The 72089-nt window shown below is 46.1% G+C and overlaps 3 protein-coding genes across 3 annotated transcripts; all 3 read right to left on the bottom strand.

Moving 5' to 3' along the window:
• Positions 1 to 16269: 16269 nt before the first annotated feature.
• On the bottom strand, positions 16270 to 18564 carry LOC138789210 (protein kinase C delta type-like). Its single transcript, XM_069967819.1, has 3 exons — positions 18546 to 18564; positions 16814 to 17532; positions 16270 to 16566 (listed from the first exon to the last, which is right to left on the bottom strand). The coding sequence occupies exons 1-3, from the start codon at positions 18562 to 18564 to the stop codon at positions 16270 to 16272; spliced, it is 1035 nt and encodes a 344-aa protein (XP_069823920.1).
• A 10204-nt stretch (positions 18565 to 28768) lies between these two features.
• LOC138789209 (protein FAM133A-like) lies at positions 28769 to 30892 on the bottom strand. The gene is made up of 2 exons (XM_069967818.1): positions 30379 to 30892; positions 28769 to 28854 (listed from the first exon to the last, which is right to left on the bottom strand). The coding sequence occupies exons 1-2, from the start codon at positions 30890 to 30892 to the stop codon at positions 28769 to 28771; spliced, it is 600 nt and encodes a 199-aa protein (XP_069823919.1).
• Positions 30893 to 59797: 28905 nt separating this feature from the next.
• On the bottom strand, positions 59798 to 64010 carry LOC138789208 (protein kinase C delta type-like). The gene is made up of 3 exons (XM_069967816.1): positions 63863 to 64010; positions 60417 to 61135; positions 59798 to 60094 (listed from the first exon to the last, which is right to left on the bottom strand). The coding sequence occupies exons 1-3, from the start codon at positions 64008 to 64010 to the stop codon at positions 59798 to 59800; spliced, it is 1164 nt and encodes a 387-aa protein (XP_069823917.1).
• Between the last annotated feature and the right edge of the window lie 8079 nt (positions 64011 to 72089).

Below are 72089 nucleotides of genomic sequence, written 5' to 3'. Positions count from 1 at the left end.
CCATATTCGGCTGATAATCGTCCTGTGGAATAGTAGGCAACGATCAGCCGACATCGTTCATGTCGGCTGATCGTTGCGTCGTTTGTCTTTCAAGCATGGTGAAAAACAAACGACTGATTCTATCATTTTACTGCAACACATACTGTACATGCCTTCACCACTGCAGTGGGATCCGGTGCCTTGCTAAAAAACATTTTTATCACAGGTTGAGAGTGTCAGGGAGGTGGGTCTGTGACAATGTCTGTGCACGCCCTGCTCTATGGCTGCTGCATCTTCAGGTCGTCTCCACTCCTCCAGCTGTCACTTATTCTGGAGGACGTGGCAGCTTGAAGATACAGCAGTGGCCAGAGAGCAGGGCGTGCACAGACATCGTCACAGACCCACCTCCCTGGGATAAAAATGTTTTTTAGCAAGACACGGGATCACACAGCAGCGGGGAAGGTTTGAGACAGCAACTGTATTGCTTCCCACTGTGCCAGTGCTCCCCCTGTGCCCCCATGTAGTAGACAAGCCCCCAAAGCACCCCATATAAATTGGTTTGCCAAATATGTGCCCCCATACAGTTTAGGAGATCTTCTTTGTGCCTCCATTTAGGTAGGGTTTAGTAGTGGAGGTATTGTGGATAAGGGGTGTAGTAGTACAGGTATAGATGAGAGGTGTAGTAGTGGAGGTATAGTGGATAAGGGGTGTAGTAGTTCAGGTATAGATAAGGGGTGTAGTAGTTCAGGTATAGATAAGGGGTGTAGTAGTGGAGGTAGAGTGGATAAGGGGTGTAGTAGTTCAGGTATAGATAAGGGGTGTAGTAGTTCAGGTATAGATAAGGGGTGTAGTAGTACCGGTATGGATGAGTGTTGTGTCAGTACATGCAGGGAGTTGCAGTGTTGTCACAGGCTGACAGCTAACCTGTGACAACACTACAACTCCTTGCATGCACTGACAGCCTATGACATCACTACAACTCCCAGCATGTACTGGCAACCTGTGGCAACACTACAAACCTGTGGCAACACTACAAATCCCAGCATGCACTGGGATCCTGGGAGTCAGTACATGCTGGGAGTTGTAGTGTTGTCACAGGCAAGCTGTCAGTACATGCTGGGAGTTGTAGTGTTGTCACAGGCAAGCTGTCAGTACATGCTGGGAGTTGTAGTGTTGTCACAGGCAAGCTGTCAGTACATGCTGGGAGTTGTAGTGTTGTCACAGGCTGACAGCTAACCTGTGACAACACTACAACTGCCAGCAAGTACTGGGAGGGATACACACACATACACTCACTCACTCACTCACTCTCACACATACATGCATACATCCACTCTCACACACACATTCCCATGCAGGCACTTACATTTCATGAGGCATCTCCTTCTATCTTCCCAGCACCTGCAGCTCCTCTGTCGTCCTCCTCACCGGCACTATGCTCTCCCGCCCCTCCCCCTCCTGTCCTGCACAGACAGGAGACTGAAGCCATGAGGTGAGAACCGGAGAGACCTACAGACTGCTGACAGGGGAGGGAGCACGACCCCAGACTGCATCCTAGTGAGAAGGACAGCTCTGTAAAAGTCTGTTCTTCTCACTAAGCAATGCAGTATACAGCCAGCAGCACCGTCCCCTCTCTGTGAGTCACCTGGCCCCTACAGCACTCCCGTCAATGCGGCCCTGGTTACAGTGCAGGGTGGGCTGGCGGGCGAGCGGGGGACAGGATGGATGGGTAAGAAAATGAATTACCCATCCAGACTGCGCCCCCTGTAGTTTTGCGCCCTAGGCCATCGCCTACCCCTGCCTACTCTTTGTCCCGGCCCTGATATAAGTGACAGGAAGAAGAAGCAGAATGGCTGCAGCATTACTAAAATAAGTAATGGGGAGAATACATTTATTGATGGAGATAAGGCGGTCACTGACTATTTGAATAGTTACTTTTGCTCAGTGTTTTCAGAAGGCGGCCTTCACAATCACAGGATGGTTGGACACAGCATTGCCTCCAGCTATATGGGTTCAGCTCCAGTATTTTCAGAGGCTGAAGTTGCAGAGGAACTTGTGCGTTTAAAGCTGAATAAGGCGATAGGTCCAGATGGCGTCCATCCCAGGGTTCTTAAAGAACTCAGATCAGTGATTGCTTCGCCCCTGACAGATCTGTATAACCAATCCCTGCTAACAGGAGATGTCCCCGATGATTGGCGAACGGCCAATGTTATACCAATCCACAAGAAGGGGAGTAGAGAAGAGCCCAGTAACTACAGGCCAGTGAGCCTGACATCTGTAGTAGTGAAAATGATGGAAACTCTTCTAAAAAAGAAGATAATGGATCACCTAAGAATCAACAATTTGATGGATCCAAACCAGCATGGCTTTACTGAGGGCCGATCATGCCAGACTAATCTCATTGATTTCTTTGATTATGCCACAAAAGTGCTGGATGAAGGTGGCGCTGTGGATATCGCCTATCTGGACTTCAGCAAAGCTTTTGATACAGTTCCCCATAAAGAGCTGATAGAGAAGTTGGAGAAAATTGGACTAAATCCCTGGATAGTTCAGTGGATTTGTGGTTGGCTGAAGGAGAGATATCAGAGGGTTGTTGTTAATGGTGTATATTCTGAGCAGAGACTGGTTACATGTGGTGTACCTCAAGGGTCTGTTCTGGGTCCTATTCTTTTTAATATGTTTGTAAGTGACATAGGAGAAGGGTTGGTAGGTAAAGTTTGTCTGTTTGCTGACGACACAAAAGTTTGCAACAGGGTTGATATTCCTGGAGGTGTCAGTAATATGGAAAACGATTTAGCTTTGCTAGATAAGTGGTCCAAACAGTGGAAATTGAAGTTCAACGTTTCCAAATGTAAAATAATGCACTTGGGGAGAAGGAATCCTCTATCCGAGTATCACATTGGTAGTTTTGTGTTGGAAAAGACTTTAGAAGAGAAGGATTTAGGCGTAGTGATTTCTGACAGCCTTAAAATGAGTCACCAGTGCAACCAGGCGGTGGGGAAAGCAAATCGCATGCTGGGCTATATAGCCAGAGGTATAACCAGTAGGAAGAGGGAGATTGTGATCCCGCTGTATAGCGCTCTGGTGAGGCCACATCTGGAATACTGTGTCCAGTTCTGGAGACCTCACCTGAAAAAGGACATTGATAAAATAGAACGGGTCCAAAGACGGGCTACAAAAATGGTGGAGGGTGTGAGGCATAAACCATATCAGGAAAGACTTAAGGATTTGAATCTGTATAGTTTGGAGTAAAGAAGAGAAAGGGGGGACATGACTGAAACCTTTAAGTATGTTAAAGGACTAAATAAGGTTCAAGAGGGAAGTGTTTTAGTAAAAAAAACTGAGCTCAAGAACAGGAGGACACAGTGAGAGGTTAGTTGGGGTAAAGATCAGAAGCAACGTGAGAAAATATTATTTTACTGAAAGAGTAGTAGATACCTGGAACAAACTTCCAGCAGAGGTGGTTGGTAAATCTACAATAACAGAATTTAAACACGTCTGGGATAAACATATATCCATCCTAAGATAATAAGAAAGAAAATACTAAAAGGGCAGACTAGATGGACCCAGTTGTCTTTTTCTGCCGACAATCTTCTATGTTTCTATGTTTCTAATTCCTGGGGCTGGATGTGTGTATGATGAGATATGGACAAATAGCTACATTGTTACGGCGGCGGCGGCTGTGTCACCGTTCATCTTTACAGTGTCCATATAGGACATAGTCAAAAGTAAAAGTCAAGAATCACTTTTACATAAGTCTGACACCTGACCCCTGATTAATACAAAGTCAAAGTCAAGAATCATTTTTACACAAGTGCGACAAGTAACTTCTGATACCTGACTTCTGACTACTGACCATTGACAACTGACTTTTGACTACCTCTAGCTGACGTCTGACTCCTGAACATTGACAACTGACTTCTGACTACTGACCATTGACAACTGACTTTTGACTACCTCTAGCTGACGTCTGACTACTGAACATTGACAACTGACTTCTGACTATTGACCATTGACAACTGACTTTTGACTACCTATACCTGACTACTGACCATTGACAACTGACTTTTGACTATGTATACCTGACTTCTGATGAAATAATGTGTGCTATCTTATCTATGACTGTCTTTTTTTTTTTTTTTTTGCAGAAATTAGTAGTATAAGCGATTTTAGGAAACTGTATAATAGGTTTTACAAGGCAAAAAAGTCTCTTTCTGTAATCAAAAAGCAATTTCCAAGCCTCCCCCCCTCACTTCTTATCTGTTAATTATCAGGCAAATCCATCTTCATTACAGAGAAGCCAGTGAAGATGGGTTCTGCTTTGTCCATTATATCCTATAGAGGGAGGATAGGCCGAGGGAGATGAGTGAGCAGGAAGAAGAGACTAGAAGGTCAGCTGTTTGTAGACTGTCCGGGCACCTAAACCGATGGATTCATGGGTCAGAAAAGTCAGTGCTTATCTAGGAACTTGCTAAGAGAAGATTGCAGGGTGTTGTGCTGTGCAGGACTGCTCTGTGCTCACTCACTCCTCTCAGCCCCTCCCCTCTCCATAGAGAATAATGGACACACAAATCCTGCTTCTTCTGAAGTGAGGGGGGAGCTAGGAAAACAGCTTTTTCAGTACAGAAGGAAACTTTTAGTAAATAAAACCTATTACAGAGTTTCTTAAAATCGCTTGTACTACAGATATTTATTGTCCCTATTCATATAAAAAAAATTTAAATAAATAAAGCAGGGGTGCTCGCATGTGCTGTTAGATCCTTTAAAAACTTAAGAATCAAAACAGCTCCGTATTGGTCACCTGGATCAGTCATGTTGTTTGACACAACTCAAAATACAGCGTGAAAGTAGATGGGGAGCTGCCGCCACCATTCGGAACGCCCTCCTGGGTCCGGTAAGTAGATCAAGAGGATGGAAGTAGACAAATGGATGGCTTCCAAAGGTGCTCATACCCTTCAGGATCCAAGAAAAGCTAAGTCCAATAGAAAGTTGGCAGCAACTCTTTTATTGGTAATGAAGAGGGCACCAATAACCTAGAAACATGTTCTCCATTTAACCAATAAAAGAGTTGCTGTGCACTTTCTGTTGGACGCAGCTTCTCTCGGATCCTGAAGGGTACAGGCGCCTTTGGAAGCCATCCATTTGTATACTTCTCTCCTGTTGAAGTCCCTATCACATGATGTGTAATATCTCTAAAATGTCAGCAGTTATGTATTACAAGTCCCTATTCAGTTTGAGTTTCACTTTCACTTTCAGTATTCAGGTAACAAAATGAAGTGATATCTGATCTCTGACTTGTCAGAAGTTTTGAAACATTGTATTTGTCTCAGTTTTGCAAATAGCCGACCTATTGCTGACCTGGAACAGAAGCACTAAAATTGCTGACTGAATGTGTGGAGCCCTGAAGCTTCTCTGCATGAAGAATAAGTGTCTGGGCAGGGACGTTATTTATGTCGTGAGAGACGGGAGCGCATGGGGCGCTGGTTGATTGCATACTAGAGCTCAGTGCATACTGATACCACTGCTCTGTCTGCAGCTGCCGGGATCACGCTGCCAGGGATGGGATGTGTGGGGCTGGAGGTGGAAAATGTCACAACCGGCACCCTGTGCTGCTGCCTAGCAATTAAAGTGAAACTCCAACAAAATAGGGACTTGTAATACTTTACTGCTGACATTTCAGAGAAAAGATGTCTCAAGTCAGTAGTCAAAAGTCAGTTGTTGGGAGTCAAAAGTCAGTTGTCAGTAGTCAATAGTCAGTTGTCAGAAGTTAGTTGTCAATGCTGAGGTATAAGAGTCAGGTGTCACACTTGTGTAGAAATGATTCTTGACTCGTACTTCTGACTATGTCCTAATATGGACACTACTGGAGGATAGGACATAATGGAACAGCAGAATATTGAGTGCAGCTCAGGAGGATAAGACATAATGTAATGGTGGAGTAGTGGATCCGCTGAATAACCGCTAGCGATGTCAAAGCTGCACCAGGGAGCAAAGTCTAAGGCGCCGCTGGTTTTCACCAGAGCCCGCCGCAAAGTGGATTGGACTTGCTGCAGCAGACGACCCCAATCACTACACATAGGCAGGATCACAGCAGGACTCACGGCTGGAACCAGGGCAGTAGTTTCAGACAGCAGGAACCACTGGCAGCAGGGACGTGCAGGAACCACGGGCAGGAATCACGGCAGAGCTGGGGCCATACTCTAAGGATAGCTAAGCAGAGGCACCAACAGGGAGGTCAGGGCAGGGTCAGATATTTATAGGGGCTGTGCTAGGAGCAAAGACAAGTTAAGAGTGTACTGCCCCTTTAAATGTCTGTGGACATGCGCCCCAGGGGGTGGAATACCATGAGTAAGGACCTGCGAGCCTGAAACATGTTGGTCTGATGATTTTGGAGTCTGTTTTTATACAAAGAGGTGAGGATTGGACTACACCGAGTTGCTTAATATCTTTTCCATGCGTGTTCCAGTTGGGCTGCTCCGAGCACAGGTGCATGGTTCCCGGCAGTAGTGATCAGCCATTGACTTTCCTCACCACTTGGTGACTAAGACCAGTTACATTTGGGAGCATTTCATTTCTCAGCTCTTAGGTGGAATACCCCTTTAACTTCGCTTTATAGGACACATGAACTTTTTCCTCCCACTTCGACAGTCCAAAGAAAAGTGTATAAGGTGGAAAATACGGTGTGTGTGTGTGTATATATATATATCTAATGGTAGACCCTCAATAAGCTTTTCTTTAATGATTTATTTAATAACTTTTAGGCCATGTTCCCGCTACGTGAGAGACTGGACGTTCCGTGACCCGGCCGATCTCTGCATAGATCATTCTGGTCAGTACTTAAGCACCGGCCGGATGATCTTTCCGGCCGCAGTGTTCTGATTCGGGCGTATCAGCGCGTGCTCGCATCAGAACTCTCCTAGCACACAATGAAGCAAGCGGCCGGAGCTTACTATACTGTACTGTAGTATTCTCAAATAAAAAAACTATACTTTTTTAAAATGATATTACAAAGAAATATGTAATGAATATAAATTTGTAATCTGTGGAGAACCCCTTTCGAGATAATCAAAATGCAAACTATACGCAGAGGAAAATCCTTCCCTTAGCTGCTTCTATTAATCTCTTAAAGGGAACCACGATTGTGCTGATATGTTTCCCAGCTGCAGAGTATAGACTACTGTGCTGCTCCCCGAGGCCACCAGCCATGTCTGCAGCTGTAGCTTTACAAAGGGGAAAAAGTTGTTTTATTCCCGTGCGCGAGGCCAAGAAAGGGGGGGGGGAGGGGTCATCTGAGAGCTGCCTGTAACTAATCGCTGCTCTCTGCCTGTCAATCATCCCTGCAGAGCATGCTGACTAGCAGAGAGCTGTGACTAGTTACGGACAGCCATCCGGCCAGATAACTAGTTGACTAGATGACTAGACATGGTGGGTAGCCTCATTTAGAATGATTGACAGTCGAAGAAGGTGGAGCCTGCTGAATTGGAGAGGCAGAGAGCTGTGACTAGTTACGGACAGCCACCCTACCAGACGACTAGATGACTAGACATGGCGGGTAGCCTCCTCTAGAATGATTAACAGCCAAAGGAGGTGGAGCCTGAAGGCAACAGTAGCTGAATGGGAGAGTCGGAGAGTGGGATGCTGGATCACAGCGGCAGCGCACTAGGTAAGTATGCACTGCTGTGATCTGCAAACTGACACAACAGATATATACATATCCTATATACATATCTGTGGCTCTGTGCTATCAGTTTCCATTGCTGCACAAATGATACAAGGATCTGACGTACAGCTCGGCCGCTTGATTCTTTTGTGCTGTGTAAAGGCCCCACAAACGAATGCTGATCTTGCTGATCAATAGTCGTCCTTTTAGATGGCCCAACAGTTCATGGTTATTGGCCGCACATTTAGGGCCCTATTCCATCGGACGATTATCGTTCAGATTATCGTTAAATCGTTCGGATCTAAACGATAATCGTTCGGTTGAAATGCAGTTAACGATTAACGACCGAACGAGAAATCGTTGATCGCTTTATAAGACCTGGACCTATTTTTATCGTTGCTCGTTCGCAAATCGTTCGCATTGAATAAGACATCGTTTGGTCGTTCGCAATAGATACGAACGCAATAGCGAATAAATACGGAAGAAGAAACGATCGCAATTACGATCATAAGTAACGATTATCGTTCCATGGAAATGAGTGAACGTTTTCAGGTCTTTCGCAATAGCGGTCGTTTGAGATTGTTAATCGTTAACAATTATGCTAACGATAATCGTCCGGTGGAATAGGGCCCTTACTGTCGGTGATTGATCAGCTGATCACTGGTCCTTTTGCCGATTATCAGGAATGAGCGTTCCTAGGAGTGAGGTTCTTAGCGCACAATTGATCACATTGTACGAGCCCATCTGCCACGTCACGGCGACCTCATTCAGATGGGTCCCTACACTAACACTATTATTCTTCTTATCCTCCAATTCCTCTAACCTGTCTGCTAGGGGCTTCCCTACAGGGACTGACTATACATTGCAGGTGATAAAGCTTTTACACCACATGGATCCTGGGCTACATATACAGTGTTAGTGTAGGGACCACCTGAGGGCAGAAGTGCTGCCGGTGGGATCATAAAATAGATGGAAATGGAATATAATAATCTGCGCCCATATAATTTACTAACAATATTGGGGGAAATTGTTAAGAATCAATTGTTTGTATTCACTATAGGGAAATATATTTTAGTTATGGGGTTTTGGGGGTGCAGGCCGAGCTTTATTATCTCTATATAAAACCATTTAATAAGTAATAAGTGATACTAATAAGTTACTGTGTGACATTGCACGGTCATGGATACTATATGGGGACTGCACAGAGGGGCCTGATACTATATGGGGCCTGTATAGAGGGTGGACTGCACAGAGGGGCCTAATACTATATGGGGACTGTATAGAGGGTCTTATACATGCACTGCACAGAGGGTCCTATCCTATATATGGACCTTACAACTATATAGGGGCACAGAGGGGCCTACCTACGATATAGAGGCCCTGGGTAACCAGGGCACCAAAAGCAAATTACATACAGGGGGCCATCTGGCCTAAGGTCAGCCGTGCTTTCATGGATGTGAAGAAATCTGGTTCCTAGTGTAAAAAATCTCACACATGCCTATAGAGATGCCTCCTTGTTGTTCTCCTTGACATGGTCTCCCCTTCCTTCTTGATTCCTGCAAGTGACTGTGGTGGATGCTGGAGACATTCTGAAACTTGATGACACTTGGAATCCTGGTATAACTGGAGCCCCGTCTGTACTGTGCAGCTCTTGGCTGCTATCAGATTATTTCGTTATGACTAATTAATCATTTAACCCCTTAACTCAGGATGTACCCGCAGGGCGGGTAGGAAAGTTCAGAGGGGGGTCATGTTGGGGACTGAGGCTTCTAGCGGGCACGGTCTGATTGCCGTGGCCCGCTAATTAGCCATTTAAATGCAGCTTTCGGCTGCATTTAAATGGCCTGCATCCTCCATCCATGGTGGTCTAATGGCGGGATTGTCACTACGCGATGAGATCGCGAAGGGGCAATCCCTGCTTGCTGCTGGGCCAGGGCGTTGTGCTGTAATGGCACTGATCCCGTCTTAGCATTCCATTGCTATGGGCTCTGGCAGCTCAGAGCAATAGATCACTCATGGATCTATAAGTATTGCATATATGTCTATGAGAAATCAGCGTAGTTATAATAGGAGAAAATCTTCTCCCCTAATAAAAGTTTAAATCACCCCTTTTCCTATTTTATAAATAAAAGTAAATAAATTAAAAACATATTTGGTATCACCGCGTGCAGAATTGCCTGAACTATTAAATTATCACATTCTTGATCTTATACAGTAAAGAGTGTAAGTGGAAAAAATGCAAAAATGCAAATTTTAAGTAAAATCAAATCCAGAAAAATTGTAATAAAAAGCCTTCAAAAAATCGCATATACGCAAGCAAGGTACCAATAGAAAGTACAGATCATAGTGCATAAAATGACACCTCACACAGCCAATAGACCAAAGGATAAAAGCATTATAAGGATGGGAATAGAGCAATTATAAGAAAATGTAGTTTTTAAAAAAGGTTTTAATTTTTTGAAAGTTATAATAAGTTGAATATCCTTCAGACGTGAGGAACATAGATAACATGTCAGTTTTACCATAGGGTGAACAGCGCAAACATAAACCCCCTGAAATGAAATTAAAAAATTGCTTCTTTTTTTCAATTTCATTACACAAATAATTTTTTTACGGTTTCGCTGCATGTTTTATGGAGAAATTAAGTCAGTCAATGCAAAGTATAATGAGTGTCGCAGAAAATAAGGGCCCGTGTGGGTCTGTAGGTAAAAGAATGCAATCGCTATGGCCTTTTAAACATGAGGAGGAAAAAACGTAAACGCAAAAACAAAAATTGGCCTGGTGATCAAAGGGTTAAATGCTGCTGTCAAAACTGACAACTTGTACAAGCTATCCCTGGTGGGATGGTGGTGTGATCGGCTTGCTGTGATGCGATTGAAGCAATCTGATCCATCATACTTACAGCACGGATCCTCTTCTGGTTCCCAGCGATGTACCTGGCTTGGTGACCATTTCAGGCTGTCTGTAGCTGCCTAAAACAATCGAGTGAAAATAAAACATTAATCAATGCAGAACATATGTACTGCACTCATCCCTATAAGCAATCATAGCACTGCTCATAGGCGTTCCCTAGGGGGACTACAAAAAAATGTAACAAAGTTTTTTTAGAAATAAAAAATCCTATCCCATAGTAAAATTGTAAATCCCCTCCCTCTTCTCATTTTATAAATAAAAATATATGAGTAAACTGGATGCGCATTTCCAGAAGAAAATACATAGTGGTTGAAAAGAGCGCCCCTTTAACAGTGACATCCATTTACAAGAAGGTTCAACCCTTGATTACCTCCCTTTAAGAGAAATTATAGAGCCGTCCCTTCAAGAGTATTGTCTCTTTAAAGCACCTTAGGTGCCGACTCTTGAAGAGTGACTTTAGTGCAGCCCCTTTATGAGTGGCTTTGGTACCGCCTCTTTAAAAGCAACTTTGGTACCGTCTCTTAAAGAGCAACTTTGGTCCCACCCCTTTAAGAGCTAAATTGGCTCCAGCCCTTTAAGAGTGATTTGGTACCGTCTCTCTAAGAGCGACTTTGGTACCGCCCCTTTAAGAGCTACTTAGGCACAGGCCTCTTTAAGAGCGTCTCTGCTACTGCCTCTTCAAGAGCAACCTTGGTACTGTCCCTGTAAGAGCTACTTTGGTACCGTTAATTTTATGAGTGTCTTTGGTACTGCCCCTTGAAAAGGGACTTTAGTGCCGCCCTTTAAGAGTGATTTCAGTGCCATCCTTTTAAGCGTAACTTTCGTACTGTCCCTGTAACATAAACTTTGGTACCGCCCCTTTTAGAGCTAATTTAGCCCCTGTCCTTTAAGAGCGACTATGGTACCGTCCCTATAAGAGCGTTTTTGCTACCGCCCCTTTAAGATCTACTTTGGTACTGTCCCTTTAAGAGTATGTTTGGTACCACCCCTTCAAGAGCCAATTTGGCCCCGTCCCTTTAAGAGCTAATTTGTCACAGACTCCTTTAAGAGCTACTTTGGTACCGGCCCTTTAAAAGCAACTCTGGTACCGCCCCTTTAAAAGCAACTTTGGTACTATCCCTTTCAGAGCAATTTTGGTACCACCACTTTAAGAGCTAATTTGGCCTCAGTCCTTTAAGATTGATTTTGGTACCATCCCTCTAAGAGCGACTTTGGTACGTCCTATTTAGAGCACATTTGGTACCAATCCTTTAGAAGCTAATCTGGCCTCACCCCAATTTTGGCACAGGCCTCTTTAAAAATGACTTTGGTACCGCCTCTTTAGGAGTGACTTTGGTACCACTTCTTTACGAGTGACTATGATACTGACTCCTTAACAGTGACATCCACAGCAGCCGTATAATGGTAAAAAATGACGTCTCACATAGCCCTATAAACCATAACATAAAAGCCTCATAACAACGGTAATAGAGCAATTTTATACACATTTGGTAATTTTTAAAAAAACGTTTTTCTTTTCTTTTTCTTTTTTTTAAAGCAGTAACAAAACAGTATAAAGCAGTATAACATTAGTTATATAAGTTGTCATCGCTCTGACTTGAGGAACATAGATAACAGGATAACAGGTCAGTTTTACCATAGGACGAAAGGCGAAAAAAGATGAAATCCATGAAACAGCTTTTTATCACAGCACTTTTATGGAAAATTAATTGAAAATTACAATTGCTATCCCAAACAATAAGACTCCATATGTCTGTAGGTGAAAAAATATAAGTGCTATGGCCTTTTATACACCAGGAGGAAAAAACAGAAGTGCAAAAACAAAAACTAGCCCGATCCTTAAATAAAAAAATCCCATCCCATAATAAAAGTGTAAATCACCTCCCTCTTCCCATTTTATAAATATAAATAAATAAACTGGATGCGCATTTCCAGAAGAAAATACATAGTGCTTGAAAAGAGCGCCCCTTTAACAGTTACTTCCCTTTAAGAGAAAGTTCAACCCTTGATTACCTCCCTTTAAGCCAAAATTGTGGTTGTGGTCTCTTCAAGAACTATTTATGTATTGTGCTTTTAAAGCAACTTAGGTGCCGCCTTTATTGCAGTCCCGTTAAGAGTAATTTCGGTGCCATCCCTTTAAGTGCAACTTTGGTGCCCTCTTTTTAAGAGCGACTTTGGTACCGCTCCTTCAGGAGCGGCATTGGTACCACCCCTTTAAGAGCTAATTTGGCCCCTGCCCTTTAAGAGCGACTATGGTACCGTCCCTATCAGAGCTTTTTTGTTATTGTTCCTTTAAGAGCGACTTTGGTACTGTCCCGTTAAGAGTATGTTTGATACCTCCCCTTCAAGAGCTAATTTGGCCCAGTCCCTTCAAGAACTAATTTGTCACAGACTCCTTTAAGCTTTGCGTTGGTACCAGCCCTATAACCTCTTAAGGACATATGCCACACCCGTACAGCATATGTCCACAAGAGAAGTTCAGAGGGGGGGCCGCGCCGCGACCTTACTCTGAACTGCCGCGATCCCGACTGCTATCTGCAGCACGGGACTGCGGCTATTAGGACCGCTAATTAGGACCGCTAGATGCAGCGATCACGGAGGGGTGGATCCCTTTATCTCTCCGAGCCGGGCCTCAGCGTCGAAATGACGCTGATCCCGGCTCGGTATTCTATTGCAATGGTCTGCAGCAGGCCAAAGCAATAGAGCACCGATCTCATGGATCTGTGCTGTGTTATACAGCTACACTAATCTCCATGAGAGATCAGGTTAGTTGTATTAGAATCCCCCAGGCGGACTTCTAATTACTGTGTATGTGTAAAAAAAATTAAGTGTTTTCATTAATAAAAAACCCCTCCGCTAATAAAAGTCTGAATCACCCCCCTTCTCCCATTTTATAATTAAAAATAAATAAATAAACATGTTTGTTATCGCCGCGTGCATAATCGCGTGAACTATTAATTTAGCACATTCCTGATCTCGCACAGTAAACAGTGTAAGCGCAAAGACCCGCCAAAGTGCAAAAATTTTGCATTTTTGGTTGCATCAAATCCAGAAACATTGTAATAAAAAGCGATCAAAAAGTTACATATGCGCAATCAAGGTACCGATAGAAAGAACACATCATGGCGCAAAAAATTACACCTCAATCAGCCCCATAGACCAAAGGATAAAAGCGTTATAAGCATGGGAGCAATTTTAAGGAATGTTTTCTTATCTGTAGAAGGTTTTATTTTTTTAAAAACCATCAAACAATATAAAAGTTATGCAAGTTTCATATCATTTTAATCGTACCGACTTGAGGAACGTATATTACTTCTAATTTTTACATAGGACAAATGGCGTGAAAACGAAAAAAAAAATAAGAAAAAGAATTGCAATTTTTTTTCAATTTCACTGCGCATATCTTTTTTTTCTGGCTTCACAGCATATTATATGCAAAAATTCAGCCTGTCATTGCAAAGTACAATTAGTGACGCAAAAAATCAGGTGGGTTTCTAGGTGAAAAAATGCAAGTGTTATGGCCTTTTAAACACAAGGAGGAAAAAACGAAAACGCAAAAACAGAAATTGGCTCTGTTTTTAAGAGCGACTCTGGTACCGTCCCTTTCCAAATGCTTTTGGCACCGTCGATTTAAGAGCGACTTTGGTACCACTTCCTTTAAGAGCGGCATTGGTACCACCCCTTCAAGAGTTGTTTTGGTACTGCTCCTTTAAAAGCAACTTCGGTACCAACCCTTTAAGAGCTACTTTGGTACTAGCCCTTTAAGAGCGACTCTGGTACCACCCCTTTAACAACTACTTTGGTACCGCCCCTTTAAGAACGACTTTGCTACCACCCCTTTAAGAGCTGCCTTGGTACCGTCCCTTTAAAAGCAACTTTGGTACCACCCCTTTAAGAGCAAATTTGGTTCCAGCCCTTTAAGAGTGACTTTGGTACTGTCCTTATAAAAGCGACTTTGGTACCGCCCCTTTGAGAGCGACTTTGGTACCACTTCTTTAAGAGCGGCTTTGGTACTGCACCTTTAAGAGCAACCTTGGTACTATGCCTTAAAGAGCGACTTCGATACTGTTAATTTTATGAGTGACTTTGACACTGGCACTTTATGAGCAACTTTGGTACCGTCCCTTTAAGAATGACTTTGGTGCCAACCTTCTAAGAGAGACTTTGGTGTCATCCCTTTAAGAGCAACCTTGTTGCTGACCCTTTAACAGCTAATTCGGTAACGGCCCTTTAAGAGTGACTTCAATTCTGACTTCTCAACACTGACATCCACAGCAGCCTTATAATGGTAAAAAATGACGTCTCATATAGCCGCATAGACCAAAACATAAAAGCCTCATAAGGACGGTAATAGAGTAATTTTATACACATTTAGTTATTTTTTTTAAAAGGTTTTTTTTTCTTAATGCAGTAACATAACACTAAAGTTATTTAAGTTGTAATTGCTCTGACTTGAGGAACATAGATAACAGGTCAGGTTTACCACAAGACGAATGGCGAAAAGATGAAACCCACCTAAAAATTTAAACAAGCTTTTTTCTTTTTCACAGCGCATGTAATTTTTGTCGTTTTTGCAGAATATTTTATGGAAAAATAATTGCAAATTACGATTGGTTTCCGAAAAAATAAGACTCCATATGTCTGTAGGTGAAAAAATACAAGTGCTATGGACTTTTATACACAAGGAGGAAAAAACAGAAGTACAAAAAAAAAATTTGCCCGATCCTTAAGAGGTTAAAGGACGACTCCAGCGAAAATCATTTATCCAGCATTTATAACACATTACAGAGTTTATAACTTTATAATGTGTTTTGGTTAGGTATCTGCCCCTCTTCCCTATTTCCCCCTCGACCACAGGTCGCCATTTTGTGTTGATGTTGCCATCAAATGTATTCAAAGGGGAGGCGGCCTAACTTCCGTCCCTTAGATAGACCCGCCCCTTTCTACTATGTCGCCAGATGACTCCACTTACTCAGCTCTGATTGGCTGATCAAGCTGTAAGCCATCTGCTGCTCTCCAGCCAAGAGCTGGAGCTTGTAAGGGGAGCCGGATAATGACGCACTGGGAGCCGAATGGCATCATGGGAGCCGAACCTGAACTCAGGAGTGAGGGTAAGTAGTACACAGATGGTAAGTGCTATTTTTTTTTTCTTTAAGATAAGACTTAAAGGAAAAAAAAAATCCGGCCTCCTCCACCCCTTAATAGCCGGCCATCTCTCACCTCTTTCCCCAGACCCATGACAGCATTGTCATTGACCCAGGGAAATCCAATCACCGGTATATATTCCTGTACTATACACAGAGTATACGTCTGTATATAGTACCAGAAGGATGGAATTATTAGAGGCATGGAATAAAAAACACAAAATCAGTTTATTTCTCTCTCATCCAGCACAGCACTAGGAGCTGGTGCGGTCATGGATGGGAGGAAATCTGGTCACCGGTGTAACAAATCTCCTACATGCCTCATACAGCGCAGATCTTATAGCGCCTCCACCTACCTGTGGTGGTGCCAGCCTACTGGCTTGTTGTGCAGGGGTCCGTCCATGTTCTTCTTCCTGTTTCCTTCCTTCCTGCCTGCAGGTGTCGGTGTCCTTGGTGATGCAGAAGACATCTGATGGTGCTTGGGGGTCCGCTCTTCATGGTCTTCAGGCTTTGGATCCTCTTCTGCAAGGTGTTCAGGGTGTCCGCTCGCTCCGATGACGTTGGAGTTTGTGTTCAGCCAAAGATCTTCGAGGTGACGAAGGAAAATCCTCGGAATTCGGCCTGGTCCTTGGGTGACAAGTGCTTCTTCTTGACCTCGTCTGCCTCCATGGTGGAAAGACGGAACTTCTCCCTCTTCTTGGCCTTCTTGGTCTTTCGCTGAGGCTTCTTAGATGGTTTACTTACCTCAGGGTTGTTTGGTGGGGTCATCCCGAGGGCTTCCACCGAGACCCAATCGATGCACTGGAAAAACGGATGTTCTCTGATGTTCTGGGCGACTCCCAAGCGCTGAGCAGGATCTCTCTGGAGGAGCTGGAAGGAGAAAAGCTGGGTGTGAATCTCTGGGAAGCTGTAAGTGACAAATCTACCATGTTATACTAAAACTTTTTTTGGTATAATAATTGCCGATTTCTGATAATAACGACCGCATGTAATGTTCATGAACATTATGTGCCGCCATCACTATACAATAACAGCAGTTATTATGCCCAAAAAGACATTGTGGGAACATAGCCGTAACATGTACGATATACGTAACCTATAATAGTAAGACACTGACCTGTATGATGAAGTCTTCGGCGCCGGAGCTGGTGTCATCAAAGAGCGCTGGGTGGTATTCGCGTCGTCCGGTGACCATTTTGTTCATGATGACACCAAAGGAAAACCAGTCTGCTCCGGCACCATATCCCTCCTCCGCCAGCATCTCAGGAGCCATGTAGCCTTTGGTCCCAGCGCATTCGGTGGCTTTTCGGTCTCCGAAGATGTTCTCAAGGGCGAGGCCGAAATCCGTGATCTTCACATGCCCTGTTTCCGCCACCAGGATGTTCTCGGGCTTGAGGTCTCGGTGGATGACGCCTCTTGCGTGGAGATACTGGATGCCACACACGAGCTCAGCGGCGTAGAATCTTGCGCTGGGGATGTTCAGCCGCCCGTTCATCTTCAGGAATTGGTCGAAGTCCCCGCAGCTCACGTATTCCAGCCCAAGTAGAACAAGCATCTTGGTCTGGAATGCAAAATCTGCGTGGACCAGGAAGGGGCTCCCAGATGCCAGCTGTAGCACTCGGTTCTCCACCATCACATCCGCCTCCTCGATGTCTTCTAGCAGGAGTCGCTTCATGATGACCTTCACCGCGAATCGTTGGCTGGTGACGATGTCTTCTGCCAACACGACCTTCCCGTAATTCCCTTCGCCGAGCACATGGTGGAACTGCAGTCTCTTCCGGATGGTGCTAGAGATGGTGCTCTGGCTGCCGGATGGTCGGACACCGCTGGGACCTCCTAAAAGAGGGAAAAATAAATGGGAGAAATTCTCACACTTGTAATATACATTATTCTCTATGACACCAATTTGTAAAGAGAAACTAAGAGCAAAATCTTATTCTTTTCTGGATATACTTATGAGAGTGTTTGGTGCATTGGGGACTGTACTTTACACCTCTTGAGTTTCTGGCTGGAGGATCAGTGCACCGAGAGGTAAAGCACCAACCCCACAGAGCCAGCCCTAAGCTGCATGGTATCATGGTAGCCAGCCCCCCAGATTATCAGACCCCAGACTGGATCCCAGTTCATCTGACACAGTGCTCTCTGCTGCCACCTCTGTCCATGTCAGGAACTGTCCAGATCAGTAGCAAATCCCCATATAAAAAAACCTCTTCTGATCTCGACAGTTCCTGACATGGACAGAGGTGGCAGCAGTGAGCACTATGTCAGACTGGAAAGAATACATCTCTTCCTGTAGGACATACAGCTGCTGATAAGTACTGGAAGACTTGAGATTTTTAAATGGAAGTAAATTACAAATTTATATAATTTTCTGATACCAGTTGATTTGAAGGAAAAAAATTCCACTGAGTTCCTTAGCAATTTTTTCCTTAGCCCCCCAGCAGCTCACACACTATACACATCACCTCTTAAAGCTCGCCGGTTTCCTATTTATTGGACTAGAGATCAGACTGGACTCCAGATCAGACAGGAAGGAGTACCTGGAGAGTGCTACAGGTTTTGCCCAAACAACTTCCATCATCCACAGCTCTCTAATACCATGATGGGAGTTATCTCTTGGTATAACTTGCTCGGGCACTAGAGTAGCAATCTCCTGTATCTTCCATTATACACATTACCTGCAGGCTGCTTACACCTCTATAGTGTACCTGTCATGGAGTACACTCAGCCCATCAGCGTAACATCCACTCTGCTGCAAGAATTTCAGGTATCCATGGATACGACCATGCAGGGGCGATACTGCATGCAACCCCCATTCTGATCCAATAGGGCTTCTACACAGTACGGACCTGGCGTGGTTGTATCCATGTGTGGTGTCCCACCACTGGTGTTGCTATTGGTTACAACTAGGGATGGTCCGAACCTGCCGAGGTTCGGGTTTGTATGAACCTGAACTCTAGGCATCACATTCCCGCTGTCTGCCCGCTCCGTGCCGAGGGTGGATACAGCGGGAGGACCGCCTGGAAAACTGGGATACAGCCTATGACTAGGGCTGTATCTCAGTCTTCCAGGCGGTCCTCCCGCTGTATCCACCCTCTCCATGGAGCGGGCAGACAGCGTTAATCATTGCCGAGAGTTCGGGTTCGTACGAACCCAAACCGAACCAGGTTCGGACCATCCCTAGTTACAACCTTCGTAAAAGCCTGTACTTTTTGTGTGGAAGTGGTGATAGAGTGTTAAAGTTTTGCCACAAGATGTCACTGTTGTAAGTATGTGTATTCAGTTATTGCACAGCTGTAGTACTGAAGGGGTTATTGTTTGTTTATATGTCACATGGATCTATAGACCAATGAAAGTACTTTCTTCTTCTATCTTATCATTTCTCTCTTTACTTCTCACTAATGTACTCTTCACCCATTCATAGCACACCTTACAGGGGCTGTAGATAGGAAGTCACATAGGTAGAGAAAGTGTAGTGTCTTTTGTCACTAGACTCTGTAGAGGAAGGACACAAGCCAGAACGCTCTCTACAGCAGTTCAGTTGGGCCCTGGCCCTCTGCCAGGTCCCCAGTCTCAGTGTGCAGTTAGAAGCAGACCTAGGCACATGCAACCTACAGTTTCTTCTCAATTAACTCCACTCAACACTATGCAGTGTTAAACCCTTCACTAGCAAGTCAGAGATCATCTCAACCCACGCTGTGGACAAGGAGAGTCACAGTGCAGGACACTATCCATATAAAGTAAAGGAACTGATAGAGCAAAGTTGCTAGAAGCCTATGAACTCTATGTCGCAGCGCAGGTGTAAGCAGGGAACGCTCAGCATTTCTCTCATCGCAGGTAACAAGGTCTGGGGCTTGTGTCACCCACTAGGACGGGTTCCCTTGACACTGGTAGGGCAATAGGTGTTCAAATGTACAAAAAAGTCAAAACAAGGGCACAAGTATTCTCTCTCACTCTTCTCAAGTATTTACACCTCCAAACTCCCAGCAGAGCACAGTACTACTTGGGTTGGGACTCTGACGACATCCTCCTTTCTACTCTTCTCATTTTCTACTCTCAACACACAACCCAGTCCGCACCACTGTACCACTCCAGATCTGGATCGTGAACCATCAAGTGTCTTTAATTTAATTCTTTTTCCAGTATAACAATTTCACTTATAAAAATCAACAATTCCATAACAATATATCAAAAACCCCTTCCTTCTCGCACCCCCCCCCCCACACACACACACACGAAACACAACTTACGCGACCTCCTCTCTCCCCCATCCCTCCCTCACACTAATCCATCCCTTCATATATTTTAATACATCTTTTCCCATATTCCAAGGTCGGGGCACCAGATGACATCCATTGTCTCACAATAACGAGCCTGGCAAGAAATAAGAGCCTAAGTATGCTCATTCTTTCCCCCCGTTTCGTTCTCAGCTTAGAGGTGTCTCCTAGCATGTAGGTTCGAGCTCAAAATTCCCCTCCACCCTCTTAACGATACATTCACATACCCGATCCCAATATTCCCTTATAGCCTTGCAAAACCACAGCATGTGTCCTGTGCCCGTTCCCTCCTCCCCACATCTCGGGCACCTGCTGTCGTTCCATTTCTTAATTTTATATAGAAACTTGGGGGTATAGTATAAATGATATAATTTATATTAAACTGAACCATTCTATTACAGTCCCCCTTGGATTCCATCTTGATATTTCTTACAATTCACTCCCATTGAGAGTCTTCAAGCCCCCCTCCCATTTTTGCCTACTAGTCTCCCCAATACCCTGTTCTTTCTTCCTAATTGTTCCTTCTTGTAATTTTTTAATCAATAGAGGCGGCTTATATATGATATTATTAATATTCTTAAGACCTTTATTTAAGACCTTTTAAATTCAAACCAATACTGCTCCTCAATCTTAAACTTCTTTCTGACTACATCCCAACTTTTAATACCACTACCGAACCTAATATCGCCTACCTGTTTCAGTCCCGCCCTATGAAGAGATGCTACCACTTCAACACTTCCTGATTCACTTATCAGCATTAATGGTCTAAATGCTTCAGAAGCTCTGGTCCTGGCACAGTGAGATATTGCAGACACTGCTATGTGCAGCATTAGATACTGATCCTCCCCTTATTGTCTATTCTATTGTATTTTAGTATTAGAATAGACATTACATCTGGGGAAGCCGCCTGTCAGGAGCTGCAGCCACCGCACAGTGACGCAGAGCGAGCGGGGAGAGCTGTCAGTCACTGGTCCCTCTGCTTCTCTGTCCTGCGGCTGCAGCTACTGACAGGCGGCTTCCCCAGATGGAAGGTTTATTCTGGTACTAATATGCAGGAAAATAGACAATAAGGAAAGCTCAGATATCTGACTGCAGGGGCCAGGGCTTCTGAAATGCTGTAGTTCCCAACACAACCACTGGGGGCAGCAGAGAGGCCATGTTTCCCCCTTACTGCTGCCACTCACTAGAAATATGTAAAAAAAACCTGTAAAAATTACATTTTCTTTAATAAAATTATAGAATTGTATGAATAAAAAAGAAGAAGAAGAAGAATTACCCCCTTGACGTATAATTTCTTTTTCCAATGAGAAATATAATAGAAGATACTGGGGGTTGTAGTCCCATCCAGAATGGGGACATAGTTATCAGACGCACAAAGCACAGAGATCTATTGCTATAATTTCTGGCTATATGTTACTGTGTGTGAGGGGGCAGAGGCCATGGCATACTGTTACACTATACATATGGGATGGGACAATCTCTGGGGGCGCTGTACTAGATTATACAGCACTGCTATCACTATGAGGCTGTGTTCACATTATCACTTTATTAGCTCCTGACGTACAAGATAAAGCAGCACTGAGGCCACAAATAGTTTATACCCCCCCAGTATGTTACATTCTATAGTTATAGGGGAACTCCGAAAAAAAAACTGGTGCCAGAAAGATAGTATTACAGACTTCCGGTTCTGGCCCCATGCTGTAGAGACGCGCCTCAGCCTCACTCCTCTCCCGGGTCCCGCCTGACTGCAGCCCGCACACCCACAACCGATCGGAGGGAAGATTCGGGGGGCTCCCCTTATTCCCCCCACTACGATGGACCGATATATATACAAAAAAAGGGCAAACAGCCGCAAGCTGGAGGCAGAAAATCACGGCGCCTGGACAAAGGGGATTCCAACACGGCGGCGTCTCCCGCCTCATCCCGCGCTACTTCACAGGACAGGTCTGAGAGAGAGTCCTCGGGGGAGAGGAGGACATGGACACGCTGCCAATAAACTATGCAGCCATGGCAGCGGAGGTGGCCAAAAGGATCACACCTGGCCTGCAAGAATCGGTGTCTACAGCGATCACCAGCACATTGCAACAGGTACAGAGGGAGCTGGCAGCACATGGTGGGAGATTGGCAGCGGTTGAAGAGGCTGCATGTCATGGAGGACAAGGAGGACTCTGTGTCAGCAAAGATCCTTGCTGTGGAAACTGAGAATAGGCGGCTTTGGGATAAAGTGGAGGATCTAGAGAACAGATCCAGGAGGAATAACCTCCGGCTCGTGGGGGTCCCGGAATCGGTGCGCCAGGGAGACCTCATTCACCCGTGTGAAACCGTCATTCCTGGTCTGTTGGGGATCACTCACCCATGTAAGGTTGAAAGAGCTCACAGGTTGGGGCCAGACCTTCGACAGGTCCCAGACAAAGGAGTGCGGCCAGGACTGACCCAGAAAGAAAGACCACGTCATGTTATAGTCAAGTAGCTTGATTTTACTGACAAAGTCCTCATTCAGCGGGCCTTCCGCAATAGGAGAGATGTCCTTTTGCCCGAGGGTCGGAGGCTACTTATATTTGGTGATTTTTCAGTGGAAGTCTCCAGGAGACGGAAGTTATTTTCCCCATTGTGCACAGCCCTCTTTCGTCAGCAGACGCGATTTGCTCTTCTGTACCCAGCATCACTGAGGATATTCCACGCAGACGGATCCTATTCCACCTTCACAAATGTGGATGAGGCCAAGGAGGCCCTCAAAAACTACCTGCGCCCAGGGACGCCCAGATCTCATAATGGCTCTCCTCGGCGAGAGAGCCCCCCCTCATTCACCGGCCCCGCACTTGCCCCCGATGATCGGGGCTTGCCGGGATTCAAATGCTTCTATACCTGATCCATGGCATCTTCCTCCCAAGGAGCAAAGAACCAAAGAGGCCGTAGAGGCACCAGTCTGAAGACAGTGCTCCAGGTATCCTTCCTATAACACTACGTTCCACTACCGTTTACCCGTTAAAAGGACCCAGGTTGACAGCCAGGCAGTCTGGCATTCCTCAGGGACATGGACTGGAGATAATTGAGCTGCCGGCTTGTTTGGTTTACATCCTCCCTGACGAGAACATTTCTCCCAGATGTTTTGTTCCTATTCTAGTTGTTACCATCTGCTGCTGGCTGGCTGGGGTTACCTTTTATATCTATATGGTCCACTTGCCTCTCTCCACCATTTTTCCTGTCTCCTATCCCCGTTTCCCTCCCATGTTCCCTGTTCCTCCCAATGTCCCCCCATATCCTAATGCACCTTCCTAGCTTAATTCATCTATTTCCCATTCCTTGTCTTCCCCCTTCCCTTCCTTTTCCCCCCTTCCATCCTTCTTTCCCCCCATACCCTTCCTCCTCCTTCCCTCCCTTCACCCCCCCCCCCCCCCACGCTTTCCCGTCTAGCCCTTCCCCTCCCTGTTCTCTTTTTCTCTTCTCTCCCTTCTCCTTCCTCTCGGATATTCTGTTTAGTATCTTCTCCCTCTTCTACTGTAGTGAATATCATGGTAATTAGCGATTTCATACTCCTCTGGCGTATTGCCAAGCCCTTATATAGGGGCCGGGGGCGGAGGGTGGTTTGGACAGTAGTCAATCGGCTGGGGTACAGTTCCCTACAGCTTGGAAAAAAGCGAAATCCCTAACCCCGTGTTTTCAGGGTCTGAGGCAACATATCACCCTGAGTGGGGTAAAATGGTTATGTTAACCGTGTTATTTGTTATAGTTTGGGTTGTTGGGAAGGGGGGGTGGGGGGAGGGATGCTCACGGTCTGTCTCACAAGTTTGGGGGAGGGGTGCAGAGGTAATGCAATTCTATTCCTTTTTATGGTCTGTATTATTTCATGGAATATAAAAGGGCTCCGGTCCCCTCATAAGAGACACATGACATTGCCCCATCTGAAAAAGTTTTCACCGGACCTTGTCTTTTTACAAGAAACACATTAAGATTCTTCAGACTTTTTCAGAATGCGCAAACATTGGGTGGGTCAGGTCTTTGGCTCGGCAGCGGTGGATAGAAAGGCCGGGGTACTGGTCCTAGTAAACAAGGCTTTTAGTTGTGAGATATTGGATGAGTGGTCGGATGACGAAGGGAGGATATGTACACTTCATGTCAAAACACCAGGGGAAGAATTTCTTGCAGTAAATGTTTATGGCCCCAATGATACTAACTCTGCCTTCTTTTCCTCTCTGTCCACCCTAGTTCTTCAGCACCGGGTTCCCCATAAAATTGTTGGGGGGGACTTCAATGCAGTGGTGAACTATGTGGAAGATCGGAAATCGAATCACACCAAGTTGGCTCCTCCCCGACAGAGAGACGCCATCTTATCCCCCTGGTCATCTTCAGTGGGAATGGAGGATGTGTGGAGATGGTCTAATCCAAATGCCCGTGCATTTACTCATTACTCCCACCCACATGACTCATGGTCAAGGCTAGATTACCTCTTTCTCTCGCCAACTTTCTTGTCCAGGGTGGACCGAATTGAGATCTTAGATTTTGTTATATCTGATCATGCCCCATTAGCCCTCACACTACATGATATCCATCCTGTAGGGCTCGGATTTCCTGTGGAAATTTCCAGTAGGTCTTACTAGAGACGAGAATTTTAAGGCCTTGTTAACCCCTTCAAGACCAAGCCTATTTGGGTCTTAATGACCAGGCTCATTTTTCAAAATCTGATCTGTCTCACTTTATGCGCTTAAAGCTCAGTGATGCTTTAACATATGCTAGCAATTCTGAGATTATTTTTTCGTTACATATGGAACTTTAATTAAGTGGCAAAATTTGGTCACTACGTTGTGTGTTTTTTGTGAAAAACATCAAAATATCATGAAAAATTGAAAAAATTTGCATTTTATGAACTTTGAAATTCTCTGCTTCTAAAAAAAGATAGTCGTATGACATAAATTAGTTACTAAGTCACATTACCGATATGTCCTCTTTATTCTGTGGGCACACAGCGGGGCTCAGAAGGGAAGGAGTGCCAATTAGCATTTTCCGTGCAGATTTTTCTGAAGTAGTTTCTGAGCGCCAGGTGTTTGCAGAGCCCCTGTATTGCCAGTGGAGTAAAATCTTGCCATAAGTCACCCCATTTTGGAAAGTGCACCCCTTAAAGAATTCATTTTGGGGTGTGGTGAGCATTTTGAAGCCACAGGTATTAGAGGAAAGTATTCAAAAGTAGACAGTAAAAATGAAAAACTCAAATTTTTCCAATAATATGTTCCTTTAGTTTGAAATTTAGAACGGTACCCCAGATGTGGGCATAAACCACTGTATGGGCACACAGCCGGGCTCAGAAAGGAAGGAGCGCTAATTAGCATTTTCCGTGCAGATTTTTCTGAAGAAGTTTCTGAGCGCCGGGTGCGTTTGCAGAGCCCCTGTAATGTCTACAGAATAGAACCCCCCAAAAAAGTCACCCCATTTTGGAAAGTATACCCCTCAAAGAATTCATCTTGGGGTAGGATGAGCATTTTGACGCCACAGGTATTAGAGGAAAGTATTCAAAATTGGCCAGTAATAATGAAAAACTCGATTTTTTCCAATAATATGTTGGTTTAGTTTGAAGTTTCAAAATTTCACAAGGAACAGGAGAAAAAATGTACCCCAAAATCTGTAACGCAAGTTCTCCTGAGTACAACGGTACCCCATATGTGGGTATAAACCACTGTATGGGCACACAGCGGGGCTCAGAAGGGAAGGAGCGCCAATTTGCTGGAGCAAAACCGCAGCTAGTAATAGTTATTAGAATAGCGCAGTTACTAAAATACAATAAAAAAAATAGATTACAGGTAATGTGGGGTGGTTACGGGTAATCTGGAGGTGGTTACGGACAGTCTGGGGTGGTTCCGGTAAATCTGGAGGTGGTTACAGTCAACATGGGGTGGTGACAGGCAAACGGGGGTAGTTACAGGCGACCTGGGGTAGTTACAGGCAACCTGGGGTAGTTAGAGGCAACCTGGGGTGGTTATAGGAAACTTGGGTTAGTTACAGGCAACCTGGGGTGGTTAGAGGCAACCTGGGCTGGTTACGGGCAACGTGGGGTGGATACGGACAACCTGCTGTGGTTACAGACAATCCAGGGTGGTTACAGGCAACCTGCTGTGGATACGGGAAACATGGGGTGGTTACGGCAACTTGGGGTGGTTACGAACAATCTGGGGTGGTTACGGCAACCTGGGGTGGTTAGAGGCAACCTGGGGTGGTTAGAGGCAACCTGGGGTGGTTACAAGAAACTTGGGTTAGTTACAGGCAACCTGGGGTGGTTACAGACAATCTGGGGTGGTTACAGACAATCTGGGGTGGTTACGGACAATCTGGGGTGGTTACAGACAATCTGGGGTGGTTACAGACAATCTGGGGTGGTTACGGATAAACTAAAGTCCTTATAGATAATCTGCGGTGGGTATCACTTTTTATCCCCTGTCACCAATCATTTATGCTGACAGGGGATAAAAATTGCCGGCGGCACATGGCACAAGCGATCAGCGGTATATAGTATATACTGCTGATCGCTTGTACCGGGATCCCACAGGGGGGTGGCGGAGAGCATGGGGCTTTCATTCATTTTTGTTTTTTGATCACTGTGAACAGACATTAGTTTGTTCACAGTGATGATGGCGGCTATCTTGGATCTGATGGCCGCCGCGGGGAGGGGGGTTAGTGACTGGGGCACTAGGGGGGCTGATCTGGGGTCTGATTTTACTTATTTCATCTCCCCCCACCGTGGATTCGTGGCAGCACACTCCGGGGGGTGGGGGTGAGAGATCTTTGAGATCACACAGGGAGGGGGGGCCGGGGGAGGGGATCACCACCACTCTGCAGGACTTACCTCCCGCTGACATACGGGGGGGGGGGTGAGGGGGGGTGATGTTGGATGCAGGGACCCATCACACAGTGCTGACGCCGGCCCAGCCCATGTCACTGGTGACCGGCACTGAGCCCCCACAACCCCTGGTACAGCAGGCTCAGGGGACCTGGAGCATGGTGGGACGCAGAGCACTAAACCCTGATTGGCTACACGCTAGCCAGCCAGTCAGGGTTCAGTGCTCTGCTGCTAAGAAGGAGGAAAGCCACACGCCGGCCGGGTATGGTGATGTCACCGAACCGGAAGAAGAGGATCCGCGAGTCGCAGCTCACGTGACCAGACCGGAGATCTCCTTGGGGGGCCAATAAAGGACTGGTAAGTATATTAGGAAAGGGTTAACCTTGGTTAACCCTTTCCATAGCTAATTTATTGATTTTTCCCGAAATACCCCTTTAAGCATCGGGACATAAAACAAATTAATTCGGCATTTACAAAATTTATATGGGGGGGGGAATGCCCACACGTAGCCCTTAAAAAATTGGTCTTGTGTCGGGATCGGGGGGGATTGAACTTCCCGGACATCCGGCGCTATAACCTGGCATGTCTGCTCAGGCATGGGATAGACTGGATGAGGGGTGGAGGAGCTTTCACAAATGTGAAGTTGGAGGAGGCGATGGCAACCCCCTGGCCGCTTCCGGCTTTATTATATACTAAACTGACGGCTAACCCCCCCTCCCCCCCCACATTAAGAGATGTACCCTGTTGCGGACACTATTATTGCATAGAAGACATGCCTAGGGGATATGGAATTGCCATATGCAATCGGCAGAGGTATGCCAATTTGGTCCCACCCTGAACTGCGGAAAGAGGCGAGTAATAGGTTTTCCCAGGAATGGACGCAAAAGGGCATCACTAAAGTCTCCCACATCCTCCACGACCATGAACATAGATATCTTGGGTTTGCTGAATTACAGGCAACATATTCTCTGGGCTCGGGCCATTTTTTGTTATACAACCAGGTGACATCCTTTCTACGGGCACGATGTAGGGATTTCAATTCCTTCTTCAAGTCGAACTTTATAGAAGATGCTATTAGAGTGGAAGTGCCTATACACTCTCTATCTTCCCTTTATTGGGCCCTTAGACAGCAAGTCACCAAGCTTGAGACATGGCATGTTTTTAAATACTGGGAGTCCTACTTTGATAAAGAGGACCTCACTAAACCCATAATAGATGGCTGGCTGGCAGTGCGTAAGGCAGTGATAAATGAGACCTGGAGGGAATCTCAGTATAAAATCATGCATCACACAACCTATGGGTTTACCCTCCCCAGGACTCCAGCGAACCCGGAGCGCATTGAGGCCTGCCCTAACTGTAATGCCAGATGCACGGACCTGGTACATGGTCTAGTCACATGCCCCCTGTCCAGACATTTTTGGGTCTCCTTGATGTAACATGTTTTTATTTTCATTATTTATTGTGTCGCTTCCGGCCTACGTTGGGCCGGTTGGCATATGCTGTCAACTTACTATTACGGTGGGATTTCCCATTCATCGTGTTTGTATCATAAACATGTTAAAAATGATTAAAAATATATTTTTTTAAAACGATAGTATTACAGTACTTATCAGCTGCTGTATGTCCTACAGGAAGTGGTGTTTTCTTTCCAGTCTGACACAGTGCTCTATGCTGCCACCCCTGTCCATGTCAGGAACTGTCCAGAGCAGGAGAGGTTTTCTATAGGGATTTGCTGCTACTCTAGACAGTTACTGACATGGACAGAGGTGGCAGCAGAGAGCACTGTGTCAGATTGGAAAGAATACACCACTGCAGGACATACAGCAGCTGATAAGTACTGGAAGACTGGAGATTTTTAAATCCCCCCACAACCAGTATTTGTTATTCCCACAATTGTAACAACCAGAGCAATATAACATACTATATTACTTTCATCGCAGTGTGAATGGGGTTAAGAAAAGTGGAAAAACTACTTTTTCAAAGCTACAATTCGTTCTGTCACTGAGGGGTAAAACAGACGTAACACATGGGAGCGGGAGGCGCCAACAAGATTTACTGAAGACAAAGATTTAAAAACTACAATAAAGAAATTGACATTTTTGCCATTTTCCCAATTTTGATGCAACTTTTAAGCCTTGTTGTGTCTGTGTGATTCCCGGAGTGACGGCTGTGTGATCCCAGGTCTCCTTCTCCATGGCTTCTCTATGAGATACTGGATGGGAGTCTCAGTGAGATGCATAGAGAAGGGGATTCCTGGTCACACAGCAGCCGCTGTAGGATTCTGACAGTCATGAGGTGGAGCAGCAGGACCGGAGCGTCTCATCTATCCATCAGTAACCTCCTATCTTATGTGTTACATCTGCCCGGTATCAGTAGTGCGGTGTCAGCCGCTAGGCTTTGCCCCTATTATCCTGATGCTCCCCTGCCCTCTTCTGTTTTGATGGGAACCTGTAACATTAAAGGGGAACTAAAAAAAAAAGTTTTCAAATCAACTGATGTCAGAAAGTTCTACAGATTTGTAATTTACTTCTATTTAAAAATCTTCAGTCTTCCAGTACTTATCAGCTGCTGTACATCCTGCAGGAAGTGGTGAATTCTTTCCAGTCTGACACAGTGCTCTCTGCTGCCACCTCTGTCCATGTCAGGAAATGTCCAGAGCAGGAAAGGATTTCTATGTGGGATTTGCTTCTGCTGTGGACAGTTTCTGACATGGACAGAGGTGGCAGCAGAGAGTACTGTGTCACACTGGAAAGAATACACCACTTTCTGCAGGACATACAGCAGCTGATAAGTACTGGAAGACTGGAGATTTTCATATAAATGTAAATTACAAATCTTTTAATCTTTCTAATATCGGTTGATGTAAAAGAAAAAGCATTTCACCAGAGTGACACTTTGAGTTTGCACAAGGAGCCGGAGGATAGATAGTTTCAAAAGATTTAGTATAACTTATTTATTATAATTTATTAAAATCTACATCCTTGCTCCTTCTCTGTTTAGCCATCCAGTGGGCTGCTAGCAGAAAGGACGGCATTTCAGGGTCACACATTGTAACATATAGAAAAGCAAAAAATTATCGAGCCAATGATTTATATCAACAAATAACAAAAGTTATACTGCAGGAACCGCTGTGTACCGTCTATACATCACATAATAACTTACTGTCACAATGTGGGGACTCTATGGTATATTACAGGCCACACCTCTTTACCGTAGGCCACACCTCTTTACCGTAGGCCACACCTCTTTACCTTAGGCCTCATCTTTTTGTAAAATACATAAGTAATCTGGTGGCAGTGTGGCCGATGTATTGGAGAAATTGGAGCAATAGTTGAGAAACATTCAGCATAGTAACCCCCCCCCCCCCATATTATAGCTGAGTCATATAGGCCATGTGCCAACTACAGGACTATAGATAGGAATGGCGGCCGTCTCGTAACATCATGATCACTGTTACGAAAAAGCCGCCAGTCCCCACTATGATCCTGTACTGGGAACATAGCCATAATGTGCTGAGTATATGATAACCCCCATATGTCCCAGGCATATACATATATACGTGTACATATAGGCCTGTACCTGAGCCGGCCTGGTCTTCCTGCTTTTCTTCTTTTTTCTGGATCTTCATTGGCGGCTTCTTCTCTTCCACTGCAGAATCCAGGATGTGCCTCTTCTTGGCCTGTCTCTTCCTCGCCATGTCTTCCTTCTTCTCCTGTCTGGCCTCTCCATGGTTGGACTTCTCAGAGCTCCTCTTCCTCCTCCGCTGGCTCTTCAATGAAGTCTTCTCATCGTCCGATGAGTCCAAGATGGGTCTTCTCTTCCTCGCCATGTCTTCCTTCTTCTCCTGTCTGGTCTCTCCATGGTTGGACTTCTCAGAGCTCCTCTTCCTCCTCCGCTGGCTCTTCAATGAAGTCTTCTCATCGTCCGATGAGTCCACGGTGCATCTTGGTGTCTTCTCAGAGCCCAAGGTTTCCCGTCTCCTCTTCCTCCCTTGGCTCGTCACTGAAGTCTTCTCACCATCCGTTGAGTCCAAGATGAGTCTTCTCCTCTTCCTCGCTGCCTTTCTCTTCACAATCTCCTCCTGGTCCTCCATGTTGGCGCTCTGCCTTGGTCCAGTAAACAACTCTCTCTGTCTCCTAGCAACAGTCACTGATAACATCTCAGCTGCCCTGGCCGCATGCATGGCAATGGTCATGTGATCAGTGAGTGATCCCATTCACCTCTATGGGCTATAGGGATATGGATTACAAGTAGTATAATGGCGGCTTCACTTTGGTTCCCACAAGGACTGACTCTACATGTATAGGTGATAGAAAACCATTGGGGAGATTTATCAGCCGTCTTATAGTAAGATTCTCCTTATTGTCCATAGTAACCAATCACAGCTCAGCTTACAAATACTGATGAGCTCTGATATAATAAAAGCCGTCCTGTTATTGGTCCTTGAGGACTGGAGTTGGGGAACACGGCCTTAGAGGCCTGGACTATGCATTGGTCAGTATGCTGTAATACTATGTGTATAGCCGTGTACTGTACATTGCTGATTCCCTCTTACAGTTTGTCTATGGCAGAATATACCAGTGTAGCCTCATTGTAGCCTCAGAGGCCGCAGATGGCCCCATGGATGACATTACAGCAAGTCTCTACCCAGTTCTGTCACTGAGGCTGTTTGGACACTGGAAGTAACTGGCACACGGCTTTTACCATCTAGATGCCACAGTAACCAGCGACTTTCCTCTTACTGCTGCCAGTCACTGGAAATATGCAAAAAAATAAAATCATATTTTCTTTAATAGTTTGTTTTTATAAATAATAATTATATATATATATATATATATATATATATATATATATATATATATATATATATAGTGTTAAGAGTGGAAATAATACGGCACATGCTGCAGGACATACAGCAGCTGATATATACTAAAAGACTTGAGATTTTTTAATAGAAGTTATGTACAGAGAATAGGGGCTGGGGATGTCCATGAAGCATGTCCGTAAACCATGTCTGTAAGAAAGAGCTCAGGCAAGATGGCCGCCCCCACAATAACATAAAATGAAAACAAACCAACAATGTGAAGAAAAAATCATGTTCCAGTATCTGGACCTATTCACTAACAACAAATCTAGTCCGTCCATCTAATCCTCCCTGGTAGTGTAACAGAAAGCGCTGTGTGTGGTATGGTAGAGCGGTCACCTCTTGTTTCAGTTCACAGGAAGCGCTGGAGCAGTTTGCCCCCCCCCCCCCTATATATATATATATATATATAGAGAGAGAGAGAGAGAGAGAGAGAGAGAATATAAATGTATGTGATATAATTTGCTGTATCAGGTCAGTCACAGCGGCCGGAGAATATCTGATGGGGGGAGCAGGTCGGACGTGCACGGTGGGAGTCCGCTGTCACCACACTGTGTGCTACAGAGATGTGAGGTGGACGTTGCCTGCCAGGTGCTTACAGTTAGATTGGTTCCCGAGAAATAAAAGCTGTGGCCGATCACCACCCAGCAAATAGAGCTTTGATTATTATGGGGCCTTGATGCCGTTTTCTAAAGCAGCTAATATTTTTTAAGCATGGAAACCCCCTTTAAGTAAACCATCTCTGTTGTGCGTAGAGGTAGGGAGTAGTTTAAAGAGAGTGACCTCTAATACACATCAACCACTGAGAGAGAGAGAGAGAGAGAGAGAGAGAGAGAGAGAGAGAAAGGTGTCATGGACTGGAGGCCAATGAGTCCTGACTGTGTCACCAAGGATCCCGCTTCCATCCCAGATCACTAGGATTCCATTCTATTCAGGAAGAGAATAAAATGCTTCCATACTGCCAGTTCTGCTTCCATCAGGTGTCAGAGGAGCCAAGAGGAAAAGGACATAGAAAAATCTGAATTCCTTGGATTGCTGATTACCAGTAAGGGGGTGTTGGTGACTGGTCCTATAATTGTGACTGCTACACCCCAAAATTTACAAAACCTACTGACAGAAATAGCTTATTATTCTATAGAAGCTGCCATTCTATTCCTACTAAATCTTCCTGACAATATTCACTAACGTCTTTTTTGTCTGGCGGCCCTACACACAATATACAGTCTGCGTCCGCCCCTGCGTATGTGCAGTGATCATCAATTCCTGATTCCTGCATTGGCCGAACCCTTATAGACGGCCCAACAGTTCATGGTTATTGGCCGCACATTTACAGTTGGTGATTGATCAGCTGATCACTTGTCCTTTTGCCGATTATCAGGAATGAGCGTTCCTAGGAGTGAGGTTCTTAGCGCACAATTGATCACATTGTGCGAGCCCATCTGCCACGTCACGGCGACCTCATTCAGATGGGTCCCTACACTAATACTATTATTCTTCTTATCCTCCAATTCCTCTAACCTGTCTGCTAGGGGCTTCTCTACAGGGACTGACTATACATTGCAGGTGATAAAGCTTTTACACCACATGGATCCTGTGCTACATATACAGTGTTAGTGTAGGGACCACCTGAGGGCAGAAGTGCTGCCGGTGGGATCATAAAATAGATGGAAACTGGATATAATAAACTGCGCCCATATAATTTACTAACAATACTGGGGGAAATTGTTAAGAATCAATTGTTTGTATTCACTATAGGGAAATATATTTTAGTTATGGGGCTTTGGGGGTGCAGGCGGAGCTTTATTATCTGTATATAGAAGCATTTGTAAGTAATACGTTTTCTCCTTACTGTATGACATTGCACTGATACTATATGGGGACTGCACAGAGGGGCCTGATGCTATATGGGGACTGCACAGAGTGGCCTGATACTATATGGGGACTGCACAGAGGAGCCTGATACTATTTATAGACCTTACTACTATGTAGAGGCACGGATTTTCAATCACATCCTGAAAATTTTTTAAGAAAGGCATAATATACATACAAAACAACATAAAGCCTGTACAGAATAAGGCTAATGGCATTGCATTTCAAACAATAAGGCATGAGAAAGAGGAACAAAACCCTTTGGTTATTATGACATGTAATACACTACTACGTCACATAGTCTGCTGGTCTTTCTCTGAACAAGTGTAAAGCAATAAGTCATACTTATGAAAAACCACAAAACACAGAAGGAAAGAAAAACAAACATATAGATAGGAAAGGGAAGAAACGGAAAGAAAAGAAGATTCAGTAGGGGTACAGTCGGGGAACCCAGATATCTGCTCCCAGCTCACCTCAGAGTATCTGCGAAGCCAGGGGCCTCTACATGGAGAGTTGCAGTTATATTTTATGGAAAGTGTGTCCCTGCAAAGTATAATTGGTTTCCCAAATATAAGACGCCATTTGGGTCTGTAGGTGAATAAATACAAGTGCTATGGCCTTTTATACACGAGGAGAAAAAAACATAAGTGCAAAAACAAAATGAGCCAGGTCCTTAAGGGGTTAAAGTACGACTCCAGCGAAAATTATTTAGTAATTGAAACATATTACAGATTTATATAACTTTGTAATGTGTTTCAGATACCTTTTGCCCCCCTTCCCTATCTCCCCGTTGACCCCCCCCCCCCCCCCCCCCGGCAGAAGTATTGTACATCTATACTTACCTGATCACCGTTGACCACGGGTTCTTCAGCCGGCGCCATTTTGTGTCAATATCATAATATAATTTATTGAAAGGAGCCCGGCCAGCCCCCCCTAATACCCCATCATGGGAGCCGAAATTGGAAATTTAGAAGATATGAAGATGCTGGCCATAGCTGCGGGGTCCATGAACAGGGATATCACACTGATACGGACTCATGGAAGGTAGAAAACAGATAATGAGGGTTTAAAAAAAAAAATCCGGCCTCCTCCACCCCTTAATAGCCGGCCATCTCTCACCTCTTTCCCCAGACCCATGACAGCATTGTCAGTGACCCAGGGACTCCCTGTACGGGGTCCTATAGGAGACAAGCTATAGAGAAGCAATGGCTGTCATTATAGGGGAGGGGGTCAGGGTCTCTGCTATGAGGGAGGTCTATGGCGGTCACTGTTATTGGGAAGTGCTCTATACTATAGCTGCCATTATTATGGGGGTCTATGGCGGCCACTGGTATGAGAGGGTTTATGTCTGTCACTCTTATGGGGGCATTTACAGCTGACACTACTGTAGGGGTCTATGGTGGTCCCTGTTATGGAGATGTCTATTGCAGTTTGCTGTATCATATATCCTGTGTGAGTTGCCCCCATAGAGCAGCACTGGCACATACTGTTCTCCCTGTGGCCATTAGCCCCCTCCATGCTGTACACTGCAGCACATCTCATTGTCCTGCCATTATTAGTGAGTTATGGGCTCCGCTCCATCCCTGGACCATGTGACCTGCGCTCAGTACAGCTATATCATACAGCGGATTATGTGTAGAGCAGAGGTCGGGGTGGTCGGTTGCCAAGGAAACTTTATAGCATCCAGCAAGTTCAGGGTACAAGTCCTATGGATTTGATCAGTCATGTCAAACTCTGGCTCATGGTGCCATTATTTGTGGCCCACCAGGCAATTCAGAGTTTTAATTACATCTGGCCCGCGATGGCTACTATATAAGAGACTATGGGGGAGGGCTGGGTACTATATAAGAGACTACGGGGGAGGGCTGGCTACTATATAAGACACTATGGGGGAGGGCTGGCTACTATACAAAAAAGACTATGGGAGAGGGCTGGCTACTATTTGAGACTATTGGGGAGGGCTGGCTACTATATGAGACTATTGGGGAGGGCTGGCTACTATATGAGACTATTGGGGAGGGCTAGCTACTATATGAGACTATTGGGGAGGGCTGGCTACTACATGAGACTATTGGGGAGGGCTGGCTACTACATGAGACTATTGGGGAGGGCTGGCTACTATATGAGACTATTGGGGAGGGCTGGCTACTACATGAGACTATTGAGGAGGGCTGGCTACTATATGAGACTATTGGGGAGGGCTGGCTACTACATGAGACTATTGGGAAGGGCTGGCTACTATACAAAAAAGACTATGGGAGAGGGCTGGCTACTACATGAGACTATTGGGGAGGGCTGGCTACTATATGAGACTATTGGGGAGGGCTGGCTACTATACAAAAAAGACTATGGGAGAGGGCTGGCTAGTATATAAGACTATTGGGGAGGGCTGGCTACTACATGAGACTATTGGGGAGGGCTGGCTACTATATGAGACTATTGGGGAGGGCTGGCTACTATATAAGAGACTATGGGGAGGGCTGGCTACTACATGAGACTATTGGGGAGGGCTGGCTACTATGAAAGAGACTATGGGGGAGGGCTGGCTACTATATGAGACAATTGGGGAGGGCTGGCTACTATATAAGAGACCGTGGGGGAGGGCTGGCTACTATATAAGAGACTATGGAGGAGGGCTGGCTACTATATGGGACTATTGGGGAGGGCTGGCTACTATATAAGAGACTATTGGGGAGGGCTGGTTACTATATGAGACTATTGGGGAGGGCTGGCTACTTTATGGGAAACTTGGGGGGCTGGCTACTATGTGGGGCAATTTTTTGGGGGGGCTAATATATGGGTTGGGGTGTAATCATATCATAGCAATTTATCATGTCATTTATCATAGTGCACGGGGATGGGAGACGCACACCACTGACAGTGCAAAGAACAACGCACGCTGCTCTGACAGTGCCAGCACCGCAGCATTCGTGCTTCAATAATTATCTAGGTTGGCCCGCGACTTTGTCCAATTTTTTTAATTTTGGCGCACTGTGTATTTGAGTTTGACACCACTGGATTAGATATAGTGGGGGTCATGTTGTTGGATCTGTAGTAGATAAATCCCGACACTCGGCCTATAGCCTTCATCAGCGCCTAAACGCGTCCTCTCACATGTACCTGCTTGAATCACTTTAATAAAAGAATCATAACCTTATTGTGAGTGCCGGGATTTATCTTCTACAGTGCGTGGGTTTTCCTCCTACCACGAGCACCACTCACTGGACAGAGTGCCGTCTTCTACCTAACTATGTTATTAGATCTGTGTCTCCTGCTGATCTGAGGAAGGGGTTGGGGTTCTGCTTTACAGACCCCCTATAGTATTTCTGGGCGCAAGTCACATGGTCCAGGGAAGGGCCCGGAGCGGAGCTGATAACTCTCTAATAAAGGAGTCAGTAGGTGGGTGAGATGTGCTGCAGTGTACAGCATGGAGGAGGCTGATGGCCGCAGGAGAAAACATTATGTCACTGGGCTTCTTATTGCTTCATGACATCAATGTTACTCCTGAATAGCCTTACCTAGAGGCTGCAGGATATATATATATACACATAGGGGATCATATAGGAGCTGTGCAGGATATATATATATATATATATATATATATACATAGGGGATCCTATAGGAGCTGTGCAGGATATAAATATATACATAGGGGATCATATAAGAGCTGTGCAGGATATATATATATACATAGGGGATCCTATAGGAGCTGTGCAGGATATATATATACACATAGGGGATAATATAGGAGCTGTGCAGGATATATATACACATAGGGGATCATATAGGAGCTGTGCTCGGGTAATGAACAGCAGGAATCTGGCACAGAGAGACAATCCTGTCCATCCCAATAACCGTCACACGTCCCGCAGCATCAGCATCACCGCGGCCGTTGTTCTGTAATATGGAGACTATCCGGAGGTCCCTTATTGCTTTTGGAAATGAAGCTTCTCCATTGTTTAGTATAATGAAGGTGACATGGAGGCCATTTCTTTCTATAAGGGAGAAGATGACATCACAAACCTGTCAGTAGGGGATGCCAACATATACCGTGGCCCAGCGGCTTCTGTGCAATTCATAGTTGGTTTCAGAATGTGTCCACAAACATTTATGTGACATCACAGCTGCCGGATACGGAGGAGACGAGAACCTGTCACAATGGGATATTAGGGTGTGTAATGGAATGTATGGTGGCTGATAACAGAGAGGCAATAGCTGGACATGTGTATAATACACAGACTGCCTGAGGGGGTATCTCCCTGTTAGGTAAATGCTTCACTATCACAATATGCACATGTGCAGCTATTGCCTCGCTGTTATCAGTCTCCAGACATGACATGGCTGAAGCCTTCTGCCCCCTGGTGCTGATTTCTTCCAAATACAGCGCCATACCTGGCCTCAGGTTGGGAGTGGTATTACAACTTGGTTCCATTCACCTAAATAGAACTGAGCTGTAATACCACACACAAAGGAAAAGGAAAAGAGTGGCGCTGTTGTTAGAAAAGAAGCAGCGGTGTGTTATTTATTCCTGGATAACCCCGATATATCGGGAATATGTCGGCTCCATACCAGGTACAGAGCTGCAGATCCCGGCAGACAGGTGTTAGGGAGATAGAAGTGACTGGATCTTTAGTCGCCATTTGTAAACCTTTGAAGTCGTCCTTTTTAATAAGCAGCTGAAGTGTCAGAGCGACAGCAGCAGCAGCAGCACCGCCCTGTGTGTCACTCAGTGTAGGAAGGGGCGGGAGGAGGTGGGGCTGTGGCTTGGCTCCGCCTCTGTGACACTTCAGCTGGTAACGAAAAGGACAAATATAACACATTACAAGCGGTGATCAGCGGGGCTAAAGGTCCTGTCACTTCTATCTCCCCAGCACCTGTCTGCTGGGATCTGCAGCTCCGCACCTGGTATGGACCTCACTGCTTCTCTTTAAGGGCACGTTCACACATACTTAGTCCATTGCGGATCTGATGCTGCCGATTCCATCAATTTATATAAATACCTCAAATCTGCAACATGAAACCCGGAGCGGATTAAGTCCATGTGACGGCTCCCTGAGGATTGGCGGCTACTCCCGGCCATCGCTGTGCGCTTGTTCCCCAGGTGACAATATGGCGGCCGCCCCTGTCAGCCGTGGTACTGTACATGGCATTACATGATGTCAGTCACACATGGCCGGGCCTGTCAGGACGTAATATTCTGTGCGGAGCTGCAATCCCCCCAATAAATAAACACATGAACGTCCCCGATTCGTTTAATAAAGGACAATAAAATAACAGAGCAAATGGCAAATAAATATTTAATAAATTAATTTAAAGAAAACATAAAATCCCATGAGCCATTGCCAGAGCTGGGAGACTAGCCGCCACTATTATACGCTGCCACATGGAGGACGTCATCATAATAATGGCGGCCGGGCTCTTCTTTCTTGTAGTGACCGGCACCGACTGACCACGGACCCTCAGCAACCCCACTTATAGTAACTGCTGCTTTTCCCGCTGGCTGACAGCCGCCATTCAGGGGAGACAGCTGCCATATACTGCCCAGAGACAGAAACTTCCAGAAGAGCCAAACCATCTGTAGAGAGAAAACGGGGGAGAACATCCGAGGACTAAACCAACCGCCCTAAAAGCCTTAACTAACACTGAGCTAGAAGAGGGGATACAAATCTGTCTGTCCCCCTTACTATGAAAAGGGGGGCTCTGCCATATACAGGTACATATAGTAGTAGTCTTTCCTGCTTCTGGTGGTTTTTCTAGCAGATTTTCAGGTGTTTTCTTCCTTTAGTATAAATAAATATAGACATTATTTTAACTGCGTTTTATCCCATGTTTTTTCTTCCATTACAAGTCATGTTGCAGAATCTGAGTCACTGTCGTGAATTTTTTTAAGCAGAAATCAATAGTCCAGGTGATTTTAAGAAACTTTGTAATTGGGTTTATTAGCCGAAAAATGATTTTTTATCATGAAAAAGCAGTTTGAAGCTCTCCCCCCTGTCTTCATTGTTCTTCTATGGAGAGAGGGAAATGAGACACCAAAACAGGACAAGAAAGAGTTAATTAAAAGCTACATCACAGGCCTCTCTCCTTTGCAGTCACTACTGACCTCTCTGACCTCTGAATAGCTCCCCCGCTGTGTAATCCTTTGTTCTCTGCTCTCTGCTGCCACATTTCTCCTCCATCTCTCCTCCCCTCTCCATAGCACAGACAGGATGTGTGTGATTGAGATGTCCTGATTCTGAGCAGTGGATGAAAGAAAGGAGAGGAGGGGGAGACCTGGGAAAAGGCTCTTAAAATGCAGATAATGGCATATTTGCCTAATAAACCCAATTACAAAGTTTCTTAAAATCGCCTGGACTATAATGCCTTATGCCTTACAGTAATGCCTTATACCTGTGGTGTCCTGGATACCAGTAATACCTAGTACCTTTGGTTGCCTGGATACTTGCAAAGTTTAGTACCGGTGGTTACCCAGATACTAGTAATGCCTGGTACCTGTGGTTGCCTGGATACCAAGAAAACCTAGTATCTGTTGTAACATGGATACTAATAAAGCTTAGTATTGGTGGTTGCCTGGATACGATTAATGCCTAGTATTGGTGGTTGCCAGGATACAGGTAAAGCTTAGTATCAGAAACCAGTAATGCCTAATACCTGTGCTTTCCTGGATACCACCTACTACCTGAGGTTGTCTAGATAGCATTACCAATAAAACCTAGTACCTGTGGTTGCCTGGATACACTGGCGTAGCTACCATGGGGGCAGGGTACACCGTCGCTATGGGGCCCGGGGGTTCAGGGTGCCCGGGCCCCCGCGTTAAAACATGCCCCCGCCCCCTGTATTGCCGCTCACTATGCATATGCATAGTGAGTGGCCCTGAGCCATCCCCCCGCCCCTTCTATCACCGCTCAGCTGAGCCGATCAGAAGCCCGGGAAAGTGCAATGAGCAGCACTTTCCTGGGCTCCTGATCGGCTAAGCGGCGATGGAGGGGGCGGGCTGGGCAGCGGGGAGACGCTGCCTGTGTCCCGGAAGTGTTCTGCAGCGGCAGATGAGGATGACGGGAGACCGGAGTGTCGGGAGAGGAGCTGCTGGGGCCGGTGGACAGGTGAGTAGCCTGTTTGTTGTTTTTCTGGTCGCAGGGGGGCTACTATGGGGGCACTATATGGGGCATTGGCTACTGTCTGGGGGCATTGGCTACTATGGGGGCACTGTCTTCTATGGGGGCACTGTATGGGGGCATTGGCTACTATGGGGGGCACTGTCTTCTATGGGGGCACTGTATGGGGGCATTGGCTACTATATGGCGGCATTGGCTACTGTATGGGGGCATTGGCTACTATATGGGGGGCACTATATGGGGGCATTGGCTACTATGTGGGGGTATTGGCTACTATATGGGGGCATTGGCTACTATATGGGGGGCACTATATGGGGGTATTGGCTACTATATGGGGGGCACTATATGGGGGCATTGGCTACTATATGGGGGGCACTATATGGGGGCATTGGCTACTATGTGGGGGTATTGGCTACTATATGGGGGCATTGGCTACTATGTGGGGGCATTGGCTACTATGTAGGGGCACTATGTGGGGGCATTGGCTACTATATGGGGAGCACTATATTATGGGGGCATTGGCTACTATGTGGGGCACTATACGGGGGGATTGGCACCAATTACACTGCTGCTATCTCCAAACTGTGACAATAAGCAAAATATTTTTTTTCTATTTTCCCCCCTAAAATCAGGGGTGCGTCTTATCAAAAGGCGCGTCCTATAAAGCGAAAAATATGGGGGGGGGGGGCCTTAAAAATTTTTCCATGGGGCCCCGTGAATCCTAGCTACGCCCCTTTTATTTTTCTTTTTTTTTAAAATATTAAATAATTCAAAGAAAAAAAACAACTTTATAACGCAGCCATCACCAGCCTCCTGAGCACTCTAGAGACTTATTGTCCAAAAAGTTCATATGTCTTATTTTTCCCTTTTCTCCTAAGACAAAGTGTGCATATTCCATTATTTGTATTGCACTTTCTTAATATTGTGTTTTATTCCTGTTTATGTCCCTTTTGCTTGTTGTATTTATGTAAACAGTCTTTTTTTGTGAGCAGTTACTTTATACATATTCATTTAATTGTAAACAAGTGAAGAGTTAGTTTTTTACTTCCCTTATTTCTCCTGTAGTAGGCACTGGAAGTCCTTCACTTTCTATTGCACTGGCCCGACGCGTTTCCTGAACCATTATCCTCCTGGGCCGTAGGGTAAGCTCACTTTTTCTTTGGGACTTTTGATTCAATCCATCTGCACGGCTCTGGTGCGGCCATCACCAGAGCCGTGCAGATGGATTGAATCAAAAGTCCCATTCCATTTTTTTTTTTTTTTTTAATGTTTAAAATCATATAGGATCAAGAACAGTAGTTTTGAATTATTCCAAACAGAGGGGTGTATCCAGGAAGATTACATCTATACCAAATTTCAAGAGGGGGTATCCCCGAGAATGCTTCTAGGTCATCTAATGCTTCTTACACTGGACCCGCTAAAATTTAGCCCCTTGCAAAAGATACTGCTTCTCCCTTTTCCATGATTATTTTTCGCCTCTTATGCATCCAACACCTACCACTACAAAACGAATTTGTTCTCAACAATCTGTGATATTACCTACTGACACTCCTCAAGAGGAATGACTCAGGCCATTTATCTATTGTACTGGATGGAGCAGTGCACCCAGCGGCCCCCAACACCTTACAATCCTTAACCACATTCATCCAACAAATTAAGCGGTCATGGCCACACTCTTATTTTTGTGGGTGCCCCTTCCACCCATCCACTGAAGTCCGACTTGGTACAGCGAATGTCCCTATATTAGGGACCTCATCCACTCCACCTGCCTAGTCTTCAAACTACCGGGCATTCCAACTCACATATCCTCATGTGCCACAAGGGCTGAGTCAGATGCCCCGATTCTTGCACCCTTCTGCGGCAACTGAGGACCCCTGCCAAGAGACCCCACCACCAACCAGATTATACCACTCATTCTGTGGGGCGCCCACCTCTATTTTCATTTTATTTCAGTTGACCTGCTTAGCCACAATTACTCAACCCATTCACCCTAAGAGGCCACTGACCACAATGCCCCAACCAGCACCCTGCTATCCGTTATCTATTACTATATCTCCACCTAACCTACTACTTAATCTTCATTTCGCCATAAAATTCTCTTTACCACAATTACTATTCATTACTTTTATACATGGACAGGGATTGGCAGTCTCTCAGCCCCAATTTTACAATCTTGGGCACCCTCCAGCAATCCCGGAGTATACCCCCCCATTCACATCTCAATCTTTGTACAATTTTACCCCTCTTCATCCCCCATATCCTCCTTTTCCACCTTCCCTGATCCTATCATAATAACCAATTCTAACCTTATGGGCATCGGACTCACCTCTCAGTGCGCGCGCCAGGCTTCGGGCGCTGATATCTCCGTGACCCGACCGGCTCAGGAAGCGGGGCCCGGCGGGATCACGTGAGTATAGCTGGCTCTATCGGGGGGTCGGGAGCCTGTCACCCCGGCACGGGGGGGGGGGGGGGGATGGACAGGTCCTCTTTAACTTGTGACCTAATTACTAGATTTTCCTGTTTCATCCGTCCTAAAATTCTATAAAGTTTCCCTATTTTACCTTTTGCGTGTCCTTTAATCTCCAATAACTGCCTGATCCAACAAGAATTTTTAACCACCAATCTCTCCTTATTTTCAATCCCCTGTATGGCCATTTTGATCTGTCGGTATCTCAGTCGACAAATGTCACTATCTACTAACTCCTTTATTTCTCCGTACTCTTTTATTCTACCTTCCCTACAAAACTGGGACACTTTCACCAACCGCCTTGAAGTCCAGTACCCCAAATCCTGAACTTTTCCTACTTCTGGGAAATCACTGTTCCGCAGCAGTGGAGTGTGTTCCATTGCCCCTGTAATCTTTGCTAAGTTTCTCACCTCCTTCCACACTCTCACTACTAACCCTCTCAAGCAGTTTTTTGAGTATACAGTCTTTAATTCCCCCTCTAATACCTCAAAAATATCCTCTGTCACTCCCCTCTTTTCTGTGACCCAGTTTTGCAGGGAATCCACCATCTTCCACTTTTTTAACCACGCCAAGTATGAAGCTAAGTAGTACCCAAACAAATAAGGTACATCCAACCCACCACCCAGGAAGGGGCAGTATATTCAACTTTAACCTTACTCTTTTCCGATTCCAGATAAGCTCGTTTTATACTCTTTCCATTTTTTTTTTAAATATGTTTTTGTTAATCCAAACTGGAGAATTGGAGAGGACATACAACAATTGGGGAAGCCAAATCATTTTGACTAACCCTATTTTATCTGACCTAGATAGCGGCATCCTATTCCATAAGTCCTTCCATTTCCTTACAGGTGTGATAGATCACCTATATCCCTATCTACTCTCCAGATAGAAAGTGCCAGAGCAATATGTAATATATGATAGAAAAGTGTAATAAACGTATATAGATGACAGCTATAACAATAACTATTATTATTCTAATGTACAGTCACAAAAATTATCTATATTATATTATCTACATTATAGTATGTTATATGTCATAAGAAAAATATATAACCACCTGAGGTATAGCACGTTACCTCTGGCAGCTATATAGTTTAGATGACACTATGCACTTTATTGATTGTCCAGTAGGAACAATGGGATATTGTGGGTTACTGTGGTTACTGTCATTGTTATTTAGGCGCATGCACTTTACTATTCTTTAGTGATTGTTACAATCCCTGAGAATACTTTATAGAATATTGTAACTATTCATATGTAAATGACCTTGTACTAACACTTGCTCACATAGTAACCCCAAACCATCATTGCTTTTATGGGGTGTTTAGATATTTTTATATGGATAATCATGAATAAAGATTATATTAATATACCTTGGTATCATGTGTCTATTTTTGGGTGGAAAAGTAGGTGTTGTGTAATAGAATCCTAGCAGGATATGAAGCCGCCGCCGCTGTGAGTCCAGATGAGCGGTGACACAGCCGCCGCCGCTGTAACAATGTAGCTATTTGTCCAGATCTCATCATACACAGATCCGGCCCCAGGAATTCAGCTCCTTTGTCTCCATCTGGAGGAGTGTGACTCAGTGATATCTGATCTCTGACTTGTCAGAAGTTTTGAAACATTGTATTTGTCTCAGTTTTGCAAATAGCCGACCTATTGCTGACCTGGAACAGAAGCACTAAAATTGCTGACTGAATGTGTGGAGCCCTGAAGCTTCTCTGCATGAAGAATATGTGTCTGGGCAGGGACGTTATTTATGTCGTGAGAGACGGGAGCGCATGGGGCGCTGGTTGATTGCATACTAGAGCTCAGTGCATACTGATACCACTGCTCTGTCTGCAGCTGCCGGGATCACGCTGCCAGGGATGGGATGTGTGGGGCTGGAGGTAGAAAATGTCACAACCGGCACCCTGTGCTGCTGCCTAGCAATTAAAGTGAAACTCCAACAAAATAGGGACTTGTAATACTTTACTGCTGACATTTCAGAGATAAGATGTCTCAAGTCAGTAGTCAAACGTCAGTTGTTGGGAGTCAAAAGTCAGTTGTCAGTAGTCAATAGTCAGTTGTCAGAAGTTAGTTGTCAATGCTGAGGTATAAGAGTCAGGTGTCACACTTGTGTAAAAATGATTCTTGACTCGTACTTCTGACTATGTCCTAATATGGAAACTACTGGAGGATAGGACATAATGGAACAGCAGAATAGTGAGTGCAGCTCTGGAGGATAAGACATAATGTAATGGCTGGAGTAGTGGATCCGCTGAATAACCGCTAGCGATGTCAAAGCTGCAGGGCCGGCGTTAGGGGGGGGCAAAGTAGGCACTTGCCCAGGGCCCCCATCCCCCAGGGGCCCCCTAGCTCCTTCCTTCATTAGTGGAGCAGGAAGCAGAGCAGCACAAGCAGCTCCCCTGCTCCACTAATGAACGAAGGAGCTGAGCTGTGAGGACGGAGCGCCCCTCCTGCAGAGCTGCCTGTGCCCTACAGAGGAGGAGGAACGGCAAGCCCAGGTAAAGAAATAGAGGGGGGGGGGGGGTTAGAGGGTCACGGAGACTGGGGGCGGGACTTGCGGCCAGGGGGCGGTGCTTACGGCCGCGGGTGGGCGGAGCCTCGGGTGTCTTTATAAAACAGTAACCCCCTCCCCATATACTAGCCTAGCGAACAGTATACAGGAAGGGGGCAGGGGATCTTGTATGATGCAGTCCCCCCTTCCACCATATACTGTTCAGGGCCCTCCTCCCTCTGTATCTATGGCCACCAGGCCCTGAGCAGTACATGATGGAGGTGGGTGCTGAATCACACAGTATCCTGCATGATAAAGTACCCCCATATATCCTCTGCTCTACTACTACCCCCAATACTACTCCTAATACTGCCCTACTATTACCCCCAATACTACTCCTAATACTGCCCTACTATTACCCCCATACTGCCCTACTACTACCCCCAATACTACTCCTAATACTGCCCTACTATTACCCCCATACTGCCCTACTACTACCCCCAATACTACTCCTAATACTGCCCTACTATTACCCCCAATACTACTCCTAATACTGCCCTACTATTACCCCCATACTGCCCTACTACTACCCCCAATACTACTCCTAATACTGCCCTACTATTACCCCCATACTGCCCTACTACTACCCCCAATACTACTCCTAATACTGCTCTACTATTACCCCCAATACTACTCCTAATACTGCCCTACTATTACCCCCAATAGTGCCCTACTACTACCCCAATACTACTCCTAATACTGCCCTACTACTACCCCCAATACTACTCCTAATACTGCTCTACTACTACCCCCAATAGTGCCCTACTACTACCACCATTAATACTACTCCTAATACTGCTCTACTACTACCCCCAATAGTGCCTTACTACTACCCCAATACTACTCCTAATACTGCCCTACTACTACCCCCAGTAGTGCCCTACTATTACCCCCAATTCTACTCCTAATACTGCTCTACTACTACCCTCAATACTACTCCTAATACTGCCCTACTACTACCCCCAATAGTGCCCTACTACTACCACCATCAATACTACTCCTAATACTGCTCTACTACTACCCCCAATAGTGCCCTACTATTACCCCCAATACTACTCCAAATACTGCTCTACTACCCCCAATACTGCCCTACTACTACCCCCAATACTACTCCCAATACTGCTCTACTACTACCACAAATACTGCCCTACTACTACCCCAATACTACTCCTAATACTGCTCTACTACTACTCCCAATACTGCCCTACTACTACTAATACTGCTCTACTACTACCCCCAATACTGCCCTACTACTACCCCCAATACTACTCCCAATACTGCTCTACTACTACCACAAATACTGCCCTACTACTACCCCAATACTACTCCTAATACTGCTCTACTACTACTCCCAATACTGCCCTACTACTACTCCTAATACTGCTCTACTACTACCCCCAATACTGCTCTACTACTACCCCCATACTGCCCTACTACTACCCCCAATACTACTCCTAATACTGCTCTACTACTACCCCCAATACTGCTCTACTACTACCCCCAATACTGCTATACTACTACCCCCATACTGCCCAACTACTACCCCCAATACTACTCCTAATACTGCTCTACTACTACCCTCAATACTACTCCTAATACTGCCCTACTACTACCCCCAATAGTGCCCTACTACTACCACCATCAATACTACTCCTAATACTGCTCTACTACTACCCCCAATAGTGCCCTACTATTACCCCCAATACTACTCCAAATACTGCTCTACTACCCCCAATACTGCCCTACTACTACCCCCAATACTACTCCCAATACTGCTCTACTACTACCACAAATACTGCCCTACTACTACCCCAATACTACTCCTAATACTGCCCTACTATTACCCCCATACTGCCCTACTACTACCCCCAATACTACTCCTAATACTGCTCTACTATTACCCCCAATACTACTCCTAATACTGCCCTACTATTACCCCCAATAGTGCCCTACTACTACCCCAATACTACTCCTAATACTGCCCTACTACTACCCCCAATACTACTCCTAATACTGCTCTACTACTACCCCCAATAGTGCCCTACTACTACCACCATTAATACTACTCCTAATACTGCTCTACTACTACCCCCAATAGTGCCTTACTACTACCCCAATACTACTCCTAATACTGCCCTACTACTACCCCCAGTAGTGCCCTACTATTACCCCCAATACTACTCCTAATACTGCTCTACTACTACCCTCAATACTACTCCTAATACTGCCCTACTACTACCCCCAATACTACTCCCAATACTGCTCTACTACTACCACAAATACTGCCCTACTACTACCCCAATACTACTCCTAATACTGCTCTACTACTACTCCCAATACTGCCCTACTACTACTAATACTGCTCTACTACTACCCCCAATACTGCCCTACTACTACCCCAATACTACTCCCAATACTGCTCTACTACTACCACAAATACTGCCCTACTACTACCCCAATACTACTCCTAATACTGCTCTACTACTACTCCCAATACTGCCCTACTACTACTCCTAATACTGCTCTACTACTACCCCCAATACTGCTCTACTACTACCCCCATACTGCCCTACTACTACCCCCAATACTACTCCTAATACTGCTCTACTACTACCCCCAATACTGCTCTACTACTACCCCCAATACTGCTATACTACTACCCCCATACTGCCCAACTACTACCCCCAATACTACTCCTAATACTGCTCTACTACTACCCTCAATACTACTCCTAATACTGCCCTACTACTACCCCCAATAGTGCCCTACTACTACCACCATCAATACTACTCCTAATACTGCTCTACTACTACCCCCAATAGTGCCCTACTATTACCCCCAATACTACTCCAAATACTGCTCTACTACCCCCAATACTGCCCTACTACTACCCCCAATACTACTCCCAATACTGCTCTACTACTACCACAAATACTGCCCTACTACTACCCCAATACTACTCCTAATACTGCTCTACTACTACTCCCAATACTGCCCTACTACTACTAATACTGCTCTACTACTACCCCCAATACTGCCCTACTACTACCCCCAATACTACTCCCAATACTGCTCTACTACTACCACAAATACTGCCCTACTACTACCCCAATACTACTCCTAATACTGCTCTACTACTACTCCCAATACTGCCCTACTACTACTCCTAATACTGCTCTACTACTACCCCCAATACTGCTCTACTACTACCCCCATACTGCCCTACTACTACCCCCAATACTACTCCTAATACTGCTCTACTACTACCCCCAATACTGCTCTACTACTACCCCCAATACTGCTATACTACTACCCCCATACTGCCCTACTACTACCCCCAATACTACTCCTAATACTGCTCTACTACTACCCTCAATACTACTCCTAATACTGCCCTACTACTACCCCCAATAGTGCCCTACTACTACCACCATCAATACTACTCCTAATACTGCTCTACTACTACCCCCAATAGTGCCCTACTATTACCCCCAATACTACTCCAAATACTGCTCTACTACCCCCAATACTGCCCTACTACTACCCCCAATACTACTCCCAATACTGCTCTACTACTACCACAAATACTGCCCTACTACTACCCCAATACTACTCCTAATACTGCTCTACTACTACTCCTAATACTGCTCTACTACTACCCCCATACTGCCCTACTACTACCCCCAATACTACTCCTAATACTGCTCTACTACTACCCCCAATACTGCTCTACTACTACCCCCAATACTGCTATACTACTACCCCCATACTGCCCTACTACTACCCCCAATACTACTCCTAATACTGCTCTACTACTACCCCAATACTGCTCTACTACTACTCCCAATACTACTCTACTACTACCCCTAATACTGCTCTACTACTGCCCCCAATACTGCTCTACTACTACCCCCAATACTGCTCTACTACCATTGCTATTATTACCTCCACTCCTGATACTACTACTACTCCCAAAACTGCTACTCCCCTTATCTACTACTACACCCCTCATCTTATATGCTTCTACTATTGCTACACCCCTTATCCACTATGCCTATACTACTACACCCATCAAAAAATAAATATCAATGCTATCTGCTGAGGGGGCAACTATCAGTGGAGATGCTATGTGCTGGGGGGGGGGGGGGAACAGGAGAGATGCTATGTGCTGGGGGGGGTAACTATCAGGGGAGCTGCTATCTGCTGAGGGGGCAACTATCAGGGGGCTAGCTAACAGGTGTAAAACCTACAGTGAGATGCCTCCTATATTGGTGGATACTACATACTGGGTGGTGGAGGTAACTACCAGAAGAATTACCTACAGAGGGATACCGACTATATGTACTATGGAGGCACAGAGGGACCTATCTACTATATAGGGCACAGAGGGGTCTTATTTAAGGTCACAGAAGATCACCCCACCTCGAGCAGCGCGCCAACCGCTGACAAAAAAGTATCGGGACCTTAAATTGCTGCTACAATGTTTTAGCATTTGGGGCCCCACCTTCAACTTTGCCCAGGGCCACATTTTGTCTAAAACCGGCCCTGCAAAGCTGCACCAGGGAGCAACGTCTAAGGCGCCGCTGGTTTTCACCAGAGCCCGCCGCGAAGTGGATTGGACTTGCTGCAGCAGGCGACCCCAATCACTACACATAGGCAGGATCACAGCAGGACTCACGGCTGGAACCAGGGCAGTAGTTTCAGACAGCAGGAACCACTGGCAGCAGAGACGTGCAGGAACCACGGGCAGGAATCACGGCAGTAGTGATCAGCCATTGACTTTCCTCACCACTTGGTCAGCTCTTAGGTGGAATACCCCTTTAACTTCGCTTTATAGGACACATGAACTTTTTCCTCCCACTTCGACACTCCAAAGAAAAGTGTATAAGGCGGAAAATACGTTGTGTGTGTGTGTGTGTGTATATATATATATATCTAATGGTAGACTCTCAATAAGCTTTTCTTCTATGATTTATTTAATAACTTTTAGGCCATGTTCCCACTACATAAGAGACCGACCGTTGTGTGACCCGGCTGGGTCACGGAACGGCCGGTCTGTGCAAAGATCATTTCGGCTGGTACTTAAGCACCGGCCGGATGATCCTTCCTGCCGCAGTGTTCTGATTCGGGCGTATCAGCGCGTGCTCGCATCAGAACTCTCCTAGCACACAATGAAGCAAGCGGCCGGAGCTTACTATACTGAACTGTAGTATTCTCAAATAAAAAAACTATACTTTTTAAAAATGATATTACAAAGAAATATGTATTGAATATAAATCTGTAATCTGTGGAGAACCCCTTTCGAGATAATCAAAATGCAAACTATACGCAGAGGAAAATCCTTCCCTTAGCTGCTTCTATTAATCTCTTAAAGGGAACCAGGATTGTGCTGATATGTTTCCCAGCTGCAGAGTATAGACTACTGTGCTGCTCCCCGAGGCCACCAGCCATGTCTGCAGCTGTAGCTTTACAAAGGGGAAAAAGTGGTTTTATTCCGGTGCGCGAGGCCAAGAGGGGGGGGAGGGGTCATCTGAGAGCTGCCTGTAACTAGTCGCTGCTCTCTGCCTGTCAATCATCCCTGCAGAGCATGCTGACAAGCAGAGAGCTGTGACTAGTTACGGACAGCCACCCTGCCAGGTGACTAGATGACTAGACATGGCGGGTAGCCTCCTTTAGAATGATTGATAGTCGAAGGAGGTGAAGCCTGCTGAATTGGAGAGGCAGAGAGCTGTGACTAGTTACGGACAGCCACCCTACCATGTGACTAGATGACTAGACATGGCGGGTAGCCTCTCTCTAGAATGATAAACAGCCAAAGGAGGTGGAGCCTGAAGGCAACAGTAGCTGAATGGGAGAGTCGGAGAGTGGGATGCTGGATCACAGCGGCAGCGCACTAGGTAGGTATGCACTGCTGTGATCTGCAAACTGACACAACAGATATATACATACCCTATATACATATCTGTGGCTCTGTGCTATCAGTTTCCATTGCTGCACAAATGATACAAGGATCTGACGTACAGCTCGGCCGCTTGATTCTTTAGTGCTGTGTAAAGGCCCCACGAACGAATGCTGATCTTTCTGATCAATAGTCGTCCTTTTAGATGGCCCAACAGTTCATGGTTATTAGCTGCACATTTACAGTTGGTGATTGATCAGCTGATCACTGGTCCTTTTGCTGATTATCAGGAATGAGCGTTCCTAGGAGTGAGGTTCTTAGCGCACAATTGATCACATTGTACGAGCCCATCTGCCACGTCACGGCGACCTCATTCAGATGGGTCCCTACACTAACACTATTATTCTTATTATCCTCCAATTCCTCTAACCTGTCTGCTAGGGGCTTCTCTACAGGGACTGACTATACATTGCAGGTGATAAAGCTTTTACACCACATGGATCCTGTGCTACATATACAGTGTTAGTGTAGGGACCACCTGAGGGCAGAAGTGCTGCCGGTGGGCTCATAACATAGATGGAAATGGAATATAATAATCTGGGCCCATATAACTTACTAACAATATTGGGGGAAATTGTTAAGAATCAATTGTTTATATTCATTATAGAGAAACATATTTTAGTTATGGGGCTTTGGGGGTGCAGGCCGAGCTTTATTATCTCTATATAGAAGCATTTAATAAGTAATAAGTGATACTAATAAGTTACTGTGTGACATTGCACGGTCATGGATACTATATAGGGACTGCACAGAGGGTCCTAATACCATATGGGGACTGTATAGAGGGTCTTATACATGCACTGCACAGAGGGATCTATCCTATATATGGACCTTAGTATTATATAGGGGCACAGAGGGGCCTACCTACGATATAGAGGCCCTGGGTACCCAGGACGCCAAAAGCAAATTACATACACGGTGCCATCTGGCCGGCTGTGTTTTCATGGATGTGAGGAAATCTGGTTACTAGTGTAAAAAATCTCACACATGCCTATAGAGATACAGTACAGAAGGTGTGACGCTTCTTACCTGTAGAGGTGGTGCAGCCTATGACCCTGATGCCTCCTTGTTCTTCTCCTTGACGTCTCCTATCCCTTCTTGATTCCTGCAAGTGACTGTGTTGGATGCTGGAGACATTCTGAAACTTGATGACACTTGGAATCCTGGTATGACTGGAGCCCCGCTGTACTGTGCAGCTCCTGGCTGCTATCAGATTATTTCGTTATGACTAATTAACCATTTAACCCCTTAACTCAGGACGTACCCACAGGGTGGGTAGGAAAGTTCAGAGGGGGGTCATGTTGGGGACTGAGCCTTCTAGCAGGCACAGTCCAATTGCCGTGGCCCGCTAAATAGCCATTTAAATGCAGCTTTCAGCTGCATTTAAATGGCCTGTGTTCTCCATCCATGGTGGTCTAAAGGCGGGATTGTCACCCTGCGATGCGATCACTATGGGGCAATCCCTGCTTGCTGATGGGCCAGGTCGTTGTGCCGTAATGGCACTGATCCCGGCTCAGCATTCCATTGCTATGGGCTTCGGCAGCTCAGAGCAATAGTTTCCTCATAGATCTATAAGTACTGCATAGATGTCTATGAGAGATCAGTGTAGAAAATCTTCTCCCCTAATAAAAGTTTAAATCAGCCCTTTTCCTATTTTATAAATAAAAATAAATAAATTAAACATATTTGGTATCACCGCGTGCAGAATTGCCTGAACTATTAAAGGATCACATTCTTGATCTTATACAGTAAAGAGTGTAAGTGCAAAAAATGCTAATTTTAAGTAAAATCAAATCCAGAAAAATTGTAATAAAAACCATTCAAAAAGTCGCATATACGCAAGCAAGGTACCAATAGAAAGTACAGATCATAGTGCATAAAATGACACCTCACACAGCCAATAGACCAAAGGATAAAAGCCATATAAGGATGGGAACAGAGCAATTATAAGAAAATGTAGTTTTTTAAAAAGGTTTTAATGTTTTGAAAGTTATAATAAGTTAAATATCGTTGTAATCATGCAGACGTGAGGAACATAGATAACATGTCAGTTTTACCATAGGGTCAATAGCGCAAACATGAAACCCCCTAAAATGAAAAAAAAAATTGCTTCTTTTTTTCAATTTCATTACACAAATAATTTTTTTCTGTTTTTTCTGCATGTTTTATGGAGAAATTAAGTCAGTGATTGCAAAGTATAAGGAGTGTCGTACAAAATAAGGGCTCGTGTGGGTCTGTAGGTAAAAGAATGCAATCGCTATGGCCTTTTAAACACGAGGAGGAAAAAACGTAAACGCAAAAACAAAAATTGGCCTGGTGATCAAAGGTTAAATGCTGCTGTCAAAACTGATAACTTGTACAAGCTATCCCTGGTGGGCCGGTGGCGGGATCGGCTTGCTGTGATGCGATTGTAGCAACACGATCCATCATACTTACAGCACGGATCCTCTTCTGGTTGCCAGCGATGTACCTGGCTTGGTGATCATTTCAGGCTGTCGGCAGCTGCCTGTAACAATCGAGTGAAAAAAAAAACATTAATCAGTGCAGAACATATGTACTGCACTGATCTCTATGAGCAATCATAGCACTGCTCATAGGCGTTCCCTAGGGGAACTACAGATTAGTGTAACAAAGTTTTTTTAGAAATAAAAAATCCTATCCCATAGTAAAAGTGTAAATCCCCTCCCTCTTCCCGTTTTATGCAGACGTGAGGAACATAGATAACATGTCAGTTTTACCATAGGGTCAATAGCGCAAACATGAAACCCCCTAAAATGAAAAAAAAAAAATGCTTCTTTTTTTCAATTTCATTACACAAATAATTTTTTTCTGGTTTTTCTGCATGTTTTATGGAGAAATTAATTCAGTGATTGCAAAGTATAAGGAGTGTCGTACAAAATAAGGGCTCGTGTGGGTCTGTAGGTAAAAGAATGCAATCGCTATGGCCTTTTAAACACGAGGAGGAAAAAACGTAAACGCAAAAACAAAAATTGGCCTGGTGATCAAAGGGTTAAATGCCGCTGTCAAAACTGATAACTTGTACAAGCTATCCCTGGTGGGCCGGTGGCGGGATCGGCTTGCTGTGATGCGATTGTAGCAATACGATCCATCATACTTACAGCACGGATCCTCTTCTGGTTGCCAGCGATGTACCTGGCTTGGTGATCATTTCAGGCTGTCTACAGCTGCCTGTAACAATCGAGTGAAAAAAAAACATTAATCAATGCAGAACATATGTACTGCACTGATCTCTATGAGCAATCATAGCACTGCTCATAGGCGTTCCCTAGGGGAACTACAGATTAGTGTAACAAAATTTTTTTAGAAATAAAAAATCCTATCCCATAGTAAAAGTGTAAATCCCCTCCCTCTTCCCGTTTTATGAATAAAAATATATGAGTAAACTGGATACACATTTTCAGAAGAAAATACATAGTGCTTGTAAAGAGTGCCCCTTTAACAGTGACATCCATTTACAACAAGGTTCAACCCTTGATTACTTCCCTTTAAGAGCAATTGTAGAGCCGTCCCTTCAAGAGTATTGTCCCTTTAAAGCACCTTAGGTGCCGACCCTTGAAGAGTGACTTTAGTGCAGCCCCTTTATGATTGGCTTTGGTACCGCCCCTTTAAAAGCAACTTTGGTACCGTCTCTTTAAGAGCAACTTTGGTACCACCCCTTTAAGAGCTAATTTGGCCCCAGCCCTTTAAAAGTGACTTTGGTACCGTCTCTATAAGAGCGACTTTGGTACCGCCCCTTTAAGAGCTACTTAGGCACAGGCCTCTTTAAGAGTGTCTTTGCTACTGCCTCTTTAAGAGCAACCTTGGTACTGTCCCTTTAAGAGCACCTTTTGTACCGTTATTTTATGAGTGTCTTTGGTACTGCCCCTTGAAAAGCGACTTTAGTGCCGCCCTTTAAGAGTGATTTCGGTGCCATCCCTTTAAGATCGTCATTGGTACCACCCCTTTAAGAACAGCTGTGTGTACCGCCCATTTAAGAGTAACTTTTGTACTGTCCCTGTAACATAAACTTTGGTACCACCACTTTAAGAGCTAATTTGGCCTCAGTCCTTTAAGAGTGATTTTGGTACCATCCCTCTAAGAGCGACTTTGGTACGTCCTATTTAGAGCACATTTGGTACCAATCCTTTAGAAGCTAATTTGGCCCCACCCCAACTCTGGCACAGGCCTCTTTAAGAGCGGCTTTGGTACCACCCCTTTATGAGCGGCTTTGGTACCGCCCCTTTAACCACCGACTACGACACTGACTCCTTAACAGTGACATCCACAGCAGCCTTATAATGGTAAAAAATGACGTCTCATATAGCCCTATAGACCAAAACATAAAAGCCTCATACCAACGGTAATAGAGCAATTTTATACACATTTTGTAATTCTTTAAAAAGGTTTTTGTTTTTTTTGAAGCAGTAAAATGACATTAAAGTTCAACCCTTGATTACCTCCCTTTAAGCCAAAATTGTGGTTGTGGTCTCTTCAAGAACTATTTATGTATTGTGCTTTTAAAGCAACTTAGGCGCCGCCTTTATTGCAGTCCCTTTAAGAGTAATTTCGGTGCCATCCCTTTAAGTGCAACTTTAGTGCCCTCTTTTTAAGAGCGAATTTGGTATCGCTCCTTTAGGAGCGGCATTGGTACTACCTCTTCAAGAGCGGCTTTGGTACCGCCCTTTAAGAGTAACTTTGGTACTGTCCCTGTAACATCAACTTTGGTACCACCCCTTTTAGAGCTAATTTGGCCCCTGCCCCTTAAGAGCGACTATGGTACCGTCCCTATCAGAGCGTTTTTTTTTATTGTTCCTTTAAGAGAGACTTTGGTACTGTCCCTTTAAGAGTATGTTTGATACCTCCCCTTCCTGAGCTAATTTGGCCCAGTCCCTTTAAGAGCTAATTTGTCACAGACTCCTTTAAGATTTGGTACCAGCCCTATAACCTCTTAAGGATATATTCCGCACCCGTACGGCATATGTCCACAAGAGGAGTTCAGAGGGGGGCCGTGCCGCGACCTTACTCTGAACTGCCGCAATCCCGACTGCTATCTGCAGCACGGGACTGCGGCTATTTGGACCACTAATTAAGACCGCTAGATGCAGCGATTGCGGAGGGGTGGATCCCTTTATCTCACCGAGCCGGGCCTCAGCATCGGAATGACGCTGATCCCGGCTCGGTATTCTATTGCAATGGTCTGCAGCAGGCCAAAGCAATAGAGCACCGATCTCATGGATCTGTGCTGTGTTATACAGCTACACTAATCTCCGTGAGAGATCAGTGTAGTTGTATTAGAATCCCCCAGGCGGACTTCTAATTACTGTGTATGTGTAAAAAAAAATAAAAAATGTTTTCATTAATAAAAAAAAACCTCCGCTAATAAAAGTCTGCATCACCCCCCTTTTCCCATTTTATAATTAAAAATAAATAAATAAATAAACATGTTTGTTATCGCCGCGTGCGTAATCGCGTGAACTATTAATTTAGCACATTCCTGATCTTGCACGGTAAACAGTGTAAGCGCAAAGACCTGCCAAAGTGCAAAAGTTGCACATTTTTGGTTGCATCAAATGCAGAAACGTTGTAATAAAAAGCGATCAAAAAGTCGCATATGCGCAATCAAGGTACCGATAGAAAGAACACATCATGGCACAAAAAATGACACCTCAATCAGCCCCATAGACCAAAGGATAAAAGCATTATAACCATGGGAATTGAGCAATTTTAAGGAATGTTTTTTTTCTGTAGAAGGTTTTATTTTTTAAAATCCATCAAACAATATAAAAGTTATGCAAGTTGCATATCATTTAAATCGTACCAACTTGAGGAACGTAAATTACTTGTCAGTTTTTCCATAGGACAAATGGTGTAAAAACAAAAAACCCCAAAGAAAAAGAATTGCAATTTTTTTTCAATTTCACTGCGCATATCATTTTTTTTCTGGCTTCACAGCATATTATATGCAAAAATTAAGCTTGTCATTGCAAAGTAAAATTATTGACACAAAAAATAAGGGCTCATATGGGTTTCAAAGTAAAAAAAATGCAAGTGTTATGGCCTTTTAAACACAAGGAGGAAAAAACGAAAACGCAAAAACGAAAATTGGCTCTGTTTTTAAGAGCGACAATGGTACCGCCCCTTTCCAAATGCCTTTGGCACCGCCAATTTAAGAGCGACTTTGGTACCACTTCTTTTAAGAGTTGCATTGGTACCACCCCATCAAGAGTTGTTTTGGTACTGCCCCTTTAAAAGCAACTTCGGTACCAACCCTTTAACAATTACTTTGGTACCGCCCCTTTAAGAACAACTTTGCTACCACTCCTTTAAGAGCGGCATTGGTACCACCCCTTTAAAAGCAACCTTGGTACCGTCCATTTAAAAGCAACTTTGGTACCACCCCTTTAAGAGCAAATTTGGTTCCAGCCCTTTAAGAGTGACTTTGGTACTGTCCTTATAAGAGCGACTTTGGTACCGCCCCTTTGAGAGCGACTTTGCTACAGACCCTTTAAGAGTGACTTTGGTACTATGCCTTAAAGAGCGACTTCGAAACTGTTAATTTTATGTGTGACTTTGGTACCACCTCTTTACGAGTGACTTTGGTACCGTCCTTTTAAGAATGACTTTGGTGCAATCCTTCTAAGAGAGACTTTGGTGTCATCTTTGTTGCTGACCCTTTAACAGCTAATTCAGTACCGCCCCTTTAAGAGTGACTTCAATTCTGACTCCTCAACAGTGACATCCACAGCAGCCTTATAATGGTAAAAAATGACGTCTCATATAGCCGCATAGACCAAAACATAAAAGCCTCATAAGGACGGAAATAGAGTAATTTTATACACATTTAGTTATTTTTATAAAAGAATTTTTTTTTCTTAAAGCAGTAAAATAACATTAAAGTTATATAAGTTGTAATTGCTCTGACTTGAGGAACATAGATGAAAAGATGAAACCCACCTAAAAATTTAAAATAGCTTTTTTCTTTTTTACAGCGCATGTAATTTTTGTCGGTTTCGCTGAATATTTTATGGAAAAATAATTGCAAATTACGATTGGTATCCGAAAAAATAAGACTCCATATGTCTGTAGGTGAAAAAATACAAGTGCTATGGACTTTTATACACGAGGAGGAAAAAACAGAAGTACAAAAAAAAATTTGCCCGATCCTTAAGGGGTTAAAGGACGACTCCAGCGAAAATCATTTATTCAGCAATTATAACACATTACAGAGTTTATAACTTTATAATGTGTTTCGGTTAGGTATCTGCCCCTCTTCCCGATTCCCCCCCTCGACCACAGGTTCTTCAGGCGTCGCCATTTTGTGTTGATGTTGCCATCAAATGTATTCAAAGGGGAGGCGGCCTAACTTCCGTCCCTTAGATAGACCCGCCCCTTTCTACTATGTCGCCAGATGACTCCACTTACTCAGCTCTGATTGGCTGAGCAAGCTGTAAGCCATCTTCTGCTCTCCAGCCAAGAGCTGGAGCTTGTAAGGGGAGCCGGATAATGACGCACTGGGAGCCGAATGGCATCATGGGAGCCGAACCTGAACTCAGGAGTGAGGGTAAGTAGTACACAGATGGTAAGTGCTATTTTTTTTTTTTCTTTAAGATAAGACTTAAAGGAAAAAAGAATCCGGCCTCCTCCACCCCTTAATAGCCGGCCATCTCTCACCTCTTTCCCCAGACCCATGACAGCATTGTCATTGACCCAGGGAAATCCAATCACCGGTATATATTCCTGTACTATACACAGAGTATAAGTCTGTATATAGTACCAGAAGGATGGAATTATTAGAGGCATGGAATAAAAAACACTAAATCAGTTTATTTCTCTCTCATCCAGCACAGCACTAGGAGCTGGTGCGGTCATGGATGGGAGGAAATCTGGTCACCGGTGTAACAAATCTCCTACATGCCTCATACAGCGCAGATCTTATAGCGCCTCCACCTACCTGTGGTGGTGCCAGCCTACTGGCTTGTTGTGCAGGGGTCCGTCCATGTTGTTCTTCCTGTTTCCTTCCTTCCTGCAGGTGTCGGTGTCCTTGGTGATGCTGAAGACATCTGATGGTACTTGGGGGTCCGCTCTTCATGGTCTTCATTCTTTGGATCCTCTTCTGCCAGGTGCTCACGGGATCTGCTCGCTCCGATGCCGTTGGAGTTGGTGTTCAGCCAAAGATCTTCGAGGTGACGAAGGAAAATCCTCGGAATTCGGCCTGGTCCTTGGGTGACAAGCGCTTCTTCTTGACCTCGTCTGCCTCCATGGTGGAAAGACGGAACTTCTCCCTCTTCTTGGCCTTCTTGGTCTTGCGCTGAGGCTTCTTAGATGGTTTACTTACCTCAGGGTTGTGTGGTGGGGTCATCCTGAGGGCTTCCACCGAGACCCAATCGATGCACTGGAAAAACGGATGTTCTCTGATGTTCTGGACGACTCCCAAGCGCTGAGCAGGATCTCTCTGGAGGAGCTGGAAGGAGAAAAGCTGGGTGTGAATCTCTGGGAAGCTGTAAGTGACAAATCTACCATGTTATGCTAAAACTGCTCAATTCTACATCCACCTAGTTAGACCCATTCACCTTTCAGGGTCCTGGGAAAGCTATGTTGGCACCAGGTCTTTTTTTTCTATAATAATTGCCGTTTTCTGACAATAATGAACGCATGTAATGTTCATGAACATTATATGCGGCCATCACTATACAATAACAGCAGTTTTTCTGCCTAAAAAGACATTGTGGAAACATAGCCGTAACATGTACGATACACGTAACCTATAATAGTAAGACACTGACCTGTATGATGAAGTCTTCGGCGCCGGAGCTGGTGTCATCAAAGAGCGCTGGGTGGTATTCGCGTCGTCCGGTGACCATTTTGTTCATGATGACACCAAAGGAAAACCAGTCTGCTCCGGCGCCATATCCCTCCTCCGCCAGCATCTCAGGAGCCATGTAGCCTTTGGTCCCAGCGCATTCGGTGGCTTTTCGGTCTCCGAAGATGTTCTCAAGGGCAAGGCCGAAATCCGTGATCTTCACATGCCCTTTTTCCGCCACCAGGATGTTCTCGGGCTTGAGGTCTCGGTGGATGACGCCTCTTGTGTGGAGATACTGGATGCCGCAGATGAGCTCAGCGGCGTAGAATCTTGCGCTGGGGATGTTCAGCCGCCCGTTCGTCTTCAGGAATTGGTCGAAGTCCCCGCAGCTCACGTATTCCAGCCCAAGTAGAACAAGCATCTTGGTCTGGAATGCAAAGTCTGCGTGGACCAGGAAGGGGCTCCCAGATGCCAGCTGTAGCACTCGGTTCTCCACCATCACATCCGCCTCCTCGATGTCTTCTAGCAGGAGTCGCTTCATGATGACCTTCACCGCGAATCGTTGGCTGGTGACGATATCTTCTGCCAACACGACCTTCCCGTAATTCCCTTCGCCGAGCACATGGTGGAACTGTAGTCTCTGCCGGATGGTGCTAGAGATGGTGCTCTGGCTGCCGGATGGTCGGACACTGCTGGGACCTCCTAAAAGAGGGAAAAATAAATGGGAGAGATTCTCACACTTGTAATATACATTATTCTCAATGACACCAATTTTTAAAGAGAAACTAAGAGCAAAATCTTGTTCTTTTCTGGATATACTTATGAGAGTGTTTGGTGCATTGGGGACTGTACTTTACACCTCTTGAGTTTCTGGCAGGAGGATCAGTGCACCGAGAGGTAAAGCACCAACCCCACAGAGCCAGCCCTAAGCTGCATGGTATCATGGTAGCCAGCCCCCCAGATTATCAGACCCCAGACTGGATCCCTGCATTTAGTCAGATCCCAGTCAGTATGACACAGTGCTCTCTGCTGCCACCTCTGTCCATGTCAGGAGCTGTCCAGATCAGTAGCAAATCTCTATATAAAAAAACCTCTTCTGATCATGACAGTTCCTGACATGGACAGAGGTGGCAGCAGTGAGCACTATGTCGATTGGAAAGAATAGAAGTAATGGAAGTAAATTACAAATTTATATAATTTTCTGATACCAGTTGATTTGAAGGAAAAAAATTTTTCCCAAAAAGTTCCTTAGCAGTTTTTTCCTTAGCCCCCCTGCAGATCACACACTATACACATCACATCTTAAAGCTCGCCGGTTTCCTATTGGAGGGTGCTACAGGTTTTGCCCTAACAACTTCCATCATCCACAGATCTCTAATACCATGATGGGAGTTATCTCTTGGTATAACTTTCTCGGGCACTAGAGTAGCAATCTCCTGTATCTTCCATTATACACATTACCTGCAGGCTGCTTACACCTCTATAGTATACCTGTCATGGAGTACACTCACCCCATCAGTGTAACATCCATTCTGCTGCCAGAATTTCAAGTATCCATGGATACAACCGTGTGGGGGCGATACTGTGTGCAACCCCCATTCTGATCCAATAGGGCTTCTACACAGTACAGACCCGGCGTGGTTGTATCCATGTGTGGTGTCCCACCAGGGGTGTTGCTATTGGTTACACACTTCGTAAAAACCTGTACTTTTTGTGTGGAAGTGGTGATTTAGTAGTGTTAAAGTTTTGCCACAAGATGTCACTGTTGTAAGTATGTGTATTCAGTTATTGCACAGTTGTAGTACTGAAGGGGTTATTGTTTGTTTATATGTCACATGGATCTGTAGACCAATGAAAGTACTTTCTTCTTCTATCTTATCATTTCTCTCTTTACTTCTCACTTATGCACTCTTCAGCCATTCACAGCACACCTTACAGGGGCTGTAGATAAGAAGTCACATGGGTAGAGAAAGTGTAGTGTCTTTTGTTACTACACTCTGTAGAGGAAGGACACAAGCCAGAACGCTCTCTACAGCGGTTCAGTTGGGCCCTGGCCCTCTGCCAGTTCCCCAGTCTCAGTGTGCAGTCTAGAAGCAGACCTAGGCACATGCAACCTACAGTTTCTTCTCAAGTAACTCCACTCAACACTATGCAATGTTAAACCCTTCACTAGAGAGGACAAGTCAGAGATCATCTCAACCCATGCTGTGGACAAGGCGAGTCCCAGTGCAGGACAGTATCCATATTAAGTAAAGGAACTGATCCAAATAGAGTTCATAGGCTTTTAGCAACTTTGCTCTATCAGCGCGGGTGTGAGCAGGGAAGCCTCAGCATTCCGCTCATTGCAGGTAACAAGGTCTGGGGCTTGTGTTACCCACTAGGACGGGCCCCCTGACATTGGTAGGGCAATAGGTGGTGCAAAGACCAAAAGAGTAAAAACACAGGCACAAGTATTCTCTCTCACTCTTCTCGAGTATTTACATCTCCAACCTCCTGGCAGAGCACAGTACTACTTGGGTTGGGACTCTAACAACATCCTCCTCTCTACTCTTCTGATTCTCTACTCTCAGCACGCAACCCAGTTGGAACGACTGTACCACTCTCTATACTCTCACTACAGAACTGAATCCTGAACTATCAAGTGTCTTATTAAGTATAAAGTATTATATCAATGCAAAGCTGTATGACCTGTTGCATACAAGTATCTTCGGAGTAAAACAGATTTTATTTATGATAAAGAGACTCTGTGATTCCCCATCAAGCACCGACACAGTACACACACAATCCTTGGGACAGTTCCCGTTTTTGTGGGTGGCAGTGCCAATAGTCTGGGTGGGTCACTACTATACTGCGGACCACCGTGATAAGTACCCAAGGGACCCCGCAAGAACCTGGCAGGACACTGTTCACAGGGGAACAAGGTATAACTGGCCCTTTAAAATAAAAGCAGGTGTGCCACCATACCTGTGTGCCCAAAGGGCACTGGCGTCACAACATAACATCACTGGGCTCGGCTGTATCTTGGCCAACCACTAAAGAACTGGCGTCACACTTCACCACTCTGCAAGTGACCGGCCGTGTCGCCTTCACACCAGAGGTGCAAGACCACAACAACACCACCACACATGGATACAGGAACTTCCAGCGGCAGAATGGATTTCACACCGTTCAGGTCAGCGTGCTTCATGATAGATACGCTATAAACAATGTTTCTCTCAGTCATGCAAGCTGTGCGACCGAGACTATGGGGGAGATTTATGAAAGGGTGTAAATATACACCTGGTGTAAACTGCCCACAGCAACCAATCACAGCTCAGCTTTCAGCTCTGGTAGAAAAAAAGTGGAGCTGTGATTGGTTGCTGTGGGCAGTTTACACCAGGTGTATATTTACACCCTTTCATAAATCTCCCCCTATGGGTATGGACCCACCTGGCTTCTGTATAGGGCTGGGAGCAGTTATGAAAACCTCAGACTTTGGCCTCTCTGCTGCCACCTGTGGCTGTGCCGGGAGCTGCAGGGCTTCAGAAGCTCTGGTCCTGGCACAGTGAGATATTGCAGACGCTGCTATGTGCAGCATTATAAATACTGATCCTCCCCTTATTGTCTATTCTATTGTATTTTAGTATTAGAATAGACATTACATCTGGGGAAGCCGCCTGTAAGGAGCTGCAGCCACCACACAGTGACGCAGAGCGAGCGGGGAGAGCTGTCAGTCACTGGTCCCTCTGCTTCTCTGTCCTGCGGCTGCGGCTACTGACAGGCGGCTTCCCAAGATGGAAGGTTTATTCTGATACTAATATGCAGGAAAAGACAATAAGGAAAGTTCAGATATCTAACTGCAGGGGCCAGGGCTTCTGAAACGCTGTAGTTCCCAGCACAACCACTGGGGGCAGCAGAGAGGCCATGTTTCCCCCTTACTGCTGCCAGTAACTAGAAATATGTAAAAAAAAATCTGAAAAAATTACATTTTCTTTAATAAAATTATAGAATTGTATGAATAAAAAAAGAAGAAGAAGAAGAATTGCCCCCTTGACCTATAATTTCTTTTTCCAATTAGAAATATAATAGAAGAGACTGCACATATTGGGGGTTGTAGTCCCATCCAGAATGGGGACATAGTTATCAGACGCACAAAGCACAGAGATCTATTGCTATAAGTGTCTGGCTATATGTTACTGTGTGTGAGGGGGCAGAGGCCATGGCATTCTGTTACACTATACATATGGAATGGGACAATCTCTGGGGGCGCTGTACTAGATTATACAGCACTGCTATCACTATGAGGCTGTGTTCACATTATCACTTTATCAGCTCCTGACGTACAAGATAAAGCAGCACTGAGGCCACAAATGGTTTATACCCCCCCAGTATGTTACATTCTATAGTTATAGGGAAATTCCGGAGAAATAAACTGGTGCCAGAAAGATAGTATTACAGACTTCCGGTTCCGGCGCCATGCTGTAGAGACGCGCCTCAGCCTCGCTCCGCTCCCGGGTCCCGCCTTATTGCAACCAGCACACCCACAACCGATCGGAGGGAAGATTCGGGGGGCTCCCCTTATTCCCCCCACTACGATGGACCGATATATACAAAAAAAGGGCAAACAGCCACAAGCTGGAGGCAGAAAATCGCGGCGCCTGGACAAAGGGGATTCCAACATGGCGGCGTCTCCCGCCTCATCCCGCGCTACTTCACAGGACAGGTCTGAGAGAGAGTCCTCGGGGGAGAGGAGGACATGGACACGCTGCCAATAAACTATGCAGCCATGGCAGCGGAGGTGGCCAAAAGGATCACTCCTGGCCTGCAAGAATCGGTGTCTACAGCGATCACCAGCACATTGCAACAGGTACAGAGGGAGCTGGCAGCACAGGGTGGGAGATTGGCAGCGGTTGAAGAGGCTGCATGTCATGGAGGACAAGGAGAACTCTGTGTCAGCAAAGATCCTTGCTGTGGAAACTGAGAATAGGCGGCTTTGGGATAAAGTGGAGGATCTAGAGAACAGATCCAGGAGGAATAACCTCCGGATTGTGGGGGTCCTCGAATCGGTGCGCCAGAGAGACCTCATTCACCTGTGTGAAACCGTCATTCCTGGTCTGTTGGGGATCACTCACCCATGTAAGGTTGAAAGAGCTCACAGGTTGGGGCCAGATCTTCGACAGGTCCCAGACAAAGGAGTGCCGCCAGGACTGACCCAGAAAGAAAGACCACGTCATGTTATAGTCAAGTACCTTGATTTTACTGACAAAGTCCTCATTCAGCGGGCCTTCCGCAATAGGAGAGATGCCTTTTGCTCGAGGGTCGGAGGCTACTTATATTTGGTGATTTTTCAGTGGAAGTCTCCAGGTGACGGAAGTTATTTTCCCCATTGTGCACAGCCCTCTTTCGTCAGCAGACGCGATTTGCTCTTCTGTACCCAGCATCACTGAGGGTATTCCACGCAGACGGATCCTATTCCACCTTCACAAATGTGGATGAGGCCACGGAGGCCCTCAAAGACTACCTGCGCCCAGGGACGCCCAGATCTCATAATGGCTCCCCTCGGCGAGAGAGCCCACCCTCATTCACTGGCCCCGCACTTGCCCCCGATGATTGGGGCTTGCCGGGATTCGAATGCTTCTATACCTGATCCATGGCATCTTCCTCCCAAGGAGCAAAGAACCAAAGAGGCCGTAGAGGCACCAGTCTGAAGACAGTGCTCCGGGTATCTTTCCTATGACACTACGTTCCACTACCGTTTACCCGTTAAAAGGACCCAGGTTGACAGCCAGGCAGTCTGGCATTCCTCAGGGACATGGACTGGAGATAATTGAGCTGCCGGCTTGTTTGGTTTACATCCTCCCTGAAGAGAACATTTGTCCCAGATGCAGGGCCGCCGATAGGGCAGTACAAGTGGTACTGCCGTATGGGGCCCGGACCCTAAGAGACACGGGGGGGGGCCCGGCGGGCCCGCCGGCCGCCGCCCCCCGACCGCTACGCTAGGGGGGCCCGCACGGCCCCCCTTGCCAACTGTTTTTGAGCATCCCGAAAAGCTGCGGCCGCGCAGCTTCTCGGGATGCACTGATCGCTTTAATGTTCCGCCCGCACAGCGGGCGGAACATTAAAGCGATCAGAATACAGGAGCAGGACCTGTCAGCGTCCTCCTCCTGTATTCTCTCCCATAGGCTGCCGGCACTTCATACCAGCAGCCTATGGGAGGCCGGGCCGTGATCATGTGCCCCTCCGGCAGGCGTGATGATGTGACGTCATCACGTCTGCCGGAAGTCCCGTCCCTGCGGCTCGCAAGATGGAGCCCGAAGAGGAGGAGGAAGAGCTGCTGCCTGCACAGCGCGGATTAGGTGAGTAGGATGTTTGTTTTTTTTAGGGGCACCTCTGGGGGCGTTATTAGTGTATGGGGGCACCTCTGGGGGCATTATTAGTGTATGGGGCACCTCTGGGGGCATTATTAGCTCATGGGGGCACCTCTGGGGGCATTATTAGTGTATGGGGGCACCTCTGGGGGCATTATTAGTGTATGGGGGCACCTCTGGGGGCATTATTAGTGTATGGGGGCACCTCTGGGGGCATTATTAGTATATGGGGGCACCTCTGGGGGCATTATCAGTGTATGGGGGCACCTCTGGGGGCATTATTAGTGTATGGGGGCACCTCTGGGGGCATTATTAGTATATGGGGGCACCTCTGGGGGCATTATCAGTGTATGGGGGCACCTCTGGGGGCATTATTAGTGTATGGGGGCACCTCTGGGGGCATTATTAGTATATGTGCAGTGTCCCAGAACATGCAGACTACTACTCCTATTATGGTCATTTCTATTTCTGTGTCAATGCCTGTTCTGGTAAGTGTTTGCACTGCAACTGCTGCTGGTTTTCCCCTAGTATTCTCTGGTATTGTGCATTTTCATGTGTATTCTCATGTGTTCCTGTGTATTACAGTGTACAGTGGTATGCAAGGCTGTTGATCACGTGACCTGTAACCATGGTTCCTCCAGTGGCCGACTAGCTCTGGCCAGGAGCAACCATGTGACCTCCCACTTCCTGCTGACAAGGGAGTTGAGCCCCGGCTTCCAAGCAAGGAGGTTGTGTGGTTCTATCCTCTCCCACAGAAGAGTGACTGAGTCTGCTGCTATATACCAGTCTTCGGCTGTATCTGCCTGCTCAAGTGACCGGATTCTTTTCTCTCATCTGGGTGTCATTCCGTTATCTCTCCTCATCGCTGCAAGGATTCACAGCAAGTATTATTCTCAAGCTAATCCACCCAGCACCGCTATTTCTCTCATACTCCTACTCCCATCATCCGGCACGTATTCTCACAGCCTATGCAGCACCACTCCTGCTTTATTTGTCAAAGCCTGCTATATACCCGGTTGCATCCGGACAGAACTGTTGCTACTAGTTATCTTTTCTATAATAAAACCGCTGTTACTGAACCCTGGCATTGGTGTCCACTAACTGGTGCCCTGACTAAGTGCAGCGAAGAATCGCATGCCCATCATCACCCGCAGATTCCTCAGACCGGCCCTACAGCTGTGCTGCCCTCAGGCCTATACCGTGACAAGTATAACCCCTGCAGCTGCCCCGGTCATTGCCCGCTCATAACACCAGCACTGCGGAAGTGGCCCCCAGGGGCCAGGGCATCGCATTTTTGGCGTCACGAACAGGATACAGACTGTGTTGTGCCAACTGTCAGTGTCCCCAGAACTGTACTGCTAATCCCCCCAGAGGCTTTGCTATTGCCGCGCTGCGGCCTGCTAAGGGGTCAAGTCAACCGGTGACGCACTGTCTTCGCGCGCGCGCGCGCTCCGCCCCGGCCCTGCAGTATCCAAGCCTCTGTTGCAGGAGGGAAGGAGATTGTGCCCGGACCGCCGGAAGTGTTGATGCTGACTTCCGCCCTATTCCTCTCCGGTCCCGGATACCCTGCCTATCGGTGCCTGCTGTTCCCGCAAGCTCTCCTCGCCCCTACTTTCTTCCAGGCGCCTTACACCAGAACCCCTCGTCATGTCCACCGGCCATCACAGTGACTCTGACGGGTCCGGCAGTTCGCCGACGGCCCGAAGAAGGCTTCCCGCGGCTCCCGTTGCTATGGCTACCGCAGCGGTCCCATTCTTCATTGGGCCCAACAATCTTCCCAGTTATAAAGGAGAACCCCACACGTTGGCTGATTTCAAGGAAAAAATTTCCCGCACCCTTGAACTTGTCTCACTCTCTCCCACTCAGCAGGTGCAGTTGCTGCTAGGACAACTTGAGGGTCCCGCTGCCGAGGAGGTGCGGTCATGGCCAGCTACGGAGAAAGCTAATGTACAACAGATCCTGACCCGGCTGAGTAAAGAATTTGAGGTACAGTCACCCACGGAGGTCCGCCTTAAGTTTTATGACCGACGACAAAGGCCAGGTGAGACCCTCAGAGACTATGCACTAGCACTTCAATCTGCCTACCGGGCCCTGAGACAGGTTGATACCATAGACCCCTCGGCTGTGGAGAGTATGATCACTGACCGCTTCATAGAGGGGGTGGACTCTAGACTCATCCAGAGCCAACTGCGTATGCTAGCTGCCCAAAACCCTACAATGCCTTTCCTGGACTTCAAGACTCTGGCTCTGAGGGTGGTTGGCATTGACAATCCCTGTGCCGGCTGTACTCCAGGTTCGGATTGCCCGGATCCGGTGGGACCTATACCCCCACCTCCAGTGCCCACTATGGTTCCACCAGTTTCCGCTATACAAGCTGCCCAACAGTCTATCCCGGCTAATTCACCAGCGATCCCTGCTCTCCTTACGCAAGTGGTTGACTCTCTCTGCCAAGCCCTAAGGGGGCTACAAGGGGCCTATCCAACACCTCCACCACCACAGGACCCCTGCCCTGAGTATTCAGTTCCCGATCGGCCCCCTCCACCGAGACTTAGATCCCCTGAGCGCCCCTATTGCCGCCACTGTAGGCGACATGGACACTACCGCTCTCAGTGCTATCAGTTAAACGGGCTACCCCTGGGTCCGAGGGCCAACACCCAGGAGGTCGAGATCCAGGCCCGCAGGAAGCACAGTGGTTCTCAAGGTTCCTCTCACAATGCCCGCATGTGACTCTCTGGGTGGACGGAGTCCCCCTGGAGGCTCTGGTAGATACAGGTTCCCAGGTTACCACTATCCCGAGGCATGTGTTTGAAGAACATTGGGATCTGAGAACCCTAGGTCCAGTTGAGAAATACCGTCTGAAACTTATTGCTAGTAATGGTCGTCCTATTGTGCAACTAGGTTACTGGGAACCCACTGTCTGCATAGGGAAGCGGGAGCTAGCGCGTCAGGGTATCATTGTTACTGAGGCTCAGGGAGATAGTGGGACCGTGGTATTAGGCATGAATATTATCCGTCATGTATTCACTGAAGTGTTGGATGCCTTGAATGCCTCTATGTCTTGTGCTATGTCTCCTCAGTACAGGCAAGCCGTTCAGAAGACCATAAAGGTGCTCGCCGCTCAGCGGAAATTTGCCAATCCTCGAGGAGAAATCTGCCGTGTCCGCACTAGAGATGCTCGTCCGATCACCATCCCAGCTAACAGTGAGTTCCTCATCTGGTGCAGGGTCCGTCCAGGCCTCAACAATGCTGATTATGTGGCCCTTCTGGATGCTATTGAAATTGAGGGGCAACCTCTTGTCAGGGCCGCTAGAAGCCTGGTGACCGTCTCCAATGGTCAGGTCCCTGTCCGTCTGGTGAACCTTGGAGACTCCTCAGCTGACCTACCCAAGTTCACCACCGTGGCCATGTTATACCAACTCGATCCTGAGGACATCATCTGTGAGGAGACCATCGCCTATCAGAGTTCCATCCGTGGCACTCAAAGGGACTCAAACAGGGCTCTCGCCCCTTGGTGGGATGAACTCCATATTGGCGATGCCAATACCCCACTTGAATACCTCCACGGCATCCTCAAGGTGGCCAAAAGGTATCACGAGGCCTTCAGCAAACACTCCCTCGATTTCGGGAAGACCAACCTGGTCCAGCATCGGATCAACACTGGGGACCATTTGCCTATCAAAGAGAAACATCGGCCAATCCCTCCTGCCAGCTATCAGCAGGTCAAGAAACTGCTCAAGGAGATGAAAGACTCTAACGTTATCCAAGAAAGTCAGAGTCCGTGGGCTGCCCCTATTGTCCTCGTGAGGAAGAAAGACGGTAACATCCGGTTCTGCGTGGATTATAGGAAGATAAACACAATCACCCACAAGGATGCCTATCCTTTGCCCCGGATCGAAGAGTCTATTGCTGCTTTGGGGTCAGCCGCCTACTTCTCCACCTTGGACCTCACCAGTGGGTACTGGCAGGTGCCCATGGCACCCGAAGACCGTGAGAAGACGGCCTTCACCACCCCCATGGGACTATTCGAATTCACCAGCATGCCCTTCGGTCTGTGCAACGCCCCCGCTACCTTCCAGCGGTTGATGGAAAGGTGTCTCGGCCATCTCAACTTTCAGAGTGTCCTGCTCTACCTAGATGATGTGATTGTCTATTCACGTACCTACGAAGATCACGTCCATCATCTGGCTGAAGTGTTCCAGGTCCTAATCGATCACGGCCTGAAAATCAAGCCTTCCAAGTGCCACCTTCTCAAACCCCAAGTGAACTATCTGGGGCACGTTGTGAGTGCTGAGGGGATACGACCCGACCCAGAGAAGATCTCGGCTGTGGAACACTGGGATACCCCTAAAACCGTCAAGGAGGTGAGAAGCTTTCTGGGATTTGCCGGCTATTACCGCCGCTTCATTCCCCACTTTGCCCAAGTGGCCGAGCCCCTCAATGAGTTACTCCGGGGTTGCCCTCGAGAAAGCTACAACCGACGACTCCCCGTCGAGTGGTCCGAACGGCAGGAGGTTGCTTTTCAAGCCCTGAAACGCCTGTTGACCACGCCTCCTATCCTGGCCTACCCGGACTATAACCTTCCTTTCCGGCTTTACACAGACGCCAGCTTCCAAGGCTTGGGAGCTGTGCTGTCCCAGGTTCAAGATGGCCAAGAGAGAGTCGTAGCTTATGCCAGCCGGAGTCTTCGGGGTGCTGAAAAGAACGATAACAATTATAGCTCCTTCAAGTTGGAGTTACTAGCCTTAGTGTGGGCCGTCACTGAAAAGTTCAAGGACTACCTGGCTGCCACCCCTGTTACCATCTATACGGATAACAACCCGTTGGCGCATCTCAACACTGCTCGGCTGGGCGCCCTGGAGCAGCGGTGGGCTTCTCGACTGGCCAATTTCCAGTTTGAAATTAAGTACCGCAGTGGCAAGGCTAACGTCAATGCAGACCTTCTGTCCCGACTATCCAAGGGCGAAGAGGCCCCAGAGGACAGCGATTGGGAAGACGTAGAAATGCCTCCCTTCTATCAAAGGTTCGCTACCCAGAGTGCTATTGATGTAGCCGGGCCTGAAACGCCTTCGCCTCCACCTAGGGCCCCGCAAGACTTGGCCAGGTGGCAGACCATCCAGGAAGAGTCCCGTGTCCTGGGGGAGATCTATGACTACCTCTCTACTGGTCGGGTCCCCATGCGGATAAAGAGGCCCTATCCTGATGTCGAGCTAAGGCGACTCTGGAGGCAAAGAAAGAGGCTCTTCTTACAGAAGGGACTGATCCTGCGGAACTCTCTTGATCCGGTCTCTGGGGAGAGGTGCCACCAGATC

This window comes from Dendropsophus ebraccatus, chromosome 4 (genome assembly GCF_027789765.1).
Source record: "Dendropsophus ebraccatus isolate aDenEbr1 chromosome 4, aDenEbr1.pat, whole genome shotgun sequence".
Classification (NCBI taxonomy): domain Eukaryota; kingdom Metazoa; phylum Chordata; class Amphibia; order Anura; family Hylidae; genus Dendropsophus; species Dendropsophus ebraccatus.
Note: the sequence above shows the minus strand (reverse complement) of the source record. Positions and strands in the feature narration are given on the sequence as shown.

What these genes read in the sequence shown, in the direction of transcription:
- LOC138789210 (XM_069967819.1), bottom strand. An exon ending in CCGAAGACTTCATCATACAG is followed by an intron (nt 16,567 to 16,813) that starts GTCAGTGTCTTA and finishes TTCTCCTTCCAG; the next exon opens with CTCCTCCAGAGAGATCCTGC.
- LOC138789209 (XM_069967818.1), bottom strand. Translation starts at nt 30,892, where the DNA reads ATGGAGGACCAGGAGGAGATTGTGAAGAGAAAGGCAGCGAGGAAGAGG. An exon ending in GGAAGACCAGGCCGGCTCAG is followed by an intron (nt 28,855 to 30,378) that starts GTACAGGCCTAT and finishes CTTTGTCTTCAG; the next exon opens with TAAATCTTGTTGGCGCCTCC.
- LOC138789208 (XM_069967816.1), bottom strand. Translation starts at nt 64,010, where the DNA reads ATGCTGCACATAGCAGCGTCTGCAATATCTCACTGTGCCAGGACCAGA. An exon ending in CAGCCCTATACAGAAGCCAG is followed by an intron (nt 61,136 to 63,862) that starts GTGGGTCCATAC and finishes TCCCTCTTTTAG; the next exon opens with GAGGTCCCAGCAGTGTCCGA. An exon ending in CCGAAGACTTCATCATACAG is followed by an intron (nt 60,095 to 60,416) that starts GTCAGTGTCTTA and finishes TTCTCCTTCCAG; the next exon opens with CTCCTCCAGAGAGATCCTGC.